We start from the raw sequence: 70,873 nt of genomic DNA on the forward strand, positions 1-70,873 counted from the left end.
CCCTCAACACTAGTTTTGTATGTGTTTTCATTCATTTCAGCAGGACTAGCCTTCATTCCTTCCCCATCTTGTTTAAGATCTGCTGTTAGATCTGTAAGCATTCCTATAACCAAAGCTCTGAACTGTGCCTCAGAAATATTTCGTATCTGCTGAGCCATTAGATTAGATATTTGCTCTCTGGTCAGCTGCGTGATTGGGATCTCTATCATGATCTGTGCCATCCTGACAGTTTTTTGTTTACCTTTGCTTCCTACGCTATAGGGGGCAGAGCCCTGTGCACTTGTCACAACCAGGCGACTCTTCTCACCACACTGTGGTGTTTTGCATGGGGGTGGGGCTCCAAGATGAATTCTTGCTGTTCACTCTCCGCTGAGAGACTGGGGGCCTCCTCCTCTGTTCCCATGCCCTCTGGCTCTCACAGTCTGAGGCAATGGGGGTCTGCCTTCCCTGCTGGTGTTGGAATCACGAGCTGACGGATTTGGTCTGCAGGCGCGTCTTGCCTCCCCTTAAATACAGGTGTTTGTGCTTACTGCTGGCCCACTGCCTGTCACCGCAGCTGCTGCTGCCAACACAGCTTGACCTCTCCTCCCCAGCTTCTCCCCTTCTACCCATCCAGATGAGCACCACTTCTTTATAACTTCATACATTGGACTTCCATGTAGCTTTATTTTCTGGAACTTCTGGTTATTTCTGGTTTTGCAGTAGTTGTATTCCTTCTTAGTTGTGGAGGGAGATGGAGCATGTCAGTCTAGGCCTCCATCTTGGCTGGAAGTTCCCTCTGCCTATTTTTAAATTAGTTTTTTTTTTTTTTTGGCTATTGAGTTGTATGAGTTATTTATATATTTTGTATATTAACCTCTCACCAGATATATGATTTGTAAATATTTTCTCCCATTAGGTAAGTTGTCTTTTCATTTAGCTGATGGTTTCCTTTGCTGTGCCAGGTTATTTTTATTTTTATTTTTTCCCCTGTTTGCTTGTTTGTGTCAAGGGATTTATGTCTTTCCTTGTGGGCTTCTTATATTCTAAGTTTTCTAAAATCTCCCACCTGGAGGTAAAGGTCTGGCTGGGTGACTCTCAGGGCCCAGTGGGGAGGGAAGGAGAGCCAGGGTCCTCAGCATTCAGCATACCAGACAGCAAAATCATTTGTTTCTCTGTTGCAGCCCACATGCTCACCCGTGTCAGCTGACCTCTAGTCCAGAGACTCTCAGTTTCCTTCTTGACAGAGAAGATGCTTTTGGGTTCAGTCAAGTGAGGGGCATGCAGCAGCCTAGGGCTGCCGTCTCTTCCCCAGCATCCCCTCATTCCCTCAGGTCAGGCCCCCTACACCCTCCATCCAAGAGTTCCCAGGGGCTGATCTCTTAATAAAGAATATCATCACCCATGTTTTTCAGATGAGAATACAGGCTTAGGTAAGTAAAGGAAGCCACTGAAGATCACACCATGAGTTAAACTGCAACTCTGAGTTCTTAGCTGTTTCTCATTCTTAGTTGTTCCTGGTGCCATGCTGTAAAAGAGAAATTTCCCCGACAGCTGTGAAGTGGGGACTCCGGGACTCTGGGGGAAACTCGTTGTCTTTAGGCTCTAGGTTGAGAAATTTCCCAGACAACTGGTCTCCCCACTCAGGCGAGGCCTGGGAAGCCACCAGGGGGCAGCAGAGGACTGCACTGGCGAGGGTGCTCTGTCCCCAGCTGACTGCAGCTCCCAGGCTGTCCTGAATCAACACCTGAACCACTGGTGGCCAAGAATAGCAAGGAGCTCTAGTTCACGTGGGTGCTACTTCCCAGGGTTTTGAAAGCCCCTCACATCATCCCTATCATTTCACAATCCTGCTCACAGAGCACTTTTTCCATCTTCCTCCAACAGGTCCTATCTGGCAGGTGAGGAGAAGGGCTCCCGGATACATGGCTCCTGAAGATGGCATGTTAGATGCTGGGCTGGGTGCTGGGATTAAAACAAAACAAAACAGGCCTTACCTGCAAAGGATACTGTTAGGTAAACAAATAACCAAGGTACTCTGTATGAAGTGCAATAATAGATGTATGTGTGGGATGTGGAGGCAGCATAAAGCAGGAGAAAAAGGGGCAGAATTATAATCTGGCGATTTAGCTCAGAGGTGACCCAAAGGAGCGTTGCTGCCAGCAGGAGCCATTGGTCCTGAGCTGAAGCAGAGAGGGAGGCTGAGAATGCTGCTCTAGAAGGATGTTGGGTAAAGGGTCCCAGGTTGAAAAATATTGGATGATAAGAGAATGTCAAGTGTTCTAGAAATCATAAAGTTTGCATCTCTAAGTTCTGCATCAAGGTGTAGGTTGGAATAGTTTCAAACTGAGCTCGGAAGATGGTGAAAAAGGGTGGAGGAAGGTGGTTAGGAAGTTGTTATGGTCGGTGGGCTTCAGGACCCAGCAAAGCTAATGGAGAGGAGACCCAGCCTTGTTTACTATCTCTGGGTGAGGCCCACAGCAGCCACGGTCCTTCAGTCCTTCGTCTCCAAGGAGGACAGGAGAGCTTAGACCAGCCTGGATGCTCTCTTCCCTAAGCCAAGGGCTCAGGTTTTCAGGTTGATCCCAGCTGGGATTATTCCAGTGGGATTCCAGGCCTCCACCCAGCCCACCCCTCCCCACCACCAAAGTTTGAAATGAGCCTGGCTAGGAGACTGACTCTGACAACTTGAACTTATTCTTGGCTGATAACCTGTGTGGTCCTTAAAGCTCTGACCTCCCCCAAGACTGTCCCAGAAGTGAGTGAAGTCGGAAGGGGGAGGTGGAGGCATGAGGACACTAGGACAGCAATATTTGTCCCCTGCAGCCCAGCAGCCTTCAATCATGCCCACCCATAGCAGCGTTGGCACAGGTGTGCTGCCCCATGTCCACAAGAATGCCTTTGTCACATGGGATGCCCCTGCCTTGCTGTCTTGGATTTTATGCCCAGTAACGTCCGTCTGCACAGACTAATCCCAGATGGTGGTTTTAGGTATGACTGAGGGCAAGGGAGAAGGAAGGGCACACAGGCCTGGGTGCTACCATGAGCAAAGCATTGTTTTGTCCTCTTATACTTTTTCTTAAAAGTTCACATGCATTTCACCTGCTTTTCAGGGTGTCCTGTCAAGTTCTAGCATAAAAACAATGTTTTAAATGACTTACATTTTCAATTATTTTATTTTATATTTTTATCCTCACCAGAGGCATTTTTTCATCCCCTTTCTAGAGAGAGAGGAAGGGAGAGAGAGTAACATCAATGTGAGAGAGAAACATCAATTCGTTGCCTTCCATACATGACTGGACTAGGGATTGAATCTTCAACCCAGGTATGTGCCCTGACCGGGAATCGAACCCATAGCCCTTCAGCTAGAGGATGACACTCCAACCTACTGCACCATGCTCACCAGAGCTAAAGTTCCATTTAAAGTGAGTTAAATGGCTCATTTATTTTCTCAGTTCTCAGATGTTGTCAATTGCAAGAATCACCATGGACTTAAAAACATTCAATTTTATTTTATTTTTTTGAGGAGCAAAGTACATGGCCACATTAAACAAACACATCAATGCATTCAGATTTTTAGGAATGTTAACATATGAAAAAAAAATGCACATTGTTGAATTAAGGAAATTTATATTGGTAATTTTCAGCCTCCCCAAAAACTTCAGAGTAAAATTGGCTTTCCCGGAAGACATGTGATGTTTGCCCTTGACCTCATGTCCCCATGGTCAGCTCTGAGAGCATGGGGCCAGGTCATGCTGTTGTGACTTGGCCCCTCATTTCTCCCAAAGAGATTTATTTCTGGTCACCTAGAATGCTCAGGGTTGGAGTTCTAGTTAATCAAAGCATTCTGGTTAAGTGAGGGTTGCTCTCAATACATTAAAACTTTAGATTCTTGGTGTTAGAAATTGTTCTAAAGTATAATCTCACCAATAAACATTTAATGAATACCTAATGGGGTCCTCTCTCTCTACCTTTATATCATCATCTCCAGAACATGAATGAATTCTCACCCTGACAATTCATGATTTCACAGTGCCTCTCAGTGCCTTTGTAAGCGACACAATGACAGGTGTGGGAGTTGGGGCTGAGTGAGAATCTATGCCATTGGTGTGCTTTATTTTTTGGCCAAGTACTTTGTCGCATGTCATCTCCTTTGCTTCTTGCAACAACGCTGGGTATATTATTACCGTAGATATTCTCATTGGACCAAGGAAGAAACCGAGGCTCTGATTAAGCCTCTTGTCTGGTGCTGTGTGTCTAGTGAGTGGCAGATGGGCCTTCCATCAGGAACCCTGGTGCTTGGTCCCCACGCCTCCTTCTTCTTCATGAGACTTCTGTGCTATGGGAAATATCAGGCAGCTTTAGTTTTGAGTGTTACAACAAAATCAGATTGATTTGTGGTGGGTTTTTTTTTTTTTTTTTTTTTTTGGCATCTTTTCTCCACCTAGGGGGGCAACCCCCAAATAATTCTAAGAGAGCGAGAGCTCTGGGTTGTATGTGGGTCTATGACCTATTTAAATGCATTTAATCAGTGACTATTTGAGCCCCACTGTGTGCTCCAAGTAGGCTCCTCCAGTGTGTCCTCATGCCTGTCTGTAAACCCCACAAGGGCAGGCTCTAGTGGCCACATGTCTGTAAGAACCAAGTCACCTCGGAGCTCTGCCAGACTGTCTCTGCTGCCCTTGAGGCGCCCCTCGTCTGCAGGCAGATGGGCTGTTATGGTGTGAACACTGTTATTAGCAGTGTGAGTCAGTGTGGTTAGGAACGACTGAAGCTCAGATGGGGGCTCTCATGAATTGGCTAATGGACAAGGGGGACAAAACAGGGGCAGTATAGGGTGGGAGGAAATTATCACTGAGGAGGTGATGTTTGAGCTGCAGGCTGAAGGATGAAAGAAATTCACCAGGTGGATAGAGGGCATTCTCGGCAAGAGAACAGCATGAGCAAAGCTCAAAGGCTTTGGAGTACATGGCTCTTAAAGGATGGTAAGGGTATGAAAGAATACGCATCCGTGAGTGTGTGTCTGTGCCCGAGAGAGACAGAGAGAAAATGACAGGAGGGGAGAGAGAGAGAGAGAGAGAGAGAGAGAGAGAGAGAGAGAGAGAGAGAGAGAGAGAGAGAGAGAGAGAGAGAGAGAGAGAGAGAGAGAGAGAGGCTCTTATTTGCGTTCTCTCGCAGCGTCTGCCTTCCTCCTTGAGTTTCTTCCCAGAACTCTTGGCCTAGCCTTGAGCTCTATGAGCCTCTCCCTGCTTCTCTCTGGACTCAGAACTCCTGCATTTCAGCCCCACAGTTGCTCCCCTCTTTCCTCAGCTGCTCTGTGTCCTGACTTGGTTCTTCCTAACCCTGCCCAAAGCTTGGCTTCCAGAAGGACACTTGATCCCACCTCATGGCTGGCTGTGGGGCATGGCCTTTGGAGCAGCTGCGTTGACTCCAGATGGAAAGTGTTTTGAGAATTCTGACATGACATCACCCCTTCACAATATTGCACTGACAGTAACTGACCTGAGAGTGGTCAGGTGAAGACGTTCACAACCTTCTCAAGGGCTGGCTTAGATCAAGGAGCTTGGCTTGGCGGGTGGGAATCCAGAACTGAGGGAGAAGCCTTTTGAGTTCCCAGATCATCTCCGAGAACAGCCTGGAGGTAAACAGATGCTTTTCATCCATCCCCTGTGACTTGAGCCCAGTGGAGGCCCGGCACTCACGTCACTGGCTGTGGCCAAGGCCCAGTGTGGCTACTCTGGGCTCTCCTATGTGCCGCCTGTCCCCCCGCCCCCCACCTTGCTACAGCCCCAGGCCTAGGCCATTTCTTCTCACAGGCCAGGCCCCCACTCCCACACACCACTAAAGCTCTGCATGTGGCCTCTTGAAACTCAGCCCTCCCTGCCCTGCTAAGCCCTACTCATCCAGTGAAGAGCTGGGGCTGCCCTAGCCACATGCCAGAGGATGAAAGGGGAGCGCCCTGTCACAGCTGACATCTGCACCCTGGGCCTGGACCCAGGACTTGTCTTCAAGGCACCATCTGTTGCCTGGGAGGGCTGAGTAGGGACAGAAGGCTACTACCAGGGTTCAGAAGGCAAGGCTGGGAGAGGGGAGCCACAGGGGCCTGCCCAGTGGTTTTGAAGTCCCCTTGGTGAAAGAGCACCCTTATTGCCTCCTCTTCCTCTGCCAGACTTGCACACTTGTGCAGAGTTTGGACCTGGGCTGAAGAAGAGTTCGAAGTGGTCAGCCCCCAGCTCAGATGACCTAAACTTCCCTGACATCTAAGAGCACTCCCTTCTGGGGAAGACAGAGAGCACAGTCAGATGGTATCCAGCCCAGGCAAGAATCCAGTTCCAGGCATCACAGGGTCACCACAGAATCATGAGACAGGAGTCGGGTACTGGGCATCAGGCCAGGGATGGGCTGTGTGGGGTTGGTGCCTTGGATGGCTCTCAACTCCTCCCCAGGAGCAGGCCAACCTCAGAGCAGAGCTGGACATGGCCAGAGACTCATCTGGGTGAGGGAAAACCCTCCCTGATCAGGGCTGTCAGGACAGGAACACAGTCACAGGGAGTAGGGAGTGGCATAGCTATCAGAGCCCTCCGCTGCCTGCTCTTGCCACCTGCTACTTTGGAAGGTGTTAGTGGGTTGGAGAGAAGAGAGAAGAGAAAAATGAGGAGATTTGAAGATCAGGAGGGAAAAAGAGAAGAAAGAGAGAAACATGAGAGGGGAGAGGAGAAAGAAGGGAGGAGGGGCAAGAGGAAGGGTTGGGCTACAGGTAACAGAGTCTGTAATAATAATGGCTTGAACAAGATAGTGGTTTCTTTTACATACAGTTTCAGGTGGGTGGTCTAGTGGGCTAGTGGGGGAAGCCAAGCTCTTACTCTTCCCACAGTTGCTAATAATTCTAAGCTGCAGCATGGAGGAAGGCACACCCCTTATTTTAGAGACATGACTGGGAGCTGCACACATCACTTCCCCTGCCATTTCATTGGCTAGAATATTATCACAAGAGCTACATCTAGCTGCAAGGGAGGCTGAGAAATGCAGTCTTTGTTCTGAGCATCCATGTGCTCATAGTAAAAGGCTCAATGAGAAAGAAGACAATGGATATTGGAGCAGAGAAACATAAAGAGGAAGAGAAGCTCTCAGAAGGAGGAGGGAGGAAATAGAGGGGAAGGAGAGAAAGACTCTTTGGAGCAGCTTGTACCCAGAGTCAGATCTGATGTCTCAGCATACCTGGTCCCACTCCAGGGTGACCAGGTCTAGGGATTCGTCAGAGGCAAGTTCCTTGGGGACTAGGAGCTTTTTCCCTTCCTAAGAAATTGATTACTGTGCTACTGGGCCCAGACCTGAAGTGGGCTGTGGATACTTCGACGAGGGCCTTTGGAGAAAGATACTGTGTCTAACAAAAGGGAAGAAGGCAAAGGGCAGGGTTTTACATTCCTATTTAGCTGAGGAGAGGCTATTGAGTGTACTTGGTGGTATGATAAAAGATGTGATAACTCATACTGAGTCATATTCTTTCAGACTCTAAGGAAGGAACTCATCCAGTTTTCTTCAAGGTCTGTGAAGGTACATAAAACATAGGATCATCTCATATATCAATTAGGTCACTTTGGGCCACAAGTAATAGGAAACCCAACCACAGTGTTCAGTAAGAGTACTTATTATCTCTCAAAACAAGAGATCTAGTCCTGACTGGTGTGGCTCAGTGGATTGAGTGCCGGCCTTTGAACCGAAGAGTCACTGGTTTGATTCTCAGTCAGGGCACATGCCTGGGTTGTGGGCCAGGTCCCAACTGGGGGTCCCAAGTTTTGGCACATGAGAGGCAACCACACATTAGTGTCTCTTTCCCTCTCTTTCTCCCTCCCTTCCCCTCTCTTTAAAAATAAAAATAAATAAAATAAAAAACAAATTAGCAAGCTAACAAACAAAAAACCCAATAGATACAGAGGAGGGCAGCTCTGGGATTGATTTATTCAACAGCTCCATGATGTCTGGGCTCTAGTTTCATTTCCCAGAAGTTCTCATAGCTTTTTCTTTTGGTTGTAAGATGGTAGCTGGTCCTCCTAAAATTGCTTAAAGGAAGGAAGTCTTCTCACCAGTGCCATTTATCTGGGAGGAAAACCTTTCCCAGAACCTGTCCGTCAAAATTTTCTTTCTCTTGGCTAGACAGGGTTATATCTCTGTCTCTCAACCAACCACTGGCAAGGGGAAATGGGATCACTCTCCCATGGGGTGACTGGTTTAAGCCAATGATGATCCATCATCTGGGACCACCTTCTCGGAGCACATTGCAGCTGGATCCTGAACAAAGACAAATTCTGTCTTCAGATAAATAGGGAGCCATGGTTGTTGGTTGGGACTATGGCAGACATTAATAATCAGTTATAGCTCTCTTTCTCACAGGGTCTTTACCAACCAAACAACGTTGGAACAGGAGATAAAGCATGTGTGTCATCTTGACCTCAGATAGTGGGAAGAAGTCATACTTCAGGGCATCTTTAGTGACCCAGTCATCTTGTCATCGCTTCATGTGGTGCCTTTCAATATGTCTACAAATTCTTTGACAATCCTTCCTTCAAAGCATTGCAGCTAATTCTTCTCCCTATCAGTGTGGTCTGGACCTAGTCATTCATTTCTAGTCAATAGAAAATGGCAGGAGTGATGGCGAGCAAGTTTTGAGACTAGGCTGTAAATGGCAGTGTAGATTTTGCCTTGCTCTTTCTTGGGTCATTTGTTCTGGGGAAGGCCAGCTCCAGTAGTCCTACAAAGACGTTCCATGTGTGGAGGAGCTGAGACTTTCTGCCAACAGCCATGTGAAGGAGCCACTTCTGAAGGGGACCTTTCAGCCCCAGTCTTCAGATGACTGTAGTCCTAGCTGACATCTTGACTGCCACCCCATGAGAGATCCCAAGCCAGAAGCCCCCAGCTAAGCCACTTTCAAATTCCTGACTCACAGAAACCATGACATAATAAATGTTTATTGTTTATAGCCACCAAGTTTCGGGGTAATTTTTTATGCAGCTAGGGCTGGGACTAGGGTGAAACAAGAGAGGAACCTGGGGTATAATATTTGAGGCCCAACCCCGAGAGTGAACACCTCCTTACCTTTTGAGCCCTAGGTTCCTCATCTGCCTCACCCTGGTCCTGACCCTTGTCTCACAGCACATAAACTTCTGTCCATTTTCCATTTTCCAACTTATTCCAGTGTGCACATAGGGGTCCTTGGGGTTCTGAAGAAGCTGGCTCCATCTCTGGTTCCAAGGAGGAAAGTGGGACAAAGCCTGTCAGCACATTCCAGTACCCTTAGGTCACAGGGATGGGGTCAGCTGTGGCATGTGGCTCAGCTCTGTCCAATCAGGGTAGATGTCAAGCCTTTTGCTAGGGATGCTGATTGAACAAGGTAAGTGTAACTGAGGATTTCTGGCAGCCTTTGTGGGACCTCTGAGCGGAGCCAGTTTGAGGATAAAGTTGTTAGCAGGATACAAAGGAACCGGGTCCTTAGTGATATTGTTCACCTGCTAGATTAACGCCTTCTTGAAGCCAGCCTTGTCTCTGGACTTTTCAGCCTAGTGAGCTAAGAATTTCCCTTTTAAACATTTAAACCAGTTTGAGTGTGGTTTTCTGTTACAGGCAAAGGAAAGCACAACTGTGATGTTAAACACACAGAGGAGCCCTCACATCGCTTACTCACACAGATGCTGCCAAGGATCCAGCTGCTTCACACTGTGCAAAGTATCCAGATGTTTCCATTAAAGTGTTCTTGTTTCAGCCAGATGTTGAGTATCTTGTATAGGGAAGGTTAACGTGATTTAATGTTCAAAAGAAAACATCTTTTTCTCCCCCACTGGTGCCTGCCCACTCATAGTCTCATCCAGGTGGCCATGTACCACCTGAATCCTGAGGCAGGTGCCATGTTTCATATTAAGGTGTCATGTTGCCCGCCCCTTTCACCAACCACCACTGGTCCCCTTCCTCCACTGTTTGGGACAGGGATTGGTATCTGTCCTAGAGAGCCAATCTAGAGGCTGCCAACAACCCATGTGTGGCCTGGTGCAGAGAGATGATCCGGGGCAAGCAGAGCCTTTCTTTGTCTTTCTGAACTAAGACAAAACATCTTGAAGGAAGCAGTTACAGACAGAGCCACAATGTAGAGATAAGGCCATGGGAGAATGTCAAGCAAGCAAGTTATATAGAAGCAGAAATGAGGATTAGGCGAGGCTACAAGGAAAGAACCATTGCTAGCGAGAAGGGATGGAGTTGATTCACAGGGAGAACTGGTTTCCTGAGAGAGGGAGAGTGTTGCTGAGGAGACAGAGATCAATTAGTCAGGACAGGCTAGATTTTACTGTGGAAAAAGACAACCCCATATCTCAGTGGCTTAACCCAACAAGAGTTTATTCTTGACCACACATGAACTGTTCAATGGAGATTACACCTAGACACATGCTTCCATGATCACAGAAGCAGGGGAAGGAAATTCAGCTATTTGTTCATCAGCTCTTAAGGTTTCTGTCCACAGGTGACACATGCTTGCAATTCACTGGCAAAAGAAAGCAGAAGGGCTGTACCTAATTTTAAAGGTAAGAGAGTCATGTGATGCTATTGTGTGCATGAAAAGCAGAGAAACAGAAATATTTCTGACCACCTTGCTGCTATCCACAGAGAGGAGAGCTAGTGCCTCAGATGCTGCACGTCCAGATTTCACGAGGCCCTGCCACACTGTGACCCTGGTTTATGTTCACACAACATCTTCATCATTCCTTTTTTTAAAAAAATAATTTATTTATTTGTTTGTTTATTTATTTATTTTCATAGAGAGGGGAAAGGAGAAAGAGAGAGAGAGAGAAACATCACTGTGTGGTTGCCTCTCACTCGTGCCCCCAATTGGGGACCAGACGTGCAACCTAGTCATGTGCCCTGACTGGGAATCGAACCAGCGACACTTGGTTCGCAGGCCAATGCTTCATCATTCTTGTTGCCCCACGCAGGCCTTGCAATGCCCACCACCGTCTGCACACACATTTGCTTATTTCTTGCAACTTACAACATCCCTCCATGACTTATTAATTCCCTTGAAGCCTAAAGCCTAAAGCCAGCACAAGTCATCTTTGTGTCTCTTTTTTACAGCAAGGCGGGGATTTATAAGCCCTCCTGCCTTGGGACTGTCAGAGGAGACTGCTGCAAATTTGACTTGCACACACCAAGACTTACCTGGCAGGTCAGAATACTAGTCCATAAAGTTTTTTAGTGCATTAGTTTATTGTTTTTGTTTTTTGCCAGACACTGTGCTAGGACCTTTGTCTGAACTCCTCCATTTAAAATACTTTCAACATGCCCTGGTTGAGTGGCACAGTTGGAGTGTTGTCAAGGTTGTGGGTTCTAGTCCCAGTCAGGGCACATACCTGGGTTGCAGATTCAGTCCCTGTTTGGGATGCATATGGGAGGCAACCTATCGATGTTTCTCTCTCACATTTATGTTTCTCTCTCTCCCTTCCTCTCTCTCTCAAATTAATAAAAATGTATCCTCAGGTGAGGATTAAACAATAATAAAATAAAATAAAATTAAATTAAAATAAAATACTTTCAACCTCACTTTGCAGATGAAGAAACTGGCATAGAGAGGTAAGCTGCTCTGTTGGGGTCTGATTTCATGTCTGTGCTCTCACATTATAGTATCACCCAAGAGAGACAGTGAGGAGGCCTTGGGAGTGATGGGCCTTCCCTGGAAGAGGGTGGTTAATTTAGGGGGAAGAGAGGGGAAGGGTAGAGGCTACCTCAGGTGAGGAGACAGCTCACTTCCAGGGAGGAAGCAACCTGGGATCCAGGAACAACAGACTTAATGATGCAGGGGGTGTTGTCCTGCAGATGGTCTAGGGTCCAGACTCAAGCCCTTCTTGGAGAAGATTGAGAAATTGAAAGGAAATAAGCTGTCTTTCACTGAGCACATATAGTGACCAAAGTGTGGCCTCTAAACATCTTTTCTCTCTGAAAGGAACGAAGGCTTCTTGGAAAATTGGCTGTTTCCAGTTTTAAAGCACAAATATACAAGATGAGCCCAGGACATCTTATCTCAGAAGGCAAGAAAGCTATCACCCTCCACTGGTGTCATGTCAAAAGGACTCAGGTGCCAACTTGAAGGAGCTCATACTAGACTGTACGGGGTCATTTGTGCATCAAAAACAAAACTAAACAAACAAATAAAAACCCTGCAGTGTATTGAAACACATCAAATATTTAAAGAATATGTAGGTTCAAATGATAATACTAAAAAAAGACATTTGGAGGGTGCTTAGAGAAAATGAAGTAGAATATATGCACCCCTATGTTCATAGCAGCACTATTTACAATAGCCAAGATCTGGAAACAGCCTAAGTGCCCATCAGTAGATGAGTGGATAAAAAATTGTGATACATTTACACAACGGGATACTACATGGCCATAAAAAAGAAGGAAATCTTGCCTTTTGTGACAACATGGATGAACTTAGAGATTATTACGCTAGGTGAAATAAGCCAGTTGGAGAAAGACAAGTACCATATGATCTCACTTATATGTGGAATCTAATGAACAAAATAAACTGGCAAACAAATTAGAAACAGAGGCATGGATACATGGAACAGACTGACAGCTGTCAGCAGGGAAGGAGAACCAGATGAAAGAAGATAAAGGGATTAGCCTAAGAACATATATGCATGACCCATAGACACAGACAACAGTGTGGTGATGGCCAGAGGGAAGGGGGTCGGAGGCTGGGTGGCGATGGGCAAAGGGGTGGAAATGGGGACCTCTGTAATAGTGTCAATAATAAAAACAGTTTAAATAAATAAATAAATAAATAAATAATAAAAAGCAAGAAAGTTGTTAAAAGCTAACTTTGGGAACTTCCAATGATATGGTGACTTTGAAGTCTTTCCATGTACTCCCCAAACTCTCTTTCTGGCTTTCTTCAGGCTTGAAGTCCACCATTAGAGACTCATGTCTTTGGGTTAAGCATGGTCCTGAATCAAAGTGAAAGTACCCTTGGAAAAGACTTGTTTACTACTTTTCTCAGAAATTGTGACAGAGGAAAAATGGAAAGTCCTATGGTTCCTGGGGTCTGGACAGATGAGGGTACAGCAAGAGAGGATGGGAGGGGAGAGGCAAACTGAATGGCAACATCATGAAGGGCAGGCCACCTCCCTCACCCCTGGGCTGGCCATCCAGAGTTCAGCTCCTCAGTAGCCCAATCAGCTGGAGTCTGATCCAGCAGGTGGGATGATTGGCAGAAATGTGCATTTTATTACACAGCCAGGTGATTCAGATACATGTTGTCCTGCCACCATTTCTGGGGGACAGTGGGCTGGGGCTCCTGGATCTCTCCTAGTCGCTGTTCACACAGCAGAGCTGCACTGTCACAGCCAAGCCCTTCCAGCCTCTGCAAACTTCATCAGGTTCCTCACCCTGAGACCTCTTTACTGCTGCCAGGTCCCTTTAAGATGTCAGACCCTCCCTGCATGGAGAAGCAGGCACAATGGGGAAGGTACCCAGCTACATGGGTCCCATTGTCAGTTCTGAGCTGCCTGCCCTCCCCCCCTTCACAGCTCCCCACACTGTCCTGACATGCCCAGCTTCTTGTGTGACAGTCCCCTCACTCCTGGCTCCTGATGCTTGACTACATACTTCTCAGGCTCTGTGAAGCCTAGGACCTTCTGTCTCAGCCCAGGCCCTGAGGTGTCCTCGGTCCTGGAATCCTTTTTTCTTTGCTGGTGCTTCCATGGGACCCCTGTCCCCCAGGTAGGAGGCTCTTTGCGGCCCTGCTGATCAGCTCTGTGGCTCAGCCAGATTTGTGGCAGGTCTGCCTTCAGTCTGCCTTCACGGTAGGGTCTGCTACTGCCCTCACTGCCCTCTTTCCCACCCTACCACCTCACCTAGCCCCTTCCATCCCTTAGGCTTCATCCCTATCACTCCCTCTCTGCTTCAAGGCCCTCCTTTGTGGAGAAGAGCACCCATATTCCAAGCCTGAGCCCATCCTTCCCTATACAGCTCCTCAGCCCACCTCTTCCCCCAGAACTGAGTGCCCAGTTTGGGGCTGACCCTTGGAGCCCCCGTCCCCACAAGCCCAACCCATGACTAAGGCTCTGGCTGAGTTCCCCTGTTCTGAAACCTGGCCTTTGCCTGACCCCATGGGCAGACCTGGGCACCAGCCGCAGCCTTCCCTGGCTGGCCTGTCTCCCCTGCCGCCTGAGCCTGGGTTATGACATCTTTCCACTGAGCGACTCTTATTTTGAGAAGGCAAGCATGGTGGTGCCCACAGGCATCTGCACACGCTAGCGCACACACATGCACCCCTCTTTGCTCTGACGCCTCACACACTGGTGTGAAAATCCCGCTGGCCATGTTTGTTTTTCTTCGTCTCATTTCCCCTTTAGAACAAACAGCAGTCCTATAACACCAACCACCCTCTCCCCTGTCCTCCCCTGGCAGCTGCGAATGAGAACAGAGTATGTCTTTTAGCAGGAGGCAGCAGCCTGGATGAATTGATCAGAGCCTCAAAGCCAGTGTGAGCATGTGTGTTTGCTTCTTAGAAACTCATTGCATATCCGAGGCTATTTTTCTGTGTGCCTTGGAGAGAATGCCTCCCAGTCTCACCCCCTCCTTTCAAATTTTATTTTAGTTCATTTTTGGTCCCAAGCATTTTGTTTTCTGTTTTCTACAAGGGAGCCTGAATCTGGGCCTCAGAAAAACAAGGCCGAGCTGCCAACTGGAAATGTTTGCTCTGGGGGCGAGTTCAGAGGCTGGCGTCAGGCGGGGCAAGATCCGTGCCAGTGGAATGTGATTTGGGGGGGGGAAGCTGCAGGTCACTCAATTGCTGGCAGCCTGCCCAGGAGCAACTGGATGCTTTCTGGGCTGTATGTGTGTGTGTGTAGGCTTTTTTCCCTCATGCAAACAGAGCCCTGGAGACGTGGAGACAGAAGCATTAGGAAGAAACTAGACAGGGGGTTGGAAAATCAGGGGAACTGGTGAGATTAAGTGGGCGGGGGTGAGGGTAGGGTGCCAGGATCAGAACAGCCACTTTATCCAGCATCCATTGTGTTTTGAGCCCAGAGCTGGGGGCTCCTGGGAGCAAGAAAAGATGCAAACCACCTCGGCCCCCAGAGACTCATGAGCTCTTTGTAGAAACAAGGCTCCCAGTACAGAATGTAGGCAGGCCAGCCTGGAAGCTCTCCAGAGCTGCATATATGGCTGAGGGTTTTCAGGGAAGGCTTCCTGGAGGAGGGTCCAAGCCCTGAAGCATTAGGTGTTGCTCTCAAAGAAAAGGAGAGTTGTTCCAGACACTTAGTAGCTACCATGTGCTGAGCCCTTTACATTGATGATCCCCTGTAATGCTCCCAACAACCCTGCAAGGGTCAGTAATCTTCCTATCTTTTGAAACTTAGAAAATGGGGGAACTGAGGCCCAGGGAGATTAGCAGATTTGACCAAGTTCCCAGCCTGTACGTGGTAAACTCAGGGTTCAGCTCAGGCCATGTCCCTCTAACTCCAGACTTTTCTCACCACACTAAGGGTCCTTTCCACTTACCAGAGTTCCCTGGGTAAGGGCCTGCTTTTGCTATTTTTTTTTTTTTTTTTAGTTTTTTGTTCCTGAGAAGAGAACTGTTAAATTCAAGGTGGAGATTTGAGATGCAAAGGTAGATTGTTCAGAGGGCAGTGTGGAAAGTACTTGTAGATCAGAGAGGAACCTAGGAACCTGCCTGGGTCACCTCTTCAATGGCCCACATCCCCTTCTGCCCTCCCTAACACAAGCCCCTCACACACAAAGTTCTTTCCCACCCCAGATGTTCACTCTGGGACTGCCCACTTTGGGGGTCCTTAGAAGTTGTCCATGCTACTCTTAGTAGTGCATGAAACTGAGGTGAACCAAACAGAACGGATTTATTCAGGGCAATCAGCATGACCCTAGGTTTGGCGTCAGGAGACCCGGAGCTGCCACTGCCTTCCAGTGATGAGGAGTGACTTGTTTTCCCGATCAGGTTTCAGTTTCCTCAGTTCTAAAATGAGGAGTGGCAGGGATGGTCCTTTGAGCTGTCACAGATGGAAGAAAAGAATCTAAGATGGCAGAATTGATATGTAGGTGTTGGGTGGGGGGTCAGAGGAACTTGTGTAAGGTGTCCAACCCATTGCAGGAGGGATCTTTGCCCCAGGAAGCAGGGTCTATCTCAGGCTCAGGAGATGAGAGGGAAATAAGCCAGGAGAAGATGGGAGCAAGGTGGGAGGGGCGGTCATGGTCAGGACTGTTAGACCAAGCTTGTTTGGTAGAGATCAGATGGATAGTAGTGTCTGTCTGTTTAGAACAACTCTATTGGCACTTGGGGATTTTAATGTCCTGAGGCTAAATAGTTGGTTAGTCTCACCAATTGATTCTTTTTTTTTTTTTTTTTTAAATCTAACTGACCACTAGTGTTAGGTAAACCCTGGCTTGGGTCACCTACTAGATCATCTACATTGGTGGAACTGACTCGTGAATTCCATGAAATAACAGATTTTTAGCAATTATTTCCAGAAAACAGGGAATTTACTGAAATGAACCAAACCCAATAACAGTTTCGCTTTTCAGAGACAGTCTGGATCTGACATATTTGGTTCACAAGAGACAGGCCACCTGTCACTTACCCACAGCAGCCAGGATTGCCATGAAAGCTGGTAAAAACCCTGCAAACAATGGGATTTGGGGCTCAGTCTACCCCCTCGATAGAATGGGAAGGTTGGATTGGATCCACAGTAGCAAACACATGGTGTGAATACTGCCACCCTTACTCTTCCCTCTAGAGCAGACATTGCTAATCAATTACAACACTCATCCGCAAGGGACCCAGATGCAACCTCAGAATCCTTTTCAACACAGGGCTTCAGGCAGCCCCTACCAATCAATTAGATTTGGCATGTGCAATAAAAAGCATTTGTCCTCTCAGCACTAGATAATGTCCAAGCCTCCCTCCAGCTGTGCTGATCTAGAATTGCAACTGATTAGGTGTCTGAGGCCTCAGCTTGTAGACCACCAGATCACCAGCTGTCCCTGAGGCTTCCCAGGTCTGTGGAGTTGCCCTTGAGCGGGGCCACGGCTGAGCTGGTGCCTTATTAATTTTCCTCACTGCTAATAAATGTGCATTGCGTCAGCTCCGTCCTGCCCCCTCCTGTTCTCCGGCTGCCGCCATCAGCAGGGACTTTTTCAAGAGCTGTAAAAATAGTTTTTTTGAAGAGCCTGCACAGAAGAAGCAGCCAAGCCTTTTTGTTTTCTTTCTTTTCTGAGGGAATGGGGGAGATGGGTAGGCAATACTTCACAATGAAGGAATGTGCTCCTTGGGGAATTTAAACTTGTTTTTCTTAAATAATAATAAAAAAAAGAACGTATCACACTCTGGTTTCACATTGAGCCACAGAGCGCGTCTGTGAGGATTGGTAACAGCTCCCAGGAGATCACCAGCTTAAGCCAGGTCTCATTAGGCTGTTCGTTGACAACTGGGTCCCGATGAACAAAGCCATAATGAGCCTCCTGCTCCCCACCCACCCTGGTTGATCCAGTCTCCTTGGTCCAGCAGTCTGGATGGCTCCACAAGAGGGCTTGTCTTGCCTGTGTTGGAGGTTAGACATGGAGGAGAGCTTTCCAATGAGTGAATGTTTCACTTTCCCTACTGGTACTATGGATTTTGAAGAAACTTGAGACAGATGCTAAGATGCTAGGGTTGGAAGGGTCCTGGGATATGTAGGCTTCACTTTCCCCTCACTCTTACTACTTTACAGATGAAGAAACTGAGGCTTGCAGGAGGTAAGGGACAGGGGAAGCAGGTAGCAGAGGGAAGGGCATATAACTGGTCCTAGGAAGAGGATGCATCTCTCACTCCCAGACCAGCAAGTCAAAGCTGCAGAAGAACTCCGATAGCATTAACTCAGAGCTTCTGAAACCAGAGTAATTATACACTTGTCTTAAAAGGCAACACATTGTCACAGAGCCCTAGGATATAATTATACTCTTATGCTTTACACTTTTAATTTTTATTTAACTACAAACACAAAGAAATTAATAAATTAATAAACAAAATCAGAAAGATGATAAAATTCACATTAACAACATTAAGTTAATATGATGGATAATATTGCTTTTGCTGAAGCAGAAACCATAGGGCATAGAAGAGGAGCAGAGAAGAACAACAGAAGACTCAGGGACTTCCTGTCAGAAGCCACTACAATGAAGGATCCTGGGGGACAGTTAGTGTCAGGGGGAGAAGGCAGGACCAAGTCAGAAGCTGGTCAGAGGAAGCTGAGAGATGGAGCTGCTTATGGGCAGCCCTCATGTCTTCTTAGGGGGTTATTTGCCCAGCACAGCCTGGCTTGCAGTGTTCCTTCCATGGACAGGTCTCCTTGAGGCTCAGATCATCCTGTCACTTCATAGCACACCCTTGACAGTGAGGGCAATGCAATGTGGCCATCCTCTCCCTCCTCTGCCATCTTACCTGCCAGTGGGAAGAACCCTCACTGGGCTTTGAGAAGGTGCAGACCTTGCTCCTCCCTGCCGCTTCCTGTCTCCTCCTTCGGGTGACAACACAGACCAAAAGCAGGATGTGTAAGTAGATCATATAGTGTGGTACAGCAGCAAAGGCTGGCGGGCCTGCTGTAAATGGGTGTGGAGGAGAGGTCTCAGGGAGGAGGTGACATACAGCAAAGGCTTGGAGCAGGCGAGGGGACAAGCCATGGCATTTGTCAGGGAAGTGGTCTGATTGACCAAATTCTTTTGTCCTCCTAGGCTGGTTCAAATGTCCCTTCTTCCAGAAAGTCACCCACATTCAGAATTCCCTCCGCTTCTCCTGCAGCATGTATCACTTTGTACTGTGCCTCACAGCTCTTGTTGCACTTGTATTCTCCTTCTCCTGGCCTTGCAGCCTGAGCACCACGTCTCCTCTACCAGAATGTCAGAATGTCAGTTCCTGAGGACTGAGGGTTTTGCTCATTCACTGCTGTATCCCCAGCCTCAGTAGGTGGTCCACAAATGCATATTGAATTGTTGGAGGCGGACCAAGTTGAGCTCCTGATAGTAGACACCTTGTTTTACTGCCTCAGTTCCATCTTAAGCTCCGCATAAGATTTGTCAAATGAATGAATAGCTATTGATTAGGACTTACTGTTCTTCACTCAATTGATCAGACAGGGAGACTCAAAGTCAGAGATAGCAGAGTAAATTCAACACGACCACCAGTTCTCAGTGGTCAGAGAACCTGTTCTTGTTACGTGATGAACTCTGTCTCTGGACCCACTGGTTTCTTCTGTCAAAGCAGCTGGTCTAAACTGAGCAGTGGGCCTTCTTTTATTCAGTAAGTATTTATTGAGTGCCTGCTGTGTAGTAGGGATTGCTCTAGATGTTGAGGTACAGTGGTGTACAAGGCAGGCAAAAATCTCTGCCCTCATGGGGCTAATATTTTAGTGGGGGAGACAAATAAACAAACAAACAAACAATATATACATATATAGTGTCAGATCATGGCGGTAAGTGCTTGAAAAATTAAAACAGAGAAGAGGTAGAAAATACTGCATAGGGAGGGTACAAATTTTATATGGGATGCTCAGGGACAGCCTCATTGAGAAGGTAACAGAAACACCAGAAGTGGGTGAGGGAGTGAGCCATCAGGCTACCTGGTGTAGAACATTCCAGGCAAAGGGAACTGGCAGTGCAAAGGTCCTGAGGCAGGAGGAATCACTGGGTAGGTTTGAGGAGTGAAAAGGAGCCCAGTGTGGTGGGAGTAGAGTGATGGGTGGGGGTAAGGGTGGGAAAGACTAGAGGGGAAGGGCTCAGAGAAGAATGAGGAAACAGATGTCAACTCTGGCTCCTATTCTAATTTTTTAAAACATTTATTTATTGGTTTTAGAGAGAGAAAAACATTGATTTGTTGTTCCACTTATTTATGCACTCATTGGTTAATTCTCGTATATATGTGCCCTGACTGAGGATGAAACCCGCAAGCTTGGCATATCAGGACAATGCTCTAACCAACTAACTAAGCTACCCAGTCAGGGTTTGCCACTGCTGCAATACAAACTATCACCCCCTCCCCACACTGCAGTGGCTTAACATGAAATTTAGTACTTGTTCTCATGATTCTGTGGTTTGTCTGGGCTCAGCTGGGTGGTTCTTTCTCTGGCTCTTCCGTGTGGTTACAGCCAGAATAGAGGCTGGTCCTGGAGGCATCGGAAGACTCCACTCACAGGTTTGTCACGATGGAACTCTCCAGGTGGCCTCTCTTTCCAGCATAATAACTTGGACTTCTCATATGATGACTAAGGACTCCAACTGGCAGGAATCAGAAAGGGCCAGTCTCCTTAAAGCACAGCATCACTTCTACTTTCACAGGGCTCCATTAGCCAAAGTAGTCGCTAGCTAGCCCAGATTCACAGGGGTAGAGGAATAGATGCCACCTCTCTGTGCACGCAGGGAGAGAAGAAATTGATGGCACCTCTAAAACATCTGAGAAAAAATAGGAAGTCACTGGGAGCCTGGGTGAAGAGGAATTACATGACATGTCCTATGTTTTAACAGGATACCTGGCCAACAGTGTGGAAACCCTGGCACTTGCCTGCCCGCCATGCTGAAGGCCTCCTTCTCTCCTGCTTCCAGTGCCCTCATCTTGCCCCTGTCCCAGCCCCAAAGACTCTCAATTTTCCATAATTGGTATGGTCACACAGATAGAGGGAGGGAGGGAGAGAGAGAGAGAGAGAGAGAGAGAGAGAGAGAGAGAGAGAGAGAAGACTGGAGAGTAAGTACAGAAGAGCTTTCTATCTGGATGCCTCATCAGTGCCCTCTGGATCCAATGTTCTGATGTTTAATGGTGGCAGTGTGGACACTGTCGCTTGGGAGCCACCAGGCTGATGGTATTCTACTTTCTGCTCATGCCCATGGGTGGTCCTGTCCAGAGATGCTGTGAGTACAACTCCAGGAGGCACCAATCACATGCATCCTGTTTCCTCCTAGAAGTCTAATTTCCATTCTTTCTCCTTTCTCTAATGGGTGACACACCCACTTTGGAACAATCTGAACAGTCAGCAACAGGGACTCTAGATTCAGGAATGTAAAGCTTCATGGAACAAGTATCCAAGGTTCCATCTCACCTGCCCAAGAAGATAGCAATCACTAGATGCCACCCTACATAGCTGTCCTGGAATGGCACCAGTGCCTAGATACCAAGATGTGGGATCCATATGCCCAAGATTCTTGGATGTTTAGAGGTGGTGCCCCTTCCTTCTGACTCTTACCCAGAAGGCACTGGAGGGGCAGTGGGCTGGTCCAAGAGAAGCCAGCCGCTTCAGCTGAGAGGTGGACAGCAGAAAGCTCACCCAGGCTGGCTGCAAATGCAAGGACAGCCAGGCTGCCAAACAGACTAGGCCTATAGGTGGCCCAGGTACTCACCTCCCACCCCCATGCTAGTCACTGAACTCTCAGGAGGCAGTGAAGTACATGGTTCAAAACTTGAGTTTATGGATCAGCTATCCTGGGTTCAAGTCCCACTTCTGTTATTCCCTGTATGTTGGCAAGGCTTTTCCTCCACTTCCTATCTTCAGAATGGGTTTACCTCCTTGGGTTGCTGTAAGGATTTAGTGAAATCACTCCCTGTGTGGCAGTAATTATTACTGTCTGGCTTTCTAGCATTTGTTCCCAATGACTTAAGCTATAAGCTCTTGTCTTCCCTCCCTTTTCTCGTTTCCTTCCTGTTCCCTGGACCAGTGGTCCAGGAGTTGTGGGACCTCCCAGTGTCACCACCATGTTGGCCTCAAACAGTTGATTCAGTAGAGGGTGGGGGGGTGTTTTTAAAGAAAGTATGGTGTAAGTTTTCTTGGGGTATCTGCATTATACCATCCAAAGCAGGGAGTGAGACTGCCTGGAGCCTCCAGAGCCTTTTCATCCTAGCAACTCTATGAGTTCATGAAATCCGTATTACTATCATTGCAGGGTCAGGAACCTAGCTCCACAGCTAGCAAGAAGTGCCTTGCAGGAGACTATAATGATGTGTGCAGGCCAGGCGGAGTTATACCACCAGGGGGCGCTGCCTGGCTGGGCTCTCCCCATTTCTCAGGGACGCGAAATTGAAGTCTTAAGGTTTGAAGCTTAAGCTAAGGGATTGTGGACAGGTAGGTAGACTGGACTTTGAAGGTCTGCCATCTGGCGGTCCAAGAATGACAACAGGGACCCTTCACATTACTTGGGCCCATTACAGTTTGCCTCCTATTCCTAAAGGCCATTCCATCTGATGACTAAGGGGATAATGCCCAGATAGCAAACTGGGACTCAGAGAGGTGAAAGGGTGCTGAAGGCCACGCAACTGGTAGTGGCAAAACAGAGATCACTCCTAGGCTTGCCTGATGTCAACCCCAGGCTTCTGCCATTTGATCAGCAGGAGAGGCTGAACGGTGAGGGGGAAGGAGCGTGTCCTGGGAGACTGGAGGCGGGTCTGCATCCTACACTACTTCCACCCAGCACAGTTGACAATTCCTATCCAGGCCCTTCCCCTTCTGAGACCCCATGGGTTCTCAGGGAGCTTCTCCTCTACTTGGGGAGGGGGTGTTAGTGAGGGGCTCAGAATCATCATGAGTGAAGACCTCCATACTCAACCAAGACATGTGATTTTCCTGGCTCACAGCCTAGGCTCTTTAGGGATGGTTTTGAGTCTTGCCAGAGACTTCCACATGCCCCAGTTTGAAATTGCACCCCCAGTCTTGAGCAGGTGCTAGGCTAGATGGATCCTGGGCATCTGTGCTAACCCAGTGTGGTGAAGGCCGCCATTCACTCTATGTTTTGCCCCATGCTGAACGCTGTACACATAGTCTCATTTAACCCTCATGCCAGCCCTGTGAGGCACACAGTTATGATCTCCACTTTACGGAGTGGAAACTGAGGCTCAGAGCATACTTTAGCAGCTGTGGAAGGGAGGCTTTCCCTCGTCTCTGCCACTGACTGGCCAGATGTATGCAGAGTGGGCAAGCTGGGGTCTCAGCCTCTGCTTGGGATCTGGAGAATGAAAAAGGCATGAGGGCTGGTTGTCCTTCAGCAAAGGTTTCCGGGGCATGGACCCTTGGGGACAGAGAAGAAGGAAACAGCAGCCTTCCAGGAGCTCGCAAACCCAAGAACTCAGACAGGTCCCCAGTGGAGGATGAGTGGTAGCAATACCTGTGAGTGAGCATGTGCAGAGATGCCAGCAGGGCAACAGGGGGCTGGGGTGATTAACCAAGGCTTACAGGAATAGAGGAGAATGGAAATGGTCACCAAAGGGTAAGGAAGAGTGCGCTCTGCAGAGGAGAGGTGTGGGAGACCTTTGAGCAAAGGCCAGCACATTAGGGTCTTGAGCTGGCTAGGGAAACAGCAGAGGATGAGGGCTCCTCTCTGAGGCACACCTTTGGCCTTCAGGACATAGATAAATTGCAGGAAGACACTGGGTGTCCAGGGAAGGGTGAGGGGCCTTGAGGAGCAAATGCACTATGATGCTGGAACCTATCTCAGTGGAAAAAACGATTTTGTGTTTACTATAATTGGAAAACTGCATGCCTCCTCCATGTCCCTGTGGGAATGTGGATGCCTGAGTGACCGTATGAAGCCTTATGTCAGAGGCCTTTCACATCCATGATCTCCTTTTACTTGTCCAACTGCTCTGAGAGGTTGGCTGGACAGAAATATCCTTAAGAACAGATGAGAAAACAGAACCCCAGCGGAATAATGTATCTTGTCCAGGGTCATGGGGCCAACAGTTGAAAAGCCAAGACTTGGGCTCCCGGACCCAGGTCTATGCTCCTGACCCCGAACCTTCTGCCCTGACCCCATCTTAACCCCCAGGATTCTGCATGTCACAGGCCACCCACTCCCAGGCCATTCTCCCCTGGACTCTGGATTTTCACAGGAAAGCCCCCAGCAGGACTGAGGGTGGGAGCGCAGGACTGAAACCAGAAGGAGGAAGATCCCAGTGCCTGCAGAGTCCAGAGCCCAAAGCCAGGTCAAGGGTCTATCTTCCCTTCCCAGACTGCACCACCACTGCCTTTAGAAGGTGCTGCCACAGGAGGGACCCGAAAGGAGGGAAGCCCTGCGCTGGTCCACCAGGGCAGCCTTGGGGGGTGGGTCTTGGATGAGGGCCTACTAGTTTGGCTTCTTTCCAGAATCTCCAGTGGAATGGTAGAGAATGGAGGGCTTGTGGAGTTGTGCTCTGACTCAGTAACAGTAGGCGCTTGCAAAGGTCTCACCTCATGCCAGGCACTGCTCTGAGCGGTGTGCACATATGTGGACAACGAATCTTCCTGAGCATCTCTGAGCATCTTGGGAGGAAGGTACCCTTATTACCTCCATTTTCAGATGGGGAAAGGGAGGCACAAGGTCACTCACTTTGTAAGTGGCAGAGCTGGGGCTTGAATCCAGGGAACCTGCCTGTAAGTGCTACTGTGCCTCTGTTATTAATAATAATAACCAAGCTACCATTTAAGTCCTACCTGCTATGTGCCTGGCACTTAGTTCCTCATAGCAAGGCAGTGACTGAGGCATTGATGCTCTCCGAATTTCATGGATGAGCAAATCCAGGCTTGGCAGGCCGCCTGCGGTGAGGTGACTTCAGACTCACAAATGGGAAGGCTAGCTAAATCCGAAGCTGGCACCCTACTTGGCCTTTGGAAGGCCAGTTTGACTTGCTGTGGGGCTACGGGAAGACACACTCCTTGTCTGAGCCTCAGTTTCCCTATCATAGAGGCCTTCTGCTCCTGTCCACTTTGCTCCAGCAAGTGGTAGAAAGGGGTTGCGGTGCTGTGGGAGTGCCGGACACTCCAGAGCCTTTCCCTTCTCTCATTGACCCGCCCCACTCTCACCCCACCCCGAAGTTGCTGCTCCGTTTTTTTTCCTCGATTGCTTAGAGTTAGTTAGGGTGGAGGGGTGAACCGTGAGGCACTAGGTGCGGCAGAGGTCAGCAAGGCCGGGTGGAGAAGGTCTCGCTCTGTTTCGGGGTAGGGCCAAGGGCCCAGAAGCCACGTGCTCGGGCAGTTCTACAGAGGGCTGTCAGTCCTCCGGAAAAGAGCAGCGCTCCCAACTGGAGGAGGGGTTGGGGAGGGAGAGCCAGAGGAGGCCGATTCTGGGCAGGAGGGGTGGGAGTGGGGGGAGGTAAGAGAGGACGCGGACAAAGGAGGCGGCCGGCAGCCCAGCTGTTTTGAAAAATGCTTCCTGTTTCTTTAAAGGCGCTCGCGGCTCGGGCGGCCGTGCTGGGAGGCGGTGGCGGCAGGAGCTGCCTGCTCGCCGGGCGGCGGCGCTGACTGATCTCTCGAACTGGGCTTCTGTGTAAACTGAGGCTAAACAAACACAGATGGAGCGCAGCGGGCGTGCTCCAGAAATGCTGGCAAGTCGGCAGCGACTTCAGATGACACTCTGAGCGCTTCGGGAACGGACTGCCCCGCGCCTTCGCGGAGCCGGCGGCGCAGCTGCCCCGAGCGCAGGGAAGAGAGAAGAGAGGGCGGGAGGGCAGGAGGGAGGGAGGGCGGGGGAGAGCAGGGGAGAGCCCTAGCCTCCGAGGCGCCGAGAGCGAAGGCCACCGGGCAGAGCCCGGCGTCGCGTGCAGAGCGAGCGTGCCGGGCGCGCGATCCGGGCAGCCCCACGCCCCTGCCTCGCGCGCTGCCCGAGCCATGAAGCACATTCCAGTTCTCGAGGACGGGCCGTGGAAGACCGTGTGCGTGAAGGAGCTGAATGGCCTCAAGAAGCTCAAGCGGAAAGGCAAGGAGCCGGCGCGGCGTGCTAATGGTTATAAAACTTTCCGATTGGACTTGGAAGCGCCCGAGCAAGGCGCCACTGCCACCAACGGGCTGCGAAACAGGACCCAGCGGCTGCAGCAGGTCTCGGGCCCGGTGCCGGCCCCAGTGGCCCCGGCCATTCCCTCAAGTGGGGGTCCGGACACCTCTGGAGAGCGCGGGGGCGCCCGGGCGCCGGAGATCTTGGATGCGCGGAAACGCGCCTTCGCCCTGAGCGCTGTGGGACCCGGACTCTCCACGCCGCCGCCGACAGCACCTCAGGGCCCGGTACCTGGGGGTCCCGAGGTACACCCTTTCCGGGAACCCGGCCTGCGTCCCCGCATCTTGGTGTGCGCACCGCCTGCCCGCCCCATGCCTTCCGCACCCCCTGCGCCGCCGGAGACCTCAGTGCGCCCTGCGCCCCCCGCGCGCCCCGGGGAAAGTTCCTACTCATCTATTTCACACGTAATTTACAATAACCACCCGGATTCCTCCGCGTCGCCTAGGAAACGGCCGGGCGAAACGACCGCCGCCTCCTCGGAGATCAAAGCCCTGCAGCAGACCCGGAGGCTCCTGGCGAACGCCCGGGAGCGGACGCGGGTGCACACCATCAGCGCAGCCTTCGAGGCTCTGCGGAAGCAGGTACCGGCTCCCGGCCGCACACTCACACTGCCCCCGGGGGAAGATTGCCAGAGTGGGTGGGTGAGTGCCTCGGGGAATTTAGGGAGGGTGTGTGTGACGGGCAAGCTGTCCCCGCTCGGTCAGCCCCAGGACCCTGACAGGTTTGGGGCCTCCTGGAATAGTGACTGTTGCTGCAGCATTGGTAGGTATCGTACGTAGTTTGCAAAGTGAAGGTGAAGGCCCCCCCGAGGCATACCCCGGTCCTCCCCGCCCCTCCCACGCGGTGACCCTGCCTGTGCGTCTGACTTAAGCAATCCTAGTTAACTTTTATGGCAGTTGAGTAGTTGTCTCCCGGAGTTCCTTGGGAGCGGTGGAGTGGAAAAGGGGAATGTGGGAATATGTCTCTGGCGGGGAAGGGGAGAAGACCTCCCCTTCAGGCATTTGGCACCGTCTGGGTCCTGGAGTTGCCAGAATATTAGGGTCCCGCATTCCCTCTCCAGTCCGCAGCTCCCAGCAGGGATGCCCCACACTCAGGTTGCTTCTGTGCTCTGCACCCTTTGCCTTGGTGTCCTTAATGACCTGAACTGCAAGCCTGCTCCTCCTCCCCAGGGGTGGCCTCAGGAATTGGATGGTGAGATCCTTCCCAGGAGATCCCCTCCACCCACCTTTGCTGCCCTTCATTTCGTGGTGAAGGAGGCAGGTCTGCTGACGGGACTGGGTAATTGGGGGACCTTCAGAGCCTAGTTTTGGGGTGTGTCAGTTTGGGGCTGGTGGGGACTGCCCTCACCCCACAGTGTCTTGGGTGGGGATGGGTGGGGACAAGCAGTTTTACAATTCCACTTTAGACAAGATTGCCCTGGGTTTCTAAGCTTCTCATTTTCTTTGAGAGAAGGGAAATCTAAGAAGGGCTTGTGTCCCCTGCTCCCACCCACACAAGGAATGGATAAGGGCAGGGGCTGGATGTTACTGTAGTAAGGTTTTTTTCTTGCTCAGCAGCTGACTTCCTGTGTGACTCCAGGGAAGTTACTCAACCTCTCTGGGCTTTAGCCAACAACAAAGCAGTTCAGAAAACATGATCTTCTTTTTGGATCACACTCCTCCTGTGGGTGGGGTGGGCAGTAGTACCTGTGTCTGTCCATGGGAATGAAATTAGACTGGGGGAAATAGCCCCTATGATTTTTTAGTCAAAGTGTCCTGCTTGGGTTTTGGTAAGATGTTTGCTCAGTGAATTGGGGTGGAGAGGTCAAGTAGCTGACACAGAACAGGCTGGGCCACTGACCATAGCAATGCCAGCTGGGATGGTGGGCAGTGGGCCCAGTGGAGTATTCAGTCGGATGCCTGGGGAGGGGGACAGCTACAGAGTGCCCTGCAACTCACCCCTCAGGACAGAAGGATGACAGAAGGCCTGTCCACCTGCTCACTTTGCAACTAGGGAGACCCTTGGTAGACTGGGGAGGCCACGTACTCAAGACATCACAGCTGATGAGTAGCAGGTAGGGCTGGCACCTAGGTCCTTCGAGTACCAGTTCAAGGCCCTTTCTACCCTGCCAGCTTCCCCTTTCAGTGTGGAGAAAAGATTTTACAGGTGGTGAGACAGGTTGAGAAAGCTTATATCAGGTGATTGGAGCCTCCCTCGCAGGTTTGCATTGCACACCTCCTTGGCATGCCAGTCACTAGTCTCCTCCAGTGTACTGGTACCTCCTTGGCATGGTGCAGTCACAGCCTGCATAGCTGTGTACCTCTGTCATTGCAGAGCCTGGCTTTGAATCGGTGTCAGTGAGTCGCTTCAGTGCCCAGGCTCTTGATAGCTCTGCTCCTCAGCCTGTTGAATACCCCAGCTCTGTCCACCCTCCACACTGAGGAAAGCCAGGCAGCCTCCTGTTTTGTCCATCCCACTGTCCTCTCAACCGGGAAGGGAGTTTGGGGGAGGGGCTGCTTAGCCACAGAGGTATAGATCAGGGACAGGCCCTCTGGGCTGGGGGATGCATGACAGCAAGGCCAGGTTGGCGGAAGTGTGGGGCAGATGGTCAGGCCTCAGCACATGCCACCAGCCCAGCTGCATAGGGCCCTCCCCACCCCCTCATGTGAAGGCCATGTGTGCACAGCTGGGCCTGGCCCATGTGCAGGGCTGCTCCAGGACCAGGGGGGAGGGGTTTGAGGGGGAAGCCTGGCCTTGCTGGATGGGTGGGTGTGGGATGGACGGGGCAGAACTGTGGGCCTCAGGCTCCTGGCAGAACCTTCTGGCTCACAGACTGCTCACTCTTGGGGCATCTGGTGTGTGTGCAGAATACCTTTCTTCCCTGAAAGTGGGAAGCCCCTCAGCCTTGATGGAGGAATGGCAGCCTTGCAGGGAGAGGCCAAGGCATCAGTGAGAAACCCTCAGGACCTGCTGAGGTGCCTCTTCATGAAGGAGGTGCAAAGTAGGAGGGGCCTGGGTCCTTCTGCTGCTGCCCCTAGAGTCTCCCAGGGGATCCTCACCAAAGGGGCTCAGGGTGGCCAAGGATGGGCTGAGGGGGTATTGCCTCTACCCCTGCAACTCTCTCAGTCTCAGCCCCCTCTACGCTGCTCCCTCATGTCCACAGTCACCAGGGCAGCTGCTCAGGAGCCTCAGTGAGCAGGCCTATGGTTACGTATCTGTCGTGCTACCTCCCGTGTTATAGGCGAGACCCTTACAGAGAGATTGAGCAAGTGGCCAAGATTTGTACCCAGACCTATTTGACCCTGGGGCCATGGATCCTAATTACTAAAACTCAGGTTCTCAGGGTCTAGTCTGTTGCTGTGTGAAATCTGACAAGGACCTTGAGCAGCTCTGCATAGAGCGGCCTTGTCTCAGGAAGTCTGCGCTTACTGACAGTAATTTCAATAGTAATTTTGAGTGGAATCAAGTGCTGAGCTGTGTTCCATGGGCAGTGTTGGAGCTCTGTGGGTCAGGAGTCTCAGTAGGCTTCCAGGAGGGTGTCCTGGGCTGGGTGTGAAGGGTGGGTAGGAGCTGGCACAGAGTCCAGAGGCCAAAGGGCTTCCAGGCCTCTCCTGCACTGGCTTGTAGGTTCTTGGCTTGGTTTCTCTGTAACACCTTCCTGTGTTTGCCCATAGCGATTCCTTTCTGAGGTGGCAGGTATTCTGATGCCCATTTTATTAGTGAGGAAACAAGGACCCCTAAAATTATGGACCTGCCTGAGGTCCTGTGGATGGCCAGGGGTAGAGCCTGGTCCCCAGCCTCCCAGGCCAGTGTGTTTTCACATTTTCCTGCTTCCTGGAACCTAGAGAGAGTCCAACTTGGGGTGGGTAGGATGGCATGCTCTGGGGTCATGTGGGACCCTATGACAATCCCCAGATTTGCTCTCCTGAAGCTGAAAAATCTTTGTGGGGTGAGCACAAGGCAGGTCCATTTACTTTCCCAGGAGCTGGCAGTCTCTCAGGAGCTGGACCCAAGTAACCTTGTGGCCTCCTGTGGCCTGTGTCTTCTGACCAGAGTGCGCAGACAATGGCTGTGGGGTCTTCTGCAGGCGGGGGGTGGGGCTGGGTTCTGGGTCTCACTATGGATGCTCAAAGAGGTAATGCACAAAGTCTGGGGTCCCATGGGATCAGTCTAGGACTCTCCGTCTGCCGCTTAGAAGGGTGGCCTGCCTACCTCCCCATCTTAGGCTATAGAAGCCCATCCAAATCCCCAAGTGGTTGCTTTTGGCTAACTGGAAGAAGTCCAGCTAAGATAGGAGTTCAAAACCCAAAAAGCTTCCCACCAGCTGAGTTGTGGGAAGTTCTTACACACCTACTAGCAAGTGCTCCTGACAAGTAGAAGTGATGCTTTCTACCTCTTGGAGATGTGTTAGGATGAATATGTAGGTGTGGTATTCAAAATACTCAACCCTCTGCCCACCGTAGTAGACCACACTAAACTGAAAGGGGTGGCCTGGTTTAAGAAGTCATGGAGGGTAGGCAGGGCTTATTAGCCCCACCCTTCAGATGAGGAAACTGAGGCCCAGAGGTAAAAGGCACTCACCCAAATTCACACTGCTGGTAAGTGCCCAGGATTCAGACCAGCTCTTTCCTCCCTACCTTGGCCTCCCAGAATTAGAACCTGCCATTGGATTCTTACTTTGCAGTAGCAGCCCAGGCTGGGGTGCTTCTGAGCTGGGCCATGGGGGCCCAGATGCTATGTCGTGCAGTTTGGGCACCAGGAGGATCTGGAGTTAGCAAGGTTAGCCGAGGAGCACACCCCCACCGGGGGATGGGGAGGAGGAGTGATATAATCAAAAGTTGCCCTTGATGTCCCATGTATGGCCACCTCTGGCAGTGGGAGTTGGGAGAGCCCAGTGGCCATTGCCTTCTTTGGGCACTAGATAGACAAACTTCTGGTCCCAAAGAGGTCTTAGCTGTGTGACCTGGGGCCCACCATGTCTTCTCTCTGTTTCCTTAAGTGCAGATGGGATAACCATCTTTGGGGGTGGTTTTAAATGGGATAAAACTACTTGTAAATAGCTTATACAACCTGGACTTGGACAGAAGCAGCGAGACAGAGTGACAAATCTGGGACAAAACTGGCCCATAACCTGAAGTCTCTAGGCTGGCCTTGATCTCATCTGTCGCTCTGTATTCCTGCAGTCATCCTGGATCCCCATGTGCAGAACCCTCCTGAGATCCCCGCTCCGACTGGCTGGGCAGCCAGCTGCTCAGGGGCCAAGGACTCACAGAGCTGAATAACTCCCAGTGTGGCCTCTGGGTGAAAATAATGCTAGGGCCTGTGTCACAGAGCTGTGCCCATGTCCAGGGCTCCACCAGGCGGGCACTCCCTCCCTGGGTTCCTCTGTCCCAGGATTCTCAGGAACCTTTCTGTCCCACAGACCCTGTTTATTTGTTCATGCTGATAAAGCAGGATTCTCTGGCCTGTGGTTGGGAACAGGCAAAGTGCATTGTTCTGTGGGCTTTTCTTGGATGGGTTTGGAGCTGTGGCTACGCTGGGAGTGGGCGGTGGGAAGGGGAAATACATTGGAAGCTGACATTCTCTCTGCCACCTCCCTGCCCCTCTCTGGGTTTCCTAGCCTGCTGAGGGGCGACTCCTTGGCTGCTGGAGCATGTTAAAAGGAGGCAGCAAACCTTGCCTCTGGTGTGGGTATACCTCAGGACCCCCTGGGGGAAAGGAATAAGCAGACTTGTCTTGGCTCCATATTCCCTGCTTCTTGCCCTCTCTGGAGCTGCTCTTTGGAGACCTGCAACACCAGCTGGACTATTTTGCTGACTTGTAACAGGCCTTACTCTGAGCCGTGCACATGTCATCTCATTTCATCCCTACCGTGCTGTGAGGTCAATCCTATGAGCAACATGACGAAGCCACCAAAGCTCAGAAAGATTTATGACTCTCACCCAGGGTCTCATAGCTAGAAAGGGCTAGAGTCAGGAGTTGAACCAGGTGATGAGAAGGTGCGTGTGCTTAAGCTCTAGGCCAAACAGCTAAATCTTCATCCTCAGAACGAGGGAAGTTCTAAACATTCTGGAGTCACCTGGTGAGTATGGAGGGCGAGCATTCATTTTTCTCATTCATTTTCTCGTTCCACACACCCCATTGAGTGCCTGTTATGGGCAGAACCGGTGTTGGGCTCTGCATACAGGGGCCCTTCTCTACAGCTTACAGGGAGACTGACCACTAAGTGAGTCACAATTAGCAGGAGTGAAGAACAGATAGGGTGCTATTAGGGCGCCACCAAGGGCAGACACCCCCCACCTTACCTTCAGCCTCCTGGTTTAGGGTTGGGGTGTGGCAGTAGAGAAAGCTTATGGGCGAAGTGAGGTTTAAGTTAGATCAAAGTGGCTGTTGCACTTAGCGTCCCGTCTGAGGTGATCATGTTGTTCATGCTTTATCCTCAGGGCCTAGAATAGGGTTTCTGAACTTCAGCATGTCTGACATTTTGGACCGGGCTTTTATTTGCTGTGGGGGCATCACAGGATGCTGCGCATGGTAGGATGTTTAGCAGCATCCCTGGCCTCTACCTACTGCAGGCCAGTACCTTCCCCACTTGCGCCCAGTAGTGACAATTAAGAATGTCTGCAGACTGTCCCCAGAACCACAAAATAGTCCCCAGTAGAGAACCACTGACCTAGCACAGTACTTGGCATATGGCCCGTGGGGTGTGTGCGCGTGCTCACTAAATACTTATTGACTGGACGTGCCATGGGGGTCCCACTCTGTGGGATGAGGGTTAATTAGTACCAGATATCAGTGGCAGATAGACCTGCTGTGTATAGATCCTGGAGAGCCAGAGAGAGGAGGAAAACTTGGTGGCTGGTTGAGCACATTTTGGCCATTTAGGTGAAGGATGCTTCATGGCGGCAATGGCTCTGATGACGCGCCCCAGTCAGATGGACTTTGTGGTAACCTTTCCATGTTACAACACAGGACTGTGCTGCAGTTTCATGCAGCACAAACGTCGGTGGACAATGTTAAAAAATTAGAGTCTCCATCTCTTCACCTGGTATAAGTCCCTGTGCGATTAGTGATGTCTCGTTGGTGAGGAACCGCTGACAAACATGTCACATCTGACTGGGGCTGTAAATATTTATTATGTGTGTGTTGAATGCCTAGCAGCATCTCAGGTTCAGAAGGGGCATAAAGAGAAAGAGAAAAGAAGGAAAACCAACCATATGTGTGCCCTCCTGCTGAGCACTGGCACTTTTCCTTCTTTTATGTTCCCAGAGTCTCTCACTCTGTTATGAAGATAGGAATCACATTATTCATTGTCAGAACCTCTAGTGCCTAGCAAAACAAGCCTCATGAAATGAATGAATGAATGAATGAACGAACGAACGAACGAACGAACGAATGAACAAATGAATGGACTATCAGAATTGATAGAAAATGTCCGGTCTCTCAGTAAGACTCCTTCTCAGCGAGGGCTGGGGACAGAGCTCTGTTGTGGTGGGAACACACTGTGCTTCATTTAGACTGACTTGCAGGCATGAACTGAGTCTCAGTTTCTTCCTCTACAAAATGGACATTTGTATACCTGCCCGAGTCTGTGAGTGGGTGACCTGAGATGTGTGTGAGGAAACAGCAGGTGCTTAGAACAGAGAATAAAGTCCGGCCATGGGCTTAGACATCCACCTCTGCTGGCCAGCAGTCCCGCTCAGGTGGTGCAGATGTCACTGCGAGCAGCCCCGTGCCTGCCTGGCAGGGTTCCCACGGGGTTGTGCTCAGCACAGAGACCTGGGCAGCTCCTCCTGATGCCTTCTCACCCACTAGGTGCCGTGTTACTCATATGGGCAGAAGCTATCCAAACTGGCCATCCTGAGGATAGCCTGCAACTACATCCTGTCCCTGGCACGGCTAGCTGACCTCGACTACAGCGCCGACCGCAGCAACCTCAGCTTCTCCGAGTGTGTGCAGCGCTGCACCCGCACCCTGCAGGCCGAGGGACGTGCCAAGAAGCGCAAGGTAGGCGCCAGCCACTCAGGGAACAGCCTCTGCGAGAGGATGGGGAGGTGGGGACAGGAACTTGGCGTGCCCCACACTCACCCAGGCTTCCAAAAGGCCAGCGAGATCAGCTTCTTGGAGCTTTGCTGGGGTCACCCCAGCTTCAGAGCTCCTCACAGTACTGGGATTATGGATGTGACCCTACGCCTGGTAATGGGGCTGCTGAGGACCATAGACAGTCACCCAGGGCCTCTGAGCCTGGGTTTGCTTATCACTGAAATGAGGATGGCTTTTCTCTGAAGCTGTTTCCAGCCTTCTGTGCTCTGGAGCTAAATTCCCCACATGGGCCCTGATAGATGTTGTATCAGGATGAGATTCCCTGAGCAGGTGACAGCCCAGAGAACCCTTGGCATGTTATGGGATGTGACTTGGCCTGTGGGTTATCTGAGGCCATACATTAAGGTGGATGATATTCATTCATTCATTCATTCATTCATTCACTCTTTCATTCTTGGATCGATTTGCTGACCCCTAACCTGAGAATGCTGGATGGGACTATAAAGATGAATAACATTTGGTCCCAGTCCCCATGCACCAGGCGGGTGAGGCAGAGGGAACAGCCTAAAGAAAGCCTGATGTATTTGGAGAGACAGGTGCAGGAGGAAAGGTGTTGGGCATCACTCTGGGCCCCAGATGGCCTGTGCCTCAGAGTTTCCAGTTGGAGGCCAGTGCCAGGCAGTGCTAAGCAAGGCTCATGGCAGCCCTGTGGATCTCTGTTCCCACAAGGCTTGAGGAAGTGTGACAGAGGGCAAGACCCAGTCCATAACCGTGAGGAGGGTGGTTGGCTCCCTTGGGCCTTCAGAGATGGGGAGGGTGGGGAGCTGGCTAACTGGCACCCTTCATGGCTTTCTTTCTTCCTGGCCTGCCCTTCCCCCCATCCTTGACACTCACTCCCCCTCCCCACTTCCCAGCAGACCCTCTCAGGTTCTCCAGGCTTCCCAGGGGACCGTGGACCCCTAGCCAGAAAGGCTCTCTCTGGACTCTCCTACCTATAACAGGGAGGGCCCCGGCATGTGCTCACAGCCAGCCAGCTGCTGCTGCTGTGATAATTGCACGTTGCATTCCTGGGAGTGATTAACACGGACCAGTTAGATGAGATCTTCATCAAGTGGGTGAGAGAGGAAGCGGCAGTGGCTGCTCACAGGGTGGCTTTCCACTGGAAAGTGACACGGGTAAATTGTGGGAGTGATTTATGGCTCCTTGAAGTGCTCTGTGGCAAAGGAGGTTTGTAAACTCTCTGTGAACTTCCCTGGCATTCAGTGGTCTGGAGGTCTGGGATGGGCAAAGTGGACACGCACCGTTTTCTCCACCTCTGCCCGTCGAGGCCTCCTCTTTCCAGTTCCTCCCCTCACTCACCACAGACAGGAGCACGTGGGCCTGTTCCCTTCCCTGGTCCTTGATTGGAGCACATGGTGTCCTGGGCTGGGGAGGAGGCTGACACCTGTAAGGTGAAGAAAGAAGGGAGAGTGGGGTGAAGGTGCCCAGGGGAGATGAGCTTTTGGTTTCCCCTGAAGTCACCAAAATCACGTTAGAGACTATCTGGTCCAACCTCTCAGATTGGGAGGCTGAGGTGGAAGATTATGGTTAAGAATATCAAACAGCTCTGACCTCAAAGTCCTGGCTTGCCACCTATCAGCTGTGCCATCTTGGACCCATAGCTTAACCTCTCTGAGCCTTGGTTTTCTGGTCGATAAACAGGGTTGGTGATGATAAATTGTCAGTGATTGCTAAGGTCCTTTCTGGTCTGACTCTCCAAGAAGAGGTCTACCCTCGCCTCACATGGGCACTGAGCTGCTTGTATTCTGCATCACCCTCCCACCAAACAGGACATCCTGTGGCTGCTGTCTCCCCAGTGCTGGCCCTGGGCAGCCACCACTGCCAAGAGGACTTAGATAGAGGGACAGGACAAGGTCTTCTGAGGGCTTCTCTGGGCCCAGCATTCAACCCTGGCAGGTCGGGGGCTCACAGGATGACCCCACTCCTGCTGCTCTGCCTTTCTGCATCTCTGTCACCATGCAGGTGTGTGAGTTCCAAAGTGTCCTCGGATGGTCTCCAGTGACCTGCCTGGTGGACCTGAGTAGTTGGGGTAGGCCTCTGTTTTGTTAACTAGAACCAAGGGGTGTGGTGTCTCTAGAGATGCATTCATTCATTCAGTGTTTATTGAGAATCTACAGCAAGTTACACACTGGGGAATTCTCTGCTGAGCATGTGGGCACTGTGATGGGATGTTAATGGTGGATTAGGCTTGACTCTCCATAGTCCCTGTAGACAGAGGGTATGGGGCCCAGATCAAGCCCCTATTACTTCTCCCCTGCAGCCACTGCGGACAGCCCAACGGTTAGGGAGACAGAAAGTAAAGAAAGGAAGAAAAAAGAAAACAAGAAAGTCCTTGATAAACAGCAGCTGGGATGGTAATGGTCACTGATGCGATGATGGTGGTTGAGCGGTCCCATTTGAGGATGGCTCCCTCACAGTTCTTGTGCCCCCAAAAGCCGGGTGGTCCTTTTTCAGGTTGCCTCCTTGAGAGATTGCACTCAGGTCCTGGGAGATCCCTTGTAGTTCTGATGAGCTGCCCTGTTTCTCCAGACCTGTGTTAAGAATGGGATTTACAGTGAACCCTGTTCACCCCCGAAGTCTCCAGGTGCATCCTTTTACCCATCTCAGACATTTCCTACAGGGGTGGGGGACCTGCATCCCTTGACTGGTGAGTCTTCCATCTTTGGGCCTTGCAGAATGTGGTTTTGGGGATTCAGAGCCCCATTTGGAAGTCCCAATAGTACAGAGGTCAGTGTCAGAGGCTGCCCAGCAAAGAGACAGGCGGGAGGAGTTGAAGGGCTCTGGAGAGCTCAGTTCTGACTCCAGCTGCGGCTGAAGATAATGCACGTTAAGCTCCTGGCTCTGGGCCATGTTTCCGCAGCTCCTGTTTTTAAAGCAGCAACTCCTGAAAGCTAAGGAGGAGGAAGAGGATGGGGAAGAGGAGGAGAATGAAGAGGAGGAGTGGAGAGGGGAAAGGAGGAGGAGGAAGTGGAGGAAGAGGAGAAGGAGGAAAAGAAGGAGAAGGAAGAAAAGGAGGGGTTGGGGGAGGGGAGGAAGAGCAGCAGAACTGTTTTGTATCTGCGCTGGGTGGGCCCTACCAGATCTGAGAAATAGGAAAGGACCAATTTCCTACCATCTAGGGCACTGCCTTCCAGGGATTTTAAGCCACTGAGTATTAGTAACATCATCACCAACAACAGCTACTACTAATATGGATGGTGTAGTTAGTTCCTGCACGCAGGTGACTGTAGCCATCTGGCACAGTTGCTCTGGTCAGGAAGGCTGGCTCCGCAAGGCCAGGGGTCGCTCCTCCTGCCGTGTGTGGCCTGGAGCCAGAGGAAGCGTCATGCAGGTGCAGATGCCTCCAAACTCTGTCCCCCTTTTCCTGCTGATTTCTGGGCAGGGGAGGCTTTCCTTGTGATGGCAAGGCTGAGGGTGGCCTGACTCCTCTTTGGAAGAATGTCTTGGGTGCTGACATCTGTAGCTTCAGTGCTAGGGACAAGCTGAGGTGGCATGTTGGTTTCAGGTCAGGGGTCAGTGAGAGCTGAGGGTGTTCCGGGACTCCTCACTGTCCAAGTGGCCGAGCCCCAGGCCTCCAACAGGGCCCAGTGGCACCTGCTCTTTCTGGGGACTGTTCCTAAGCCCCTGAGTGTGTGAGGCAGAGTCTTGAGAGCTCCTGCTCTGGCAGGACCCAGCCCCCGCCGGGTGTAGGGCTTCTTGTACCCCCAGGGTGTCCACTGTCTTGGCATTGTCCCCACCTGCCATGTACATAAGTCACCCTCATAAGAGCCTCCTCAGTCTCCTCTTCTGTAAAGCTAGTGTTGATGGAAGTGATTTCTAAAGTCCTTTTCAGTTAGACTTCTGAGCTGAGGTTACCTCAGCCTCCTTTTCTGTCTAAATGATGAAATGTGCTATTCTCACTGGCCCCTCTGCCCATCACAGGCATTTCACACAGATAGGAATGTCACTCACAGAGGCTGTTGAGACCCCGAGGTAGTGTGTCCTGAGATCACTGGTAACCCCTGATATTCTCAGAGCCTGGATTATGTGCCTGGCATGGTGCTTAGTGTTTCCAACACATCCCTGTAAGGTAGGTGTTGGTGTTGTCACATTGAACAAAAAATAAAAGCAGGGCTGAGGGCCTGAGAAACTTGCCCAGGGACACCCAGCCAGTAAGAGAGGTATCTCCGGGCTCTTACCACTACCTGTCCTGCCCGCCTCAATAGAAGTACCCTGGGTGAGAGGAGGTTCTGTTTCCAAATCCTCCAGCCAAGTTAAATGCCATTTGCTTTCAAAGCCCACAGAGGCCATTTGCTGGGGGTGGAGGGGGTGAAGGTGGATGGGAAATCACCATCAAATTTCCTTCGCATCATAAAAATGGATGCAATTTATTTTTTCTGGCATTCCAATTACATAGACGTTTGCCACCAGCTGTTTGTTCTAACATGGAGTGTTCTCTCAGCTGCTGTTTCTCCTCTCAATTTGACACCGTTAGTCCACAAGTCTGGCAGGGACTGGAATGGAGGGGTCATTGGCTGGGGAACCTCACAGGTGAGCTCAGGGCTGGCTTTCCTGCCATCCTCTGATGTTTCCTTGGTGGTCCCGAGGTGCTGTTCCCCCCTCCCCTTTCACATTCTTTCACCCCCACCTCATCTCCTTTTTCAAATTGCTCCCCTCATGACATGTACTCACAGATCTCCCTCTTCTCCCCAACATGTTGTGCATGAATGAAAACGTGGGGTCTCAGGCATAGTGAACCATGACACATGGGAGGCCCCCTCTACTGCTTGAACTGATCACCCTTTGGAATGCAGAGACTCTTCAGTGCACCCCTTTGGAGTCCTCTTTCAGCCAATGTGCCCCTCTGGAAAGCCCTGCAAAAGCTGTGTTCCCCTCCCCGCTGCGACCTGGAGAAAGAGTGTCTGTGTAGTTGGGGGTTAAGTTGAGAGAACACTAGAGTTCTTTTCAGTTTTCTGTAATACCGTCATTTAATTTGAAGGCACACAAAAATACAATAGGGAGATCCTTGGTAAGACCATGAAGTAGGTGAAAAGTAGCACTTTGGGGCAGGAGACCTGCGTTTGGGTGCTGGCCTTGGCACTTTCTAGCTGTGTGACCTTGGGCATGTTGCCTAATCTCTCTGATCCCCAGTTCTCTCACCCCTAAAGTTAGAGCCTACATACTTTCCCTGCCACCTTGCTGGAAGGATTAAACAAGATCCCTCCCTTAGGAGAAAGGGCCGGTATTTTTCTCAGTGAGTGCCAGAAAGGAAATCCCATGAATTTACAGCTATAAGATAACAACTTCATTTGGAAGCTCAGGAAGGAACATCTCAGAAAAGGGCAGTCCCACAACTAAGAAGGAATAGAACTACCTCAAAGCTAGAAGCAACCAGAAGTTCCAAAAAATCAAACTGCATGGAAGTCCAACAAACAAAAATATAAAGAAGAAATACTCATCCAGACAGGTAGGAAGGGCGGAGCCAGGGCGGAGAGGATGCGGTGTGGTGGTGGCAGCAGCGACGGCAGCGGCAGGCTGGCAGAAAGAGCAGTCACACATTTTAAAGTTAGGAGGGACACCTGCGGAGCATTCCCAGCTCCTCACTGGACCTAGCAGCTCATGGTCCCAGCACTGGGGAAAATCAAGCCTCATTGCTTCTGACTGTGCAGACCAGTGGGGGTTGGGGTGGAGGCAGAAACTGCTGGCCTCTCAGCAGAGTCCACTTGTTTAAAGGGCCCCCATGGTCTTAGAATGTCTGTAGATCCACCCATTCTGGGAACGACGACTAGGGCAGCAGCTAGAGGGGCACCAGTCCAGTGCGGAAGTGGGAGAGGTGTCTGGAAAAGGGGTGAGTGCTGGGCAGGTGGCATTGTTCCCTCTTGGACCCCTCCCCCACACCCCCACATACAGCACCACAACGTGGTGAAATAGGTCGCCCTGTACTGATGAATCCCTAAGGCTCTGCCCCTTACAACATAACAGAAGCGACAGCTCTACCTGGGACGTGGAGGCAAACAAACACAGGAGCCTGTGAGAATGAGGAGACTGAGAAGTATGGCTCAAAGGGGGAATGGATCAAGGTTCCAGTGGGAGAAGTAAGCGATGAGGAGATAGTCAACCTCACAGATGAGGAAATAGACTACCTAACAGACGCAGAATTCAAAACACTGGTGATAAAGATGCTCACAGGCTTGACAGATATGCTTGAGTATGGCAGATACCTAAGGGGAGAAGTGAAGGCTATGCTAAGTGAAATGAAGGAAAGTCCACACAAAACCAATGGTGAAGGGAAGGAAACCGGGGTTCAGATCAATGATTTGGAACATAAGGAAGAAAAAAACAGTCAACCAGTACAGAATGAAGAAGCAAGAATTGAAAAAAGTGAGGAAAACTTCCCAAATTTTGTGAAGGAGATGGACATACAGGTCTGGGAAGCACGGAGGGTCCCGGGCGAGCTGAACCAAGAGGGGACCACACCAGGACTCATCATGATTGAGATGCCAAAGGTGAAAGATAAAGACAGAGTCCTGAGGGCAGAAAAAGAGAGGCAGAGAGTTGCCTACAGGGGGATACCTATAGGACTATCAGCCGATTTCTCAGAGGACACTTTGCAGGCAGGAGAGGGCTGGCAAGCACTATTCAATGTGATGAAAGGCGACCTGCAACCAGGACTACTCTATCCAGCAAGGCTATCATTTGGAATGAAAGGGCAGATGAAGTGCTTCTCAGACAAGGTAAAGTTAAAGGAGTTCATCATCACCAAGCTATTATCATATGAAATGTCAAAGGGACTTACTTAAGAAAAAGAAGATCAAAACTATGAACACTAAAATGACAACAAACTCACAACTATCAGCAACTGGATCTAAAAAATAAAAACAAAATCCAACTAAGCAAACGGGAATAGGAACAGATCCTAGGTATAGGGATCCTTTGGAGGGTTATCAGCTGGTAGTGGGGAAGGGGAGAAATGAGGAAATGGTGTAGGGATTAAGAAGCATAATTGGTAGGTACAAAATAGACAGGGGAAGTTAAGAATAATATAGGAAAGGATAAAGCCAAAGAACTTCTATGCACGAGCCATGGACATGAACTAAGGGGGGTGGGATTGCTGGATGGAAGGGGTGTATTGGACAGAGGGGAGCAAAGGGGAAAAAAATTGGAAGTACTGTAACAACATAATCAATAAAATATACTTAAAAAAAAAAGAAAAAGAAAAAGAAAAGGGCAGTTCCCGGGGCTGGATGAATGACTGATCAGCCAAAATGCAGGTGAGGGCAAATAGTTCTGAGTGGAAGACCCCTCTCTCTTTAGCACTTCAGGGCAAACCCCTGCTCCTACACCCTTGGAGGGGGCAAGCGTGCAGGCAAACCATAAATCCCTTGGCTTCTAAAGTTCATGGGCTCACACCAAAAAACATGCATGGCCTTGGTTATACACAGTAATTATGCTAGTGAACAGATCACCACCAAAAACGACATGGACCATGTGGTGAGTATGCACTGTGTGCCAGGCACCTGACATGCATTATCTTTACCCCTTCCAACACGAGCCCCTTCCCCTGTAGCGCAGAGGGGAAACTGAGGCCAAGAGAAAGGCACTTGCCCAAAGCCATCAGACTAGAAGTGGTGGAGCTGTTTCCAGTCTGTGTCTCTTGGTTCCAAAGTCTGAGCTTGTCAACGCCTGAGGCTGTGTCTAGCCCTGAAGCTAACACACTTGCTCAGCAGGGTGGCCTGTGCTCAGGAGTCACCCAGCAAATGCCCAGTATGGGGTCTTGCCCAGAGCGACAGCTCTTATGTAAGCAGCCAGGCTGCAGCACGTGGAGGCTTCATTAAGCTGCGGGGAGCCAATAGCCCACTGGGGGTGGCCCTGGGGGTGGTATGGGGTGGGGTGGGCTAGGGGGTGCCACCAGCGAGGTCTGACACTGGGTTAAGTTGCCTGGCGGCCTCTGGCTGCAGCTGGGAGCTCGCCTGGTTCCCATTCGGGCGCTGTGGTTTTGATTAGCTGTTCTGTGAGGCAGGCCTGGTGGTGAGTCCATGGGAGCTCCGCTGGAACAGAGGGTCCCCCGCCTGCCGCCGCTGGGGCCCCCCCTCCTGGCAGCCCCAGACTCCAGATGTTCCGAGCTCTCGCTGGGAAGGCCTGCTGGCGCCACTGAGGGCAGAGGGCAGGGAAAGCACGCGAGCTGGAAGCCCAAGCACTCAGTCACCGCAGGCCTTGGCAGCCCGCCCAGCCCTCTGCTGGCACATTCCCCAGCTCTCCCCTGGCCATCTGTTCCCAAAAAACCCTTTCAGAGCCTCATCATCACTCAGGATACAACAGCGCGAGCAGCTGGTTTGGAGGCAGCAGGGAAAACCGTGCAAAAGGTCCTTTGTGAGAGAGGAAACTCACTTATGAATAACAGGGCTGGACGCCGTAAAAGTTGGCGACTGGAATTCTTGTTTCTCAGGCGCCGCTGTTTTCTCTTGACTTTTTATCTCTGGTTTTTATTTTGTTTCCTCTTGTTTTTTTTTAATGTTGTTTCTTCCTCTTACACAAGTTGTGACTTTTTTTCTTCCTCTAAGGTGCATAAAGGCCACCTAATTAGTTCCCCTGGCTGCTGCCTTTTTTCCTTCAGAGCTGTTAAAATTGGGGATGGTTGAAAGTGCCTGTTTTCAGAACACCTTGGCTTGAGGGGACAGGAGAGGAAGAGGCGCCCGAAGGGCGCGGTATGGGCAGGGCCCAGGCCCATCGCTATGTTCAGCAGAAAAAGAACGCAGTGGTAAACTGAGCACAAAGATGTGAACAGTGCCCATGTAGGGGGAGGGGAGGGGGCAGAGATAGCATGGAGACCCCCATCTGCTCATCAGAGAGCAACACGGGATGCTTTGGGAGAGCCGTGGTATTAATACACACCGCGGGACCTGGGCCCCTCAGCTAATTGCAGTATGACATGAAGCCTTTTTAAAGAACTGGCTGCCGCTGCTGCCAGGAACCTCTGGGAGACGTCTGCCGGGAATCTGGGCACCTTCTGGGAACAGTCACCCGGTAGCCTACCGGGGGCCCATGGGGTGCTGGGGCGGGGCTGGCAGCTGGAAGGCCAGCATGGGGAAGAAAGGAGAGGGCAAGGCCTGACCCCTTCCTTACCAGCCACCCCCCCACCCCCAGACCCACGAGAAGGAGCTGAGAGTCAGGCCTGCGGCTGCCATTTGGAGGTGAGATGCCTTCCAAGTGTCAGATGGTGGTGATGTGAGAGGGTGGGGGGCACAGGCCAGGGGCAGGGGACTGGGGGTTTCCTCTTTCTTGATTTCCTGTACCCCTTTTACACTGCCTCCTACCCACTCTTCCCCACTGTCCTATCAGACCCAGAAGTTCCAGCAGCCCCTCACCCCAGCACGGGAAAAAGCCTGTTATCCATGCTGCTGTGGGTGGCCAGTGTTTCACAAGCGAGAATTCTGGGCTTTGCAGGGTATTTGTGCATTTCATCTACACTTTTCTCAGGCCCTTGTACTTCATTTCTCTTGCAGCCCTCTCTCCTCTCCTCCAGTTTCAGTTGGGGAGGCAGCAGCTCCAGCAGGACCAAATATTTATGTTTATTGCAACCTCAGGGCCATTAATCTGAAGGGCTCAGGGCAGGGCAATGAGATCTACCCTTTGCACTGTGGCCATGCTGGGCAGGTGCCTGGAGGCTGAAGTAAGTCTCAGCTCTGTTCCAGGGGCTGTATGACTGGGTGGCCTTGCTCAAGTGCGTTATCTGGGAGCTGCCCACCCTGCCTCCCAGATCCATATAGGGATCAATGGCACAAAAGGATGCAAAATTGATTTGTCAGTTCCACTTTCCCTTGCATGTCTCCTGCTTGAGAAGTTAGTCTTCATGTGGCTGAAGGTGAGGAGGACCTGGGGAAGGAGGAGTGTCCGCTGGCCCAGGTCCCTGGCAATGATGTGGAGCTGGCCCAGTGGCCAGAAATTGAAAAGGGGGAAGAAAGGGTGAGGGGTGACTGGGCCTGGCCTGACCTGCCCATTGCCCAGCCTTAAGCCCCTGCACCCAGCACAGTGGGAGGCCTAGAACAGAGGGGCACTGGCAGGACCTGGTTCCCCAGCTGTCTTGGGGAAAGTTGTCCCCTTTCTACCTGTTCCAGTGAACCAGAAAGCTGGTTCTAGGGGAAATACAAATCCTTACCTTCCTTGAGCTCCTAAAGCAAATATTTTATTATATTTTTTTTATTTTAAAATATATTTTATGGATTATGCTATTACAGTTGTCCCAATTTTTCCCCTTTGCCCCCTCTGCCTGGTAACCCCCTTCCCTCCAGCCCTCCCCTCCTTAGTTCATGTCCATGGGTCGTGCATATAAGTTGTTTGGCTTCTCCATTTCATATACTGTTCTTAACATCCCCCTGTCTATTTTGTACCAAGCAGTTATGCTTCTTAATCCTTGCACCATTTCCCCCATTCTCCCCATTATCTCTCCAAGCCGATAACCCTCCAAGTGATCCCCTTACCTATGATTCTGTTTTTGTTCTGGTGGTTTGCTATTTTTTTTAATTTAATTTTTTCGATTCATTTGTTGATAGTTGTGAGTTTGTTGTCATTTTAGTGTTCATAGTTTTGGTCTTTTTCTTAAATAAGTCCTTTTAACATTTCGTATAATAATGGCTTGGTGATAATGAGCTCCTTTAGCTTTACCTTGTCTGGGAAACACTTCATCTGCCCTTCCATTCTAAATGATAGCTTTGCTGGATAGAGTAATCTTGGTTGCAGGTCCTTGCTTTTCATCACATTGAATACTTCTTGCCAGTCCCTTCTTGCCTGCAAAGTTTCTTTTGATAAATCAGCTGACAGTGCTAGAGGCACCCCTTTGTAGATCACTCTCTGCTTTTCTCTTGCAGCTTTTAAGATTCTCTCTTTATCTTTAATGTTTGGAATTTTAATTATGATGTCTTGGTGTGGTCCTCTTTGGGACTAGCTTGTTTGGGACTCTCTGTGCTTCCTGGACTTGTATATCTATGTCTTCCACCAAATTTGGGATATTTTTCTTCATTATTTTTTTCACATAAGCTTTCAATATCTTGCTCTTTCTCGTCTCCCTCTGACAGCCCCATGATTCAGATGTTGGCATGTTTAAAATTGCCCCAGAGGTTCCTAAGCCTCTCCTCATTTTTTTCAATTCTTGTTTCCTCTTTCTGTAGTGATTGACTGTCTTTTTCTTCCTTATGTTCCAAATCATTGATTTCAGACTGGTTTCATTCCCTTCACCATTGGTTTTGTGTGGATATTCCTTCGTTTCACTTAGCATAGCCTTCACTTCTTCCCCCCATTTCTCCTCCTTCCCCCTCTCAGCTGGTAACCCTCCAAATGATCCCCATATCTAGGATTCTATTCCTGTTCTCATTTGCTTAGTTGGATTTTGTTTTTATTTTCTAGATTCAGTTGCTGATAGTTGTGAGTTTGTTGTCATTTTAATGTTCATAATTTTGATCTTCTTTTTCTTAAGTAAGTCCCTTTGACATTTTGTATAATAATGGCTTGGTGATGATGAACTCCTTTAGCTTTACCTTGTCTGGGAAGCACTTTATCTGCCCTTCCATTCTAAATGATAGCTTTGCTGGATAGAGTAATCTAGGTTGTAGGTCCTTGCTTTTCATCACCTTGAATACTTCTTGCCAGTCCCTTCTTGCTTGTAAAGTTTCTTTTGAGAAATCAGCTGATAGTCTTATAGGTACCCCTTTGTAGATAACTCTCTGCTTTTCTCTTGCTGCTTTTAAGATTCTCTCTTTATCTTTAACCTTTGGCATTTTAATTATGATTAACACAAATATTTTAGTAGGCAAAGTAGGAACCATTTCCTCCTTCCAGGGCCTCCACTGTCTGCCAAGAATTCACAGCCCCCTGGGGCTGGCCCAGTGCCCAGTTGCTCCCCTGCTCAGTCTGACTCACCTGAGCCCCTCCCAGCAGCTCTGCTGAAAGCCAGATCTCACCACCTGACTCCCCTGCTCAGAACCCTCAGGGGCTCCCCAGAGAACGAGAGAGGGAGCTGGGCTCCCTTATAGGACACCTGACCCTCTCCCTCAAGTGACCTGGCTCTAGCCGGTCACTCCCTGTATCCCAGTTTATATGCCAATGACATGGAACTCCTTGCCCAAAGGGGCTATTTATGACCTCTGTGCTCATGCGATCCCTGCTGTCTGGTATGCCCCTCTCCCCTTCTGTCTGGCTCACTCCTGCTTATTCTGGAAGGCTCTGCTCTTCCTGGAAGCCCTCTCTGACCCCTACCCTAGCCTCCTCTCAGGGCCCCATGGCATGGCCACCTCTTTGCTCTCAGCACAGGGGTGTGTACAGTCTAATTCAGGAGAGCGACATATGATATACTATGAAATAATGATATAAAATGTTCTATTATGAGATACTCCATTATGTGCTATATTAGAGTTCATTTTATATCATTACATTATATTATATTTCTAGGTGATATGTCACATGCTCTATTATGGGATATAGCCAGTACAGTATGTTAGTTATACAATGTTTATTTGAGCTAGACCTTGAGCCTTTTCATCTTTGTGTCCCAGCTGCTGTCACATAGTAGGCCCCCAAATAATTACACACTGTTCTTTCAACTGAAATCCACACTTTCGGGCTGTATATTCCTATGGTAAAGGCAAAAACTCTAGGGAAGGAACTAGGGACTTCAGGAAACAGCTAGAAAAAGGTCAGGGCTCCCTCAGACCTCTGTTTGGGGAGCTTGTGCTTTATTCTCCTTGAATTAGTGAGGAAAGCTTTACATTTCAGATCACAGAAAACCCTCAAGCAGCAGCTTAAACTTCCAGATTCCCCTGTTTCTTATAGTTCAGGAGGCTCTGGGGATGTCAGGGCTTCAGGCTTCTTTTGATCTTCGCCTCAGGCCGCAGAGTGGCTGCCATAGCACTGCACACTTCATCCTCACACTGCCTCCAAAGGAAGTGCCTCACTCTTCCCTCAAAGAACATTACTCCTCACTAGTTCAGCTAGTCCAGCCCAGACATCCCCTACTGGGTGTTCCTCCTGAAACTGAGAAAGACATGAGGGTCTCTCAGCTGGGAAGGCTTCAGGGTAAACAGTCACATGGCTCATCCCTGGAGGGTTGACCCTGATGTGTGACAAGGTGATTTTCTTCCCAGTGGGGCTAACCAGTGTTAGAACCTTAATCATGATGGCAGAACCCCAGCCTCACGAGCTTGCCCACTTCTCACTGCAGCCCTGCCAACTAAGTAACAGTAGCCCTGTTAGCCCCATTTTCTGTGAAGTCACCCAGAGGCACATGGCTGGCAGGACTGGATGGGGCCCAGGCAGGCTCATCTGCCCCATGAACCAGACTATCACTGTCATCCGCTCCTGGTAAGGAGAAGGTGTGAGCTGCAGGGGTTGCCTGGCAGTGTAGGACCTGGAGCTGGCAGACGTGGGCCTACATTCCAGCCCAGCCACACATGAGCTTTGTAACCTCAGGCACTTGCCTCCTCCAAGGCCCACTTTCCTCATAAAACACAAGTAAAAATGTTCGTGGGTCATGAAAGGGCTCATCGGCTAAAAGCGCAGCTCAGTCCAAGGGGGTTTCTGGAGGATGCTGCTAGTTCATCAGGAAGGTGGGCAGAGGGACCTGAGTATTTCCTCCCCACTCAGTGACTTAGAGAATGGATACTAGACTGGCTGTCCACAGAGGACTTGATTCCTGGCCAGGCAGATGACACCAGATCTGTCTCTCTGCTGTCTGCTGCATGCGTGTATGGTGTGCATGCACTCACCTGCACAGGTGTGCTGGTGCATCTGTAGGCACTGTCCATCGGGATCAGATGGACGGCCTCCGCTGTGGTGGTCCACGTTCCTGTCCAGGTGGGAAAGGGGTGCCCATTGAGAGACAACTGAATGTCTTAGAGGGTTTCAGAACTTGCCCCTCTCCCCAGGGGCCCTTTGAGATAGTCCTTTGGTAGCAGGTATGGCAGAGCCAGGCAGCTGGGCCCATGGGGGCAGCCCCATGAGCCCACCCAGAAGATGTAGAACAGCTACACAGTGTTGCTGAGAATCACCTGCCCCTCCATGACAGTGATGAGCTCCTGCCACCCTGTCCCCACCACCACGCACACACAGGATGTGGGTGGGCAGCCTTAGTGGTTATTTGCAAACCCACCCCCTTTACACAAACACACAGTGATTCTTCACTTGTTCAGTCTCTTTAGTTACATGAGCAGAAAAAGATGAAGAAAGCAGGAAGGCCCTGCACATTTATTTAAGAATAAATAATTTTGAGTGTTCAATATGCCAGGCATTGTTCTTGGTGGTGGGTGCTTTGGAGAACAAAACAGACAAGACCCTACCCTTTGGAACACAGAGCTAAATGACACAAAGGCCATGCATGAGAGCTCACAGGACTTTCTTTGGAGACTACTACTCACAGTCTGTTCTTACAAGCTTGACTCCCTGGTGTCTCAAATCAGAGCAGCTGAACAGCAATGATCTATTGAAGTGGGAAGACAGCTCCTGGAGCAGGTGCAGTGACAGACCCAGAATCCCAGCCAGTGGCCTAATCATCTGGGAAAAAACAGGGAAACAAAAGGAGCAACACCAGAGGCTGAGAAGAGCCAAGAGGCTTGGGCCCATTTAGTGTCCGGGCAAAGGGCCCCAGAAGTCTCCAGGACCCTGGGTGGGCTTGACCTTGAGTTGTCAAGAGGAAGCTAAACTACATCCTGTAACATCTGGCTGAGAATGCATGGAAGTGCCTCAGCTATTGGGAAAGGACCTGCCCAAGCTGTTCGGCACAAAAAGCAAGAGGCTTCCTTTCTTTAGAGAAACTTGCTTCTGCATAGGGGCTGCTTCTCCCAGGATGTCAGCCTGTGGAGCACAGGATCCCCAAGGCTTTGAGTGTAGCTCGGCTTGGTCTAAACACTCAGAAAATATTTGCCAGATGAATGGAAGAATGGGAGCACGAGGAAATAAGGTGTTTCCGGCTGTCTTCCACAGTAGCTAATGGGCAACTCCTCTGTGCCCAGGACTGAGTGGGGCCTTGGCAAGCTGAAATGGAGCCACAGTTCCTGTGTTGAGCTGATGGGCAAATGGGGGAAGACACATGTAAATGCAGACCCACACACATGTGTGTGCTCTGACATGGGATGGCCTAATGCTCAGTGCTTGGCTTTGTAGCCATTGTGTTCTTTAATCCTGCCTACTACCTTATTACCATCTTTTAGATGAAGAAACTGAGGCACAGAGAGCTTAAGTAATTTGCTCAAAGTCACACAGCTGGTAGAATGGGGAAATCAGAATTCAAACAGAGGGCGTTTGGTGCCGTAGCTGGTGCATTTAATCGCCGTGCTTAACTGTGGAGCGGTGAGTGTGCATGGGGAGTGTATGTGTGTGCACTTGCATGTCTGTGTGTGCATGAGTGTGGGTGAAAGAATTGTTTGTCTTCCCAGTCTTGGCCTCTCCCTTATGCAGCTGGGAGCTACTTTGCTGTTGTCACTGATGGTCAGGGACAGTAAGAAAAGAGCCCTGATCAGAGATGTCCTCATTCCTCCCTGAATCCCATGGTGGCTCCCAAATCTATCTATGAAGGGCTTAGGGATGATGGGAAGGGCTGGGGGAGGTGTTCTTCTCATCCTAAAACTGCATTTTCACACTTCTAAAAGAAATCATTTGATTGTTTGGGTTGTCCAGGGGCCTCGTGGCTTCTCCCAGCCACCCCATGGTTGCTATCACTGGTCCTGAAATATCCAGAACTAGACTCCTTTCTGTGAGGATACACACTGTGGTCTGTACATAGGCTGGCCGGCGAGCACTTTGGCATGAATTGGCTTGTCTGCTTGGTGCCCCATCACTCCTGCTGTCACTCTGTGGTGAGGACTGGGAGGCAAGGACTGAGATAGGCAGAGAGGGATGGGGAGCAGTCCCCAGCCCTGCGGAGGCAGGCCTACCAGGGAACCCTCGACCCTGTGGTTGGGTATATGCGTGTGTGTGGTGTGGCGGTCATGAGGCAGGGCCTGCTGGGAAGCTGTGTGGGAGCAGGGCCCTCCTCACCTGGATAGTCCATCTATTTGCCCAGCTGTCTGATCCCCTCCAGCCTGGATGCTTCCTCTGGCTGTGGGGCAAGGTAATGAGTTGCTTGAGCTTCTGTGTCTGGAAGAGCAGCATTGAAGCCAAGTGGAATTGGCTGGACAACATCACAGGATGGGAAGCAGATGGGAAGCTGCAGCAGCTGGGCCTCAGGCACCACCAGGCCAGTTCAACCCTTGCAGTGCCCTGTACTGTGGGTGGGGTGGGGCCCAAGAAAGACAGATAGGCTGATGGACGTGGAGAGAGATAAATGCAAGGGAGGCCAAGAGAGAGTTGGCACAGAGACATACAGGCAGAGCATGGAGAGAGAAACAGAGAGATTGGCAGCCAGAGAGAGTGGCCTGTAGCCCAAGAGGTGGCCTTGGGTCTCCCTGACTGTCCCTTGCAGGTCCAGTGGGCTCTTTATAAGCTCTGGGCCTGGCTCTGGGAGCACCAGGCCAGCCACCTTCCCTGAGGCTCCAAGAGATGAAGGCTGAGATTCTTTTAGAACTGAGGAGGGTGGTGGCTGAGTGGATGGTTTGGGGACTGGCCAGTCCTGTTTGCCAGTGAAGAAACTGAACTCTCCAGGGGTTGGCGGTTTGCCTTGCTCTGCTGCGTCCTAGCTGTGTGACCTAGGGCAAGCGAGGGGATTGCCCAGGCCCCGTTTCCTAGGCTGCAAAATGAAAGCAGCACCGAGGGACTGTGTGAGACAACTCGTGCAGAGGAGGTGCCTGGTGCGAGGCCGCCGAATAATGGCAGCTCTGGGCACTGAGCCACTCTCCTGTCCCCAGGCCTGGGAGGACAAAGGTGTGGAAGATGACGTGGCCCCTTCCCTCGGGATCTCTGGCTGAAGCAGGTATGGGGAGTGAGCGAGGGGAGGGTGGTGGTTACACCAACAATAATTTGTGGCACAGAGAGATGTAGGAGTTGGTACGAAGCGCTTTGGGAGTTCCGAGCAGAAACATGTTTCCCCAGCCTGCAGTGGAGGTGGGAGCCAGCCGGCTAAGAGGCTTGACTGGAGCTGGCCCTCACTCTCCTGGACTGGGACAAGGGGTGGGGGCGGCAGGGACACAGCCAACACAACTCCTCCCCCCTGAGCTTTTGTTCCAGGGGGCAGGAGTGACTCCAAGTAAGGCTCTGGGACAGTGTGGGGTGTGTGGACAGCGCGTGGACAGGAACCCTGAGACTCAGCTCCACCCTGGCATCTTAGCACAGGAGGGGTCCCCAGGGTTACCTGCTCTCATTCTCAACATTGTCTGATGTGTAGTTGTATCTCACTGGTAGGAAAGTTCTAGGTCATCAACTGACTCTGAGGTTTGAACACACCCATTAACCTCAGTAAATGAGGGGTCTGGCCTGCCAGACCCACCCATGCCCCAGCCTGGGGAGCCGGGGCCTGTGGGGCGAGGCGGCCTCTATACCACATCCAGGGATGCAGCCAGCTCAGTCACTGTGCTGGTCAGCGGCCTGAGGGACAGAGCGGGCAAGGGGCCGACAGACAGCAGTGACCAGCAGCTGTACCCTGGGCTTGGACTGTAAGTTGCCACAGGATATGGACTATAACCCCAGTGTCTATCATAGAGCTGGCACCCAGCAGGAACTCAATAAATCTTTATTTGAGTAAGTGAATTTTTCTCCCAATTCATGGTCCCCAGGGAGATTCTTTTGGCTCACAAGGAGTTTGGTCATAACTTCTCAACTCTTAGATGCCTGAGACTTCTGAGGGCCCTCCCAGCCTGGACACAGTGTGATCCTTTATCCACGCTAGGTTCCTACCCTTGGCAAATAGCCAACTCCAGCTTCTCATAAATTTCTCGCCTGTCACCCATGGTGCCCAGGCCAGGCAGGTTGGGAGGCACTGGGGGTGGCCTGGTCATACCTGCTTCCAGTTCCCTGGGAAGTTTGGAGGCTGGAAGCCCAAGCCTGTGCCTATGCCCAGAATAACCTCAGCAAAGCCTGGCCCTAATGAGAAGATGTGGAAGCAGATCTGCCAAATGTAAAGATGTATGAGCTGTTAGAGAAAATACAAACACCAGCTTACGGTGCAGTTTGCACAACGTAACTCTACTTTCGTGAAATACTATGTAGGTGTATCCAAGCATAGGGGAGTAGTCACCCAGTGTTACTTGGGAATTTTCTTTCAGTGGGGAGATTGAGGTGATTAGATTTTTTCTGTTCCCTCTTCTGTATCTTCTAATTTTTCTATAATTAGCATGCGCTAATTATGCAAATTAAAATTTTTTAATAGCTTTATCAAGATTATAGTTCAGCCATTCAGTCGGTTTTAGTATTTTCACAGATATGTGCAACCATCACCACAGTTTCTGAACATTTTCATCAGTCTAAAGAGAAACCTCGTATGTTTTAGCTGTCACTCCCTAACCCAGGCCACCCCACCCCCAGCCCTAGGCAACCACTCATCTATCAATTTCCCTGTTCTAGACATTTCATGTGAACAGAATCAGATGATATGTGGTCTCTTGTGTCTGGCTCCTTATACTCTGCATACTTTCAAAGTTTATCCATGTTTTATCATGTACGTTGGTCCTTCATTTCTTTTTATGGATAAATAATATTCCATTGTATGGATATACCACACTTTGCTTATCTGTTCGTCAGATGATGGACATGACTTACGTAATTTTTAAAACTGTGTTTACTTTTTTAAAAGAATACATTGAAATCAAATGAGTCAAGATGATAGTTGGTTCAAAGTGACTATTTCTGGTTACTTGTTTGAGACTTTTTAGCCTATTTATTCTATGTTTTCAAATCCCAGTTAGTCAAACCGAGGACCTCGGACTTTGTGGGAATGTGAGCCAACACATTTCAGCCCTTCCACTGTGCTCCAGGCCCGGACAAGGGCACAACTCCATTGTCTCCTTGCTTCTTTGTAAATGATCTAGAAGGTGGATACTATTACTGTGCTCATTTTAAAAATGAGGGAATTAAGGCCTGGAAAGATGAACCGGCCTGCCCAGGGCCCCATAGCCCACTGAATTTATGGACGAGATGAATGAACCCCAGTGTTCAGCATTCAGAATGGGACATGAAATCCCCTTTTAGTCCACATATTGGTGAACTTAAAGGTGAAAGGTAAAATAATGCTTAATAGTGTGCTTGAGAAATATTTCTCCCATGCTCTCCTTGCTTGTCTTTCATACTTCAGTTTTAAAATAACATTTGAAATCTGACATCTCTTTTTAGGACAAATCAATTAAAAAATCTTTTAGAATTTAAATCTCATTACGTACCATTTTTTTGCAGGTAGAAGGCTGTATCCGAAAATGTCTTATTTGAAAATAGTGAAAAGTGGTTAACTAGGTAAAATGGACATCAGTGACTGAAAATGAATTTAAAGGGTAAAATAGTTTAGAAGGTAGGTAAAATTGTTTTCTTTAATGGTCCCAATGTGATGAAATTACCTTGCAGCACACAGAAGTGATCAAGAGAGGAACCCAATCCATTTAAAGCCAGAGGCGAACTTAGTAAGCAGAGGAAGTGTAATTAGGAATGAAAAACTGGAAATGAACAGAAACAGAAAAGAAGCCAAATTGTTCCAGAGTTCACAATAAATACCAAAAGTTTCTCTAACGTACAAGCACATTTACAAAAATGCTCAAATGTTACATTTGAAATAGGAAACATATCCCGTGGTATATAAAAGCTACAGTAAATAAAACCCCTGCACCTAGTAATATTTATTCACTCATTCAACAAATATTTGTTGAGATACTGTTGTGTGTCCAGCACTGTTCTAGGCACTGAGACTGCAGCAGTGAACAACATGGGCCACACCCCTGTTCTCGTGGAACTGATGTGCTGACCACAAAACAAGTGGACAAAGAAAAAGATGATATCTGAATGTGATAAACTCAACCATTTTCCCACACTAACCAGATCACCTCGATCAGACTCAGCATGTCCGTCCAGCTGAAAGGGACTTGTCTAGCTGTTTTCGAGTTTGTGTTTGCAGCAGAGCCTGTAGTGAAAGGGCATCTTCTGTCGTGAGGGGCTGTGATGCAGAGGGCTCCTTAGGGCAATGAGCCAAGAGCCAAGAGCCTCACCCAGCTGTACCCAGAGCCTTGGCCTCCAGCACCCACAGAAGGCCAGAGTGGGAGGGATGCCAGAGGCCCCCCCAAGCTGTGCGTCCCGTACGTTGGTGTTGTAGCCATCTGTCTGTGGTGTAGTTGTCAGGGGGGGAGTAGTTGTCAGACTCCTCCTCTGTATTTTTGATTATGTGCACACACTCACCCCCTCCCAGATCCCCATCCCCCCACATAGCTCATTCTGAAGGGATAGCAGAGACAGGGTTCTCTCCCATTTCTCAGTCACAGCTGATTGGTCCAGGAGAAGAAATAAGTCTGAGGCTGGACCCATGGGGTCTCCACTAGGCCTCTGGGGTTGGGGTGCTGGAGACTGGGCCAGCTGATAGGCAGGAAAGAAGCAGATTCCTGAAAGTGGCCTCATGCTGGTTTTGGTTGTTACCTAGAGGGTAGGGCCACCAGTGGCCCCTACTGAGGTTTGCAAGTGCTTTGCTGCCTTTCCTAAGACTTCTCCCTGGCCCTTTGGTGGCTTTAAATAAGCTTCACTTTACCAGAAGGTTGACTGAGTTTCTACTCATGATGTAGTTGCAATCAAATTGTCAATCACTTGGGTTCAGAAAATACTGGGTAAATAAAGACACAGGAATTTCTTTACTGTAGGACTTTACAGAATTTTTAATATGCTAGTAGACATAGTGACATTATAGGATGGGACCAAGGTATGTGGCATTTCCCAAACTCATGAGAGATATCTCACCTGACTAGTGTTCTGCAGAGCACCTTCTGGGGACTGGGAATCCACATACAACCCCCTTGCTGCACAAGTGAAGGAATTAAAGCACAGAGAGGGAGGGAGTTCCCCAAGGTCCCACAGTTGGTTAATCGCAGAGAAGGTCCTGGCATCTAAGACCTCCCAGTGTCCTTCCCACCACGCCCTAATAGATTTAAGGTGCCTTGGACAGCTGATGTTTAGACAGGATTTCTAGGCCCAGGTGGGTGGTAGGAACACAGGTCCAGTGTAGACTCAAGGGAAAAGGTGGGGTCAAGAATTGAAGGTCAGGCCTTGGTGAGAGAAACCCCATCTCCCTAGCTCTTGGGCAGTAGCCACAGCTTCAGTAGGGTGTGGGAGCTGGTAGAGGTTTTGGGGCTGGGCACTGGCTGCCCTGGGCCACTCCAGCTGGCCCAGCCTTTCCACCTTCCCCCAGACCACAGGCAAGCTGAACAAGAAAGGAGCTCAGCCATCCTCTTCAGGGCCCGCCCAGGCATCCAGCGCCAGGAAGACGTGGGCTGTAAATCACCCTGTGGACCACAGACCCAGTGCCATCCCCACGGGTTTCCTTTCCTGCTTCTTAATCCTCCTCCTCAGACTCCATAACAAAAAGCAGATTCCTGCTGGGGCCAGCCATGCACCACAGTGCTCTGGGAGAATGAGCCTGGACTCACCACATCAAGATGCTCCCTCCTTCCCCTTTTCTGTTTTTGCTTCTTAGCCTCTGTTAGCTGGAGGACCTGCCCTCCTCCTGGCACAGCTCCCTTCCCCTCCTTGGACCCCACTTTCAGCCTTGCCCAGCTTCACACCTTGGCTACCTGCTGAGCAGGGCCGCTCCAGGTCTGTGGCTCATAGGCCCTCTGGCCTCGTGGTTTGGCTCCATCCCGGGTGCCTGGGCCTCTGTTTCAGCAGGAGCAACCATGACACTCTGGATTCAAACCCTGATGCTGCCAGCCTGTAGTTCTTTTTGCTCTGAGCCTGAGCTGGGGATTGCTCACCTCTGAGGTGGAGTGAGGCAGCTCCCTGGCATGTGGGAGGTGCCTGAGAGATGTTTTGTTTTAAAAACAAGTGCTTAGCTGTTTGTTCAGAGTTGTTACAAGAATCAGGAGAGAAGTATTTGGAACTGCTTTATTAGTGATGTGCTGAGCTGGGTTAAGGGACTGTTGTCACTCATTCACCTGGTCAGGGTGGACTTGGAGACCTCACAGATACTCCCCACCAGCTCTGACCTCCCCCAAAGGCTCAAACCCCAGCCCCCCATGACCTTCTCTATCTCCTGGCCCTTCCTGGTAGCAGGTCACACCCTTCAGTCAGTTTTCTCACAAGCAACACCAAGTTCATCTCCAGAGTGAAGTTTCTGAAGGTTAGGACTGCGAGGAACTTAAGGATGGTCTTCCTCGGGTTTTCTGGTCATGCTCCTTAGAGCCCTGGCTTCTCAAGATGTCCTGGGGAATGCAGCATTGGAGGGAATGCGATAGGACGCTGTGTTCCCTCTAATGTGTCCCCCTCACCCCAGTGCTCCAAGTAGACCAGAACCATGTTTTCTGTGTTAGGGTCCACAACTCAGACTTAATTGCTAATGCTTAAAAGAAAGTCCAAATATTATTGACTTGCTCCACGTGTGTCATTTTTCTAAAGTATATTTTATTGATTATGTTGTTATAGTTGTTCCAATTTTTTCCCCTTTGCTCCCCTCTGCCCAGTACCTCCCTTCCCTCCAGCAATCCCACCCCCCCCTTAGTTCATGTCCATGGCTCGTGCATGTAAGTTCTTTGGCTTCATCCTTTCCTGTATTACTGTATTCTTAACTTCCCCTGTCTATTTTGTACCAATCGATTATGCTTCTTAATCTCTGCACCAGATCCCCATTCCTCTGCCTCCCCCCTCCCAGCTGATAATCCTCCAAATGATCCCCATACCTAGGATCTGTTCCTATTCCCATTTGCTTAGTTGGATTTTGTTTTTATTTTTTAGATTCAGTTGCTGATAGTTGTGAGTTTGTTGTCATTTTAGTGTTCATAGTTTTGATCTTCTTTTTCTTAAGTAAGTCCCTTTGACATTTCATATGATAATAGCTTGGTGATGATGAACTCCTTTAACTTTACCTTGTCTGGGAAGCACTTCATCTGCCCTTCCATTCCAAATGATAGCCTTGCTGGATAGAGTAGTCCTGGTTGCAGGTTGCCTTTCATCACATTGAATACTGCTTGCCAGCCCCCTCCTGCCTGCAAAGTGTCCTCTGAGAAATCAGCTGATAGTCCTATAGGTACCTCCCTGTAGGCAACTCTCGGCTTCTCTCTTGCTACCCCCAGGACTCTGTCTTTATCTTTCACCTTTGGCATCTCAATCATGATGAGTCCTGGTGTGGTCCCCTCTTGGTTCAGCTCGCCTGGGACCCTCCGTGCTTCCCAGACCTGTATGTCCATCTCCTTCACAAAATTTGGGAAGTTTTCCTCACTTTTTTCAATTCTTGCTCCCTCATTCTGTACTGGTTGACTGTTTTTTTCTTCCTTATGTTCCAAATCATTGATTTGAACCCCGGTTTCCTTCCCTTCACCATTGGTTTTGTGTGAACTTTCCTTCGTTTCACTTAGCATAGCCTTCACTTCTTCCCTTAGGCGTTTGCTGTACTCAAGCATATCTGTCAAGCCTGTGAGCATCTTTATCACCAGTGTTTTGAAGTCTTCATCTGTGAGGTTGGCTATCTCTTCATCGCTTAGTTCTCCCACTGGAACCTTGATCCATTCCCCTTTTGGGCCATACTTCTCAGTCTCCTCATTCTCACAGGCTCCTGTGTTTGTTTGCCTTCGCATCCCAGGTAGAGCTGTCGCTTCTGTTATTTTGTAAGGGGCAGAGCCTTAGGTATTCATCAGTACAGGGCGACCTGTTTCACCACGTTGTGGTGCTGTATGTGGGGGGGCGGCGAGAGGGAACAATGCCACCTGCTCAGCACTCGCCCCTTTTCCAGACACCTCTCCCACTTCCGCACCGGACTGGCGCCCCTCTAGCTGCTGCCCTGGCCATCGTTCCCAGAGTGGGTTGGTCTGCGGACATTCTAGGACTGTGGGGCTCTTTAAACAAGCGGACTCTGCTGAGAGACTGGCAGTTTCTGCCTTCACCCCAACCCCCACTGGTCTGCACAGTCAGAAGCAATGAGGCTTGATTTTCCCCGGTGCTGGGACCATGAGCTGCTAGGTCCAGTGAGGAGCTGGGAACGCTCCCCAAGTGTCCCTCCTGACTTTAAAAAGTGTGACTGCCCTTTCTGCCAGCCTGCCACTGCCGCCGCTGCCGCCACCACCACACCGTGTCCTCTCCACCTCGGCTCCGCCCCTCCTACCTGTCTGGATGAGTATTTCTTCTTTATATCTTTGTTTGCTGTACTTCCATGCAGTTTGATTTTCTGGAACTTCTGATTGTTTCTAGTTCTGAGGTAGTTCTATTCCTTCTTAGTTGTGGAGGGAGATGCAACATGTCTGTCTACACCTTCATCTTGGCCGGAAGTCACGTGTGTCATTTTTGATGAGGACACTGAGGTGCAGATAGTTAAGTGGCTTGTCTCAGGTCATGCAGTTGTCAGGTGGATGGGCTGCAATTAGCCAGGCTCTTGACACCTGGTGCAGTGCTCTTGTCGAACAGTGCAAGAAAAGGAGCCATGTACAGCCATTCTTGTGGGAGTCACACCCCTCAGAGGTGTGACAGGGCATTGCGATCTCAGGACTAGTCCCTGAGCTCCCTCAACTCCCTGCAGTCATGTCCTTTCCCCCAGCACATCAGCAGTAGCTCTGAAGTGCCAACGGGGAGTGAGTAAGGAGACAATGTAGGTCCTGGAGGCAGCCAGTCCTGGGTCCAAATGCTGGTTTGACCACCTTCTGCAGCCTTCCAGACACAGTCCCCTGCTGGAGCCATATGAACCCCTCCCAAGGAAGCTGTGATGATTAAGTGAGAGGAAGTGCTAGGGGTACTGGTGCCTATTACCCATTGGCCTCTGGAAACGAGAATCAGGATGAGTAGGGGCAGCTTCTGATGGTTGGTTTTTTTCTTTCAGGAGTGACTGGCCCTGGGCTAGACCAAGGACACTGCCGTGTGCCCTCTTTTCAGCAGAGCCTGAGGAGAAGGTGAGCTCACCGAGTCCAGCCTCGTCGTCTTCTTCAAGATGCCGCCAGAAGCTCAGACCACTGCCTCTCAGCGTTGGACAGGAGCACATCTGCCTCCCTCTTACCACTCTGCCCTCCCACAGCCACTCCACATGACTTTGCACTTTGCCCTCTGCCTGGTGGGGAGGGGAGAGGTCAGCCTTCTTCTTGCCTGGGTCCTGAGGCCCAACCTCTGGCTGAGGAAATTCATTGCCAAAGACACCACAGAGACATTGAACAAAATGGGTGAAAAACCCCAGTGTTGCCCTAAGACTTTTGCTCCTCCTGTTGCCTGACTTCCATCTCAAGCCAAAGATGAGGAACTCACAGAAAGGTGAACTTTGGTGACCATTGGAAGCACCTGACCTTCTGACCAGGACCTCTCTTTCTACACTGGACCCTGAGCTGGCTGGGTTCAAGATAAGCCTCCTGCAGGCTGTGAGAGGCAGGCCGGGGGTGCCTGTCGGGAGTGGGATCTGAGATCCTGGCCCCCTTTTCCCCTCCCATTGACGTCCCAGGCCTCTGACCCTGATTCTCAATGTTCCCTGGGCCCAGGCTTCTTCTTGGGCCCTGAGCATTAAGGGAAGAGGGTAAGGCGACCTTCCTAAGGGTCTTTGTTCCTGGTCAGCCACTCCCATGACCCGCCTTCCAGGCTGGGCAAACAGGATGGTGCCCTGCTTGGAGCCCAGTGATCTCTTATTAGCTATGCAGGGGGCAGAAGAGAGGAAGGGACCAGGGGAATGGGCTAGTATGTGGGGGACTGGGAATGTTCAAAGCCAGGGCCTGCTCCTTTCTTTGCTCAAAAGGCCATAGCTGTTCACATCTGTGCTCAACCATCTGCTTCAAATTGAAGTAAAAGTCCCAACATGTAAAGAAAACACTTGCTTGTGTAGAGTGGACTGTGGGTGACCAGAACTTTGGCTGGTCAGTTGGTGGGGCTCTGGGGGAGGAGAGAGGTTGGTCTCTGCCTAGAAGTTGGGAGCCCTTCAGGAAGCAAGCTGTGTGTAAGTGTGTGTTGTGTCTGTGTGTGTAAGGGGTAGAGGGGGCCCTCACCATGGCCTCAACCTGAACTGATGACCAGGAGGCCTGGTCAGGAACATGTGGAGAGCTTGTTCCACTTCGTACCTCACTCAATGCATACCACATGTTTATGAGATGGGGGTGGGGCTGTATTTTCAATCCCATTTTATAGATGGGGAAACTGAGGCCCCAAGGAGACAGGGCCAGTCAGTGACAGCTGGTTCTCAAATATGGGTGGCCTTACTCCAAATCTTGTGCCCTTAACTCCTTTCCAGCCCCATAGTCAGTCCCAGCTCAAAGTCCTTGAGTAGCCTTGTCACTTAAGCCTGCCTCAGACAGAGACTAAAGGGCCCATTGTGGATGGGGGAGGGGTAATAAGATAAGAACTAGGAGAGGACTGTGTGGAAGGGCTGTGTAGGTGGGGCAGGGCTGCCCAAGGAGAAGGCAGGTGATGAGGAAAGAAGGCTGTGCTCATGCAAGATGCACATCTGTCCCTTGTTCCGCCCACCGTCGCCTCTCCTGTTGGCTCTGTAGTCTTCTGGGTTGGGGCTGGAGTGTCTGTGGGTTTAACTGGCTGTAAGAAGCCACCTCTTCTTGTACTCATGTTTCCTCTGCACGGTCCTTTGCCAAGGACCAAGATCTGGGCCAGAACCCAGGGACCAAGATTGCTCAGAGCGCTCCTCAGAGCATGCACACACACACACTCACAAGCACACACACACCTTCTGTGTGCACATGCACCTCCAGACGCACACTTGTATACGTTCCCAGGTAAGGGAATTCCATTTCAGATAGATTCAGGTTTCATAAGCTCCTGGAAGCCAACCAGACAGAGTGGACTTGAAACTGGAGCTGAGAGGAGACAGTTGAAGGGTCACTCACACTCGGACTCTAGACACCGGTCACAGCCCCATTCAGTCGTCCCTCTGAACCTCTGAATAATGCTTTTGGCACTTCCTAGGGAAGCAGGAAATGTGGACCAATCAGCATCAAACTTATTGGCACCAGAAGACCATTTCTGTTACTAAAGGGTGGGGAGAAGAGTACCCTCACCCCACTGCCAGGAGACCAGACCCATGGCCTTACCACCCAGAGACAACCCATGGCCTCTGCTCCCCTTTCCTCTCCTATTTCTGCCATTTATTACACACCTCCCTTTCATTCCAGAGCATCTGTTGATTATGAACTACATGTCAACACTAAGCCAGGTAGGTGCTGATAATACAGAAATGGATCCCACCTAGTACCCGTCTTAACAGAACTCATGGTTCTGTATAAATAGACAAGAAAATAATTATGATATAGTCAGGTGAGTAAGATATTGTTGGGACCTTCAAGAAAAAAAAACTAACTCTCCCTGGGGAGGTATCAAGAAGGCCTTTCCTGGAAAGGGACTGGGGGAGTTGGGTCTTGAAAGATGAATGGAAGTTTTCTGTGCAGGGGAATACAAAGCCCTCGCAGGACATTAGAATCACCTGAAGAGATTATTAAATATTAATATTAAGTATTAATGCCAAAGTCCCATCTCTAGAAAATCTGATGTATTGGTCTGAAGTATGGCTGAGCACAAGGATTTGTAAAAGCTCCCCAAGTGATTCTTTTTTTTAAGTGTATTTTATTGATTATGCTATTACAGGTGTCCCAGTTTTTTCCCCTTTGCCCCCCTCTGCCTGGTATCCCCCTTCACTCCAGCAATCTCCCCTCCCTTAGTTGATGTCCAAGGGTCACGCATGTAAGTTCTTTGGCTTCTCCATTTATTTCACTATTAACGTTTCCCTGTTTGTTTTGTACCTACCAGTTATGCTTCTGATCCCTGCACCTTTTCCCCCATTCTCCCTCTTCTCCCTCCCCACTGACAACCCTCCATATGATCTCCGTGTTTATGGTTCTGATACTGTTCTAGTTGTTTGCTTAATTTGTTTTTGTTTTTTAGATTAGGTTGTTGATAGTTGTGAATTTGTTACTTTACTGTTCATAATTTTGATATTCTCTTTTTCTTAAATGTGTCCCTTTAACATTTCATATAATAAGGATTTGGTGATGATGCATTCCTTTAGCTTTGCCTTGTCTGGGAAGCACTTTGTCTGCCCTTCCATTCTAAATGATACTTTGCTGGATAGAGTAATCTTGGTTGTAGGTCCTTGCTTTTCATCACATTGAATACTGCTTGCTAATCCCTTCTTGCCTGCAAAGTGTCTTTTGAGAAATCAGCTGATAGCCTTATAGGCACCCCTTTGTAGGCAACTCTCTGCTTCTCTCTTGCTGCTTTTAGGATTCTCTCTTTATCTTTCACCTTTGGCATTTTAGTTATGATATGTCTTGTTATGGTCCCCTCTGGATCCAGCTTGCCTGGGACTCTCCTTGCTTACTGGACTTGTATGTCTATTTTTTTTTGCCAAATTTGGGAAGTTTTTCTTCATTATTTTTTCACATAAGTTTTCAATTTCTTGCTCTTCCTCTTCTCCTTCTGGCACCCCCATGATTCGGATGTTGGCATGTTTAAAGTTGTCCCAGAGGTTCCCAAGCCTCTCCTCACTTTTTTCATTCTTGTTTCCTCATTCTGTACTGGTTGACTGTTTTTTTTCTTCCTTATGTTCCAAATCATTGATTTGAACCCTGGTTTTCTTTCCTTCACAACTGGTTTTGTGTGGATTTTCCTTCGTTTCACTTAGCATAGTCTTCACTTCTTCTCTTATGCGTTTGCCATACTCAAGCATATCTGTCAAGCCTGTGAGCATCTTTATCACCAGTGTTTTGAATTCTGTGTCTGTTAGGTTGTCTATCTCCTCATCTGTTAGGTTGGCTAGCTTCTTGTCACTTAGTTCTTCCTCTGAAGTCTTGATCTGCTCCCTTTTTTGGGCCATACTTTTCTACCTCAACTTGACAGCCTCCTGTGTTTGCCCCTGTGTCTTAGGTAGAGCTGTTGCACCTGTTATGTTGTAAGGGTTGGAGCCTTAGGTATTTGTCAGTGCTGGATGACCCGTTTCACCACATTGTGGTGCTGTATGTTGGGGAGGGGTCTGAGAGGGAACAATGTTGTTTACTCAGCAGTCTCCTCTTTTCCAGTCACTTTGCCTGCTTTCTCTATGTGACTGGCACCCTCTAGCTGTTGCCTGGAGATGGTTCCCAGAGTGGATGAGTTTGCATACATTCTAGGACCATGGGGGGGCCTTTTAAATGGACTCTCCTCAGAGATTGGCAGTTTCTTGTGCCACCCCAACCCCCACTGGTTTTCACAGCCAGAAGTTATGAGGCTTTGTATTTCCGGATCTGGAACTGTGAACTGTGTGGTCTCGCCTGGGACTGGGACTGCTCCCAGGTGTCCCTCCCAGCTTTTATAATGTGTGACTGCTCTTCCCGCTGGTCAGCCACAGCTACTGCCTTGCTGCTGCTGCCACTGCCACACCATGTCCTCTCTGCCCTAGCTCCCTGGCTCTGCCCCTCCTACCTGGCTGGATGAATATTACTTCTTTATAGCTTTGTTTGTTGGATTTCTGTGCAGTTCAATATTCTGGTAGTTCTGGTTATTTTTTGTTTTGAGGTAGATGTAATCCTTCTTATGGTTGTGGAAGGAGACGAAATTTGTCTACCTATGCCTCCAACTTGGCCAGAAGTTTGTCTTCATTCCCAAGTGATTCTAATATGCAGGCAAGATTGAGAGTCACTGGTTTAAGCAGGCTTAGGTCTCTGACAAAAAAGTGATCCAGAATCACTGATATGGGATATAGGCTGTGCCAAAAATGTGGAGGTGTATGTGTGTGCGCATGTGCATGCATTTGTATAAGACTGATTAAACATTCATGCTGTTCTTTTCTGTTACAGCTTCTTCCCCAGTACAGCAGCTTATGTTCTTGTGCACAAACACACATATACACACACCCCTTCTAATGTCCACATGCACCTCTAGACATACACTTGGGTACATTCCAAGGTAAGGGAATTCCATTTCAGATAGATTCAGACTTCATCATCAATCTCTAAACAGTTTTCTGTAAGCAACCATATAAGAAGACCCTCACCAAAGGAAATATTTTGAGGAGCCATCCTTCTGGGGCCCTGTGAGGGCATTCCCAAGCCAGCTGAGTGTTTGCGGTCCCTGAGCCATATGCAGATTTGTTTTCAGTGCACCCTCCTTGCTTTGTCATTTGCTCTGGGTCCTGGCCCGGAATACCAGTGATGACTCATCAGCCACCAGCCACAGAGTGACACGGGGACCCTCTCCAGGGACCATTGGGACCTGCTTTGAGGCCCACATGTGTACCTCTATGTGCATGCCTGGTTCCTGCAGCACGCATGCTTCCTCTTCTAGGCAGATTGAAACCCCAAAGAATGGCCCTAGAGTCAGAGATGTCCCCAACTGACAGGCCGAGCCTTACGAGGCTCTTCAAACACTCTGTGCATGTAGGCTGCACTGCTTCCTGGTTCTGGTCTCAGACTGCCCCAGAAGGGAGGCTTAAGTTCTGGGCAGTGGGTTCCACAAGTCCCTGGGTCCCTTTCTGGACTCACAGCCTGTGTGGGGCTCCAGGGGGAGTTTCATCTCCCCACACTGTACTCCTTCCTATCCCCATGGCCCAGCACTCTGTCCTGGGGCCTCCTCCTTCCCTCTGTCCACCTCAGCAAGGCCCTGGACTGCCCTATTTCCTTTCCTGATTACCACCTCTCCATCTTCTCTTTCTCACAAGCCAGTGAGACAGGAGTGAGCAGGCCCCAGGGGCTGAGAAATGAGTAGCATAGGCCTTTGCAGGGACTGTGCTGGGAGCTAGAGGAACAGACAGAGCCCCGCTGTGCCCGTGCTAAGAGCACAGGCATGGGCTGACTGAACTGAGACAGGTACTGTGCTGTGGTCAGCCATGGTAAGCCTGCTAGGGGGCTGGAACAGGGCTGCACTTGTCTTCCTCCTTCTGTGCTACCTCCTGAGCTATAGAATGGTCACTGCCAGCAGCCAGAGCAACAAACAGCCTGGACTTTTCAGAGCAAGACTCGGATATCTCCAAGTGTTTCCTTTAAGGGGATTAGTGTTGCCATTCCCACTCTGACCTCTTACTGCCACCGCACCTGCACAGCTTGTTCTGTTTCCGGGCTCCAGGGGATGGGGAGGCATGGAGGGAGCTTTCTGGACTGGATCCGGCAGGGTGGCAGCAGGTGGAGTGGGGGACAACTGACCTCACCCTTTGCCCCATGGGTTTTCCCTTCTGGTGCAACTCCTTCCTGATCCCCCAGAATGGGACACAGGTCTCTTCCATGACCTCAAAGAAGCTCAAAGGGAGAAGGTCCAGAGCAGCAGAGTGGAGTCTGGGCTTGGGGCTTTTTGCTCTTCCTGTGGCTGAGCCTTTGAGGACTGAGCTCCTGCAAAGAAGATAGCTTCATAGCACTTGTGCCTGGCACCTAGTAGGTGCTGAATAAACACTTATCGAATGAGTGTGGATGCATGAAAAATGCTGCCACAATTTCTTACTCCCCACCTCAGACATCACCAATCTGGTGGTTCTTTTCCTTGGGGTCCTGACGCTGCCTGAGCCCCTGACAGCACTCCAGGCTGTCACTATTAATCAACTGAAGAGTTGTGCTCTCTTCGCCATCTTGGTCTCACGGCTGTCTTGGAGTAAGTTACACTGGAGACAGCCACAGGTCAACCTCCCAGGGCATCACCAGGGTGATGTGACTGAGGCTATGTGAGGACATCCCCTTCATTATTACTCATGGGGCTGTGTGGCTCCCTCCCTCCATATCTCTGGTGAGATCCCAGCTGACCCTTCCTCCGCTGTGGCTGATAGAGAGGTTTATTTCTGCCGTCCCTCCCCTGGGCACATCACCTCCAGGCTCCTTAGCTGCCCATCAGACCCGTCACAAGTGGTCCCACCTTCTTCTCAGTGTCTTCAACAGCTTCCCAGTTTCCAGACCCTCGGTCTGACCATCTGGGGGCACTGTTAGAATCTTGACCTGATACCCTAACAGCCCCTCTTTCTCAGTCATGTCCTAGTGTTCACTTCTCTGGCTGCCCACGAAGCAAAATTCTTTCGGAACCCTACTGTCTACTGCAATGAAAACAGTTTCTTTTAAAAAAATGTCTGTTCTTATTTATTTGTTACTCTTGGAAAATCTCCTTTTTAACTGGACTTAGACTTAGAGTTGGAGGCTGTAAGAAGGGATAGTCTGCATCTCTGGGCAGTCTGTTCCTGGCAGGTCTTTTTGATGCCTTCATTTTCTTAGCCAAAAGTTTAGCATATTCTGCGGCCTCTTCCTTATTTTCCTTATAGGTTGTTTCTTCAGAACAATATGCTGATGTCTGTGTTGCAGGACATGTGGAGTAACAACATGCTGAATCTTGGGGGCTTTGGTCCTAGTTTCTTACCTTATTTGATTCGGGGCTTTCTGACAACATATTGGTGGACATCATCGTCTTTAGAGAGATTGAAAAGTTTCCAGGTCCTGCTCGCTCTTTTGAGCCACAGGTGACAAGGCACAGTAGTATCAGTGAGACCAGGAATATCTTTCTCCCCTTTTTTACAATGAGCAAGCTGAGAATACTGAGATTGGCACCCACAGATTTGCGCTTTCTCTCTCTAATCCTCCTTGGGCTATAACAGGACTACCCCGTGCTCAGCAGCAGGCAGACATGGCCGTGGGTCAGGGCACCCTGCTTCGTGGGGAAACCTTGTTTGTCGTTCCCACCACTGATCCAAAACACGTAACCTTTCCATCCTTTACCCAGAGTGTCAGCAGCAACTTCTGAGGCCATACATTTCTCATAAAAGGTACAAAGGTCATGTTCATTGTTCACTTCATTGAGTTTCTGGCAGCAAGTGGCTGGAAAAGAGATGCCCAGCCTCATTCTGAAGCAGCCGACCACCTCCGAGGCACCACAAAAAAGAGGAAGGGAACTCTGCTTTCATGGAACTTGCCTCTGCATGACATCCACCCAGGCCATTTGGTGTCCCTGGAACTTTAGTTCTCTCAGGCCCAGAACCTGGGCAGATGAGAGACCCTACCTTCCCTAACAGCAGTGGCCTAGGTGCCTGTCCCCCCATCTTAAGTGCTCTTGTTCATATATAAATAAAAACGGCTCCCCCTTCGCCCATCTTCAGTGGGAATCCCAGCATTCCCCAGGTCTCTGAGAATTCTCAGGGGCTTACATCCACCTGGTTTCCCTGGCTTGGATCTCTTGGGTCCTCTGAATTTATAATCTCTCTCTCAACTGCCTCCCATGGCTGATGCCTTCTCTCTACCCCGCTTCAGCTTAAGGGGGCACCGCCGCCTTTCCTTGGTTCCCCTAGAAGAACACTCACACAGGCAGTTGTTTTTCTCTTTCTTAATGATTTTTAAAAAAAAATGTTTACACTCACACAAAAAAGTAAACAAGACCATGCCATCCCCACACCCCCCAACTTACTTAGCTGATTTCATTTATTTTTGACAGGTTTCATCATGTTTCAAGCAGTGAAAAATATTTTCCCCTCTAGCTTCACTTCCTGACACTACATTTCTGGGTTGTGACTCACATGGAGTTGTCCCACAGCTGGGGCTTGAATACAGTCTCTTTTCCTCAATCTAACCCGGCTGCCACCCCTGCCCCCACCACCCAACTCCAGGTCACCATCAAACCCAGAACAAAAACATTAGACTGTGAAATATGGTGCCCAATGGAAAGGTCACGAGCAATGGCTGGGATACTCCCCTACCCTCCGCTGAGCAGTTATCCAGGATCTCCCCTTTGAGAGGAGACTCAGACCCTGGACCAGCCGCATCACCCCCACTCCTGCAGAGCCTTGAACTTAGCCTGTTCCAAGCTCATACCCCACATGACTTTCAAAGCAGTCTGATCCACAGACAGCATGCATTCACCCTCTGGCATTTCATTCCCAACTCCGCATCCAGAAGTTTCTAGAAAGTTTCCCTTTGCACATACACCTATGCCTGCGAGACACACACACACACACACACACACACACACACACACCTTTTTAAAAATAAAGAACTCAATGTTTCCAAGTTCCAGGAAAGAAATTTGATTTTTTTGAGAATAAAATAGAATAAAAAAGCAAGCTTTGGGGTACTTTGGGATAGCTATGCTGACATTTATTTTCTAAATAAATATCAGGGCATGGGGTTTGACAGAGATTTTCATGCCTCTTCCATGTGCGAGAAGCAGCCTTGGAAGCCAGATATTGTACCTTGATGAAGCTGTAAGTTGAAAGGACTAGCCTTCGAAGAACAAAGGGTTCAGTGAGCTTCTCCACATCACAGCATAATGTATCCCTTGCATAAGGGCTCCAAGAATTCCTGCAGTAAAAAAACCCACTTAAATTTGAGAACTAATTGTCTCCCAAACTTAGTTGAGCACTTATGCTTTAAAAATTTTTTATTGTGGTAAAATACACCTAATATAACATTTATAATTTTAACCATTTTAAAGTATACAGTTTATCGGCATTCAGTATGCTCACAATGTTGTGTAACCATCAACACTATCTATATCCTGAACTTTTTCATCATCCCCAATAAAGACTCTGTACCCAATAAACAATAACTGTCCCCTCCCATCTCCGTCCAGCCCCTGGTAGCCTCTATTCTACTTTCTGTCTCTATGAATTTGCCTGTTCTATATACCTCAGATAAATGGAATCATACAACATTTGTCCTTCTCTGTTGGGTTTATTTCACTAGGTGTAATGTTTTCAGGGTCTATCCACATTGTGGCATGTATCAGAACTTTGTTCATTTTTATGAATGAATAATGTTTCCTTGTTTGGATAAACACTTGGTTTGTCCATTCATCTGTTGATGTAGGGTACTTATTCTTTCTTTCATGCCCTGACCTCTCTCATGGGATACCATGGAGGGTCCCTGGAACACAGTTTGGGTACTGCTGGTTCATGGAACCCTAGAATGTTTGGATTTGGGATAGGCCAGGGTTTTCTTACCCACACAGTTGCCCCAGGCACTGCCAGAAGGGCTCTGGTCTGCTTGGTCTCCAAACTCAAGGCTGTAGCCCTGAGGGGCGAAGTCACCTGGAAAGCACCCAGGAAGGTGGTCAGTGTCTGTCTGGGTTGGCGGAAGCAAGGGAGAGCCTTGTCCTCTAACCCTCACAGGACACATGACCCTGCTATGCTGTGGGGACCCACTGGGATGATTGACAGCTCAGTAGTGGTGACATCTGTCGGGGATGCCTTCCCTGGCTTTGATGACAGGACTGGGCAGCAGCCAAGCTTGAGGGGAGCAGTTGTCTGAGAGGCCCTGGCCCCCTTTTGGCAGCCCCACAGGTGCATTCTGTCCTGCTCTTTCAGGGCGCTGGACAGGCTGTTCCAAACCACTGCCCCCTCCCTGCCCTTCCCTGTCAGCACTTCCCACAGAGAGCCCTTTCTAGTGGGCAGACCTGAGCCCCCACCCCCAGCCCGGGGGCAAAACCCTCCTTTCAGAGGGCCTCTGATGCAGTGCTACTCTCCCAGGGGGAGAGGTCTGGGGCAGACAAGTGAGGAAATGCCCAGAGTCCTGTGACAGGGGAGGAGGAGCACGTGGGCCCTTCTGGGAACCTGGAGGCTTAGGCCAGCTTGGCCTGACCTTCAACTCTGTGTACGACCCCTCTTGACAGTGGCTCTGTGACCTCCAAGACCCCTCACAGCAATTTCCAGCCAGGGGTGGGGGGTAGGGGGGTGCAAACTGCCTGGTCCTCCTGCTTGCTGGGCTCAGGGCTAGGATTACAACTCCCACAGGCGCTCTGCCACCACATGGAGCCTGAACCTTGTTCCTGCTAGAACAGCTTATTTCTCTGCCTGAAGGACTATCTTTGGAGCCAGATAATTCTTTGAGGGTGCAAAAACCTTCTGGAGCTGTTAAACAAAAAAAATCAACAGAGCATCTTTAGAGACATTACAAATAAACAAGTGTTCATCCTTCTACTGCGGGTACAGGTCTCCTCCCTAGACCACAGATGTGCCTTTCAACTAAAGGGCCTTTAACCTTTGTCCAAATCCATACACCTTGGGCCTCCCAGGACACCCCTTTTCACTTCATGGCAGTCTTACCTGCCTCGCCATTTACTTCCCTGGCTCGGTCATGCACTCCTGGAGGCTGGTGTGCATGTCTGACTATTGCCCAGTGTAAGGACAGCCCCTGGGGCCTGAGAATGCACCGCGCTTGGGAACCCTCTGCCCTAGTGAGGGGTTGCAGGGTGAGTATCCTGCCCATCCCAATCCAGCCCAGAGGTGGTCCTGCAGCACCCAGTAGAGATTCAGAAGAGGGAGGAAAGTATTAAGTAGATGAGTGGTCACAGGCTGTGAAATGAATAAGGAGCAGGAGTCAGATGGAACACTCGGAAGGAACCCCATGAGTTTCTTCAGCTCAAAGCTGTGCCCAGGACTGAAGTGGAATTACGTCACCCACAGGACAAGGTGCAGGTGTTCCTCCCTACCAGGCCTGTTTATACCTCTTTCCCAGGTGCTGAGCCCACCTTGAGACCTGCCTTCTCACAGAGCTCCCTCTCCCTCCTCTACCTGGCCAGGTCTGTTCTGAATAGGTCTCTTCCCTGCTCACAGAGTCCCGCCCTGCTCCCAGCCAGGGCTCTCTCCGCTCCTCTCCTTCCTCTCTCAGATCCCATTTTCCCTCTCCTGAGCTCCGCTTCCCCTCCCCAGCCTGGTGTCCTCAGGTTATAGATTCAGGTGACAGCAACATTTCCCAGGCATCCCCTGGCCTACAGGTTGTCACAGGTACCAGGGGCCCGGATGCTGGTTCTCAGTCCTGGCATTCACTGACTGTGTGAACCAGGGTCAATCACACCCCTCTCTGAGCCATTCGTAAAATATGTAGTTGGAGGACATGATGACTGAAGCCGCTTCCAGCTACATAATTCTATCTCTCTAGAAAATATTACTCAACATCAGCCTAAGTGAAAAATCTGCTTAACTTCTAATTTTTTTTAAAAAAAGATTTTATTTATTTATTTTTAGAGAGAGGGGAAGGGAGGGAGAAAGAGAGGGAGAGAAACACCAATGTGTGGTTGCCTCTTGCACACCCCCGATTGG

General features: G+C 50.0%; 1 protein-coding gene across 1 annotated transcript; it reads left to right on the forward strand.

The window, feature by feature from the left end:
• Nucleotides 1-25,510: 25,510 nt before the first annotated feature.
• Nucleotides 25,511-58,812, forward strand: ATOH8 (atonal bHLH transcription factor 8). The gene is made up of 3 exons (XM_090280319.1): nt 25,511-26,372; nt 33,586-33,777; nt 58,748-58,812. Exons 1-3 carry the CDS (start codon nt 25,629-25,631, stop codon nt 58,751-58,753), a joined length of 942 nt encoding a protein of 313 aa, XP_090136445.1. The 5' UTR covers nt 25,511-25,628; the 3' UTR covers nt 58,754-58,812.
• The last annotated feature ends 12,061 nt before the right edge of the window (nt 58,813-70,873 follow it).

The sequence above is a fragment of the Furipterus horrens genome, unplaced genomic scaffold (assembly GCF_987537825.1).
Source record: "Furipterus horrens unplaced genomic scaffold, mFurHor1.1.pri manual_scaffold_6, whole genome shotgun sequence".
Lineage (NCBI taxonomy): Eukaryota > Metazoa > Chordata > Mammalia > Chiroptera > Furipteridae > Furipterus > Furipterus horrens.

Coding starts and splice junctions, on each gene's coding strand:
- ATOH8 (XM_090280319.1), top strand. CDS start 25,629: ATGAAGCACATTCCAGTTCTCGAGGACGGGCCGTGGAAGACCGTGTGC. Junction 26,373..33,585: donor TCGAGGCTCTGCGGAAGCAG/GTACCGGCTCCC, acceptor CTCACCCACTAG/GTGCCGTGTTACTCATATGG.